Here is a 72,089-nt window from a genome sequence, read left to right as displayed (position 1 = left end):
GACATCACTATGAGAAAAGAAATCCCTTTACCACAGTCTTTGGCCTCTTTGACTTTGCAGAATGTTTATATCCACAAAAAGCCTTGATAACACACTTTAAATATGATTTCTCTCTGTACTGAATCCACACTGTCTATGTTATCATTTGCAATATCATGAGTTATACATTACATTAAACAGGAAATTAGCAGAGCATAATGAGCCGATGTGGACAGCTTTTTATTTTTTTCCCCGCCTGCAGCACTATGCCCTCGTCCGCTCATATACGTTCAAGCCTGTCGTTGCTATGGCAGCGATCATCGTGCACTTTATGGTCACTAGCCATGGAAGAGCAATAGCAGCATGACCCCTGTCCAGCTCGGCCGCCCCTGCTGATGAATTTTCATCTGCTAATTGGCAGTGCTTTGTCGTCGCCGTTTGCTCTTGTGAAAACAGAGATTAAATGTGTGTTTGCCACTCATAAAACGTATTCATGTCTCCCCGCTTTGCCCTTTGCGTCGGCCCCGTTTTGCGAAATCACTTGTGGCCGCGAGGACTTAACAGGCCACGAGTTTGACATCAAACACAGCCTTTGGTCTGACCTTTGATCGCCCTCGAGAGCGTGATTGATCAGACGGGTTATATAGAATCAGCATTTCATCCATGGATAGAGTCGTCTCGGCCACAAAATGATCTGACACCATTAGTGTCGGAGCTAATAACTGGTTTGATACAGGTGGCAGAGCACGGAAGGAGCTGAACTTTAATTGTCCAGGTTGTAAAAACGTTTGTGTGACCTTTTTCCGCTGAGGATGGATGAGTCCTGACTTCGTGATGAGAAAGCGCACGTGGAAATTGCCTCCCAGCTTGTTAAATGCAGGTAGAAAAAAAACTGAAATGTTGCTACACAAGTCATAAACATAGAATCGACAATTGTCTTAGTGTGTTAGAGCACAGATCATCCCCCTGTGTAGTTGTCATGGCTTCAGGTGAGAATTTTTGTGTCAGTAAATATGAATCGTCATGATTTTTTTACTACAGAAGAGAAAAAACAGGACAGGGAAGCAATTTGAAGTATTGTTAGTGTCCAAAATTATTTAAAAAACTTCATAAAACCATTTAAAAAATCAAATTTAAATGATCATGTCTTAATATATACCTGTATATAGTCTACCTCTATGTAGAAGAGCATAATCTGATTTAGAAAATACTTTATTGAAAACCGTTTATAACTCAAAGCTAATCTAGTTTTAAACTACAGATTTTCCAGCAAGGCCCTCACCATATAAAAAAAAAAAGCCTAAAAAAGTAAACGCACTTAATTTCTACATGATGAAATTGAAGCTAATAAAATTCATTGTAAATAGTCTTGTCAGTTTATTAGATTGAATATAATACCACTCCACTTTTTTCTGCAAAGGTCAATCACTGTAACATCTTAAACGTGTTCATATTAGAAATCTGAACCCATATTTCCATCTATTTGCAGCACATTTCAAACCTGCTTGTTAGCAGACTGGAGTTTTTCACCTCTGCAGAACCGTGCTGGTTGACCGACAGCTCTCCAGTCCACCCCTACTCAATTTGACTCCCACTGTGCCCCTGAACGTACACTAACGCTCTGCACTTCCTTCCACAACGATTTCCTTCCCTGGCCTCTTAAGAGCTACACGGCGATTATACAATACCTCACAGTTGGTTGGGAGTTGCTGCGCTTTGTGTGACTTAAGAGGGAAGGATGGAATAGAGTCAAACAGTCATTTCACTCTCCGCTGACTCTTTGGCCCTCAGATGAAATGTGCTCCCTCAGTAGAGCCGGCTGCTTCTCGTTTTTTTTCCCCAGCCCACTTTCTCTGCATCGCTCGCACTCTGACAGAAGTTCCGCGGCACCTCCGTGTTTGGGATAATCAACGGAAATGTAGAAATGGTGAGGTTCAGACACAGATAGCACCGGTTCTAATTATACGCCTCGATCCCAACTTCCCTCTAAGAGTCCCAAAGGACCTTGACATTGCTTGTTTAAATCCTGACCCCAGAATCTTTGTACAGTAAAGGGGAAATATAAACTGATTTCCTCTCTCCTAAAAATTAAAGACAACATTCTCTTGAGCATTGAGTTAATGGAGGGTGTAATTTTATCAGGAGTCAGGGAGACATGTCATCTTACAACTCGGTGTCCTGCAAATACAAATTCATATGTAGATATTTACACTTGCTGATACAGTATGTTTGGAGTTTATGATATGATGCCCAGACACAGCAGAGTCCAACGAGAAGAACACAGAAATAGAAAACCAAATATCGTCATAATCGTGACTCGACTTGATGTATATTGTACTTTTCACAGGTATTGAAGAAATCAAGGACAATATAAAGGGAAAAGTTAAAGAGGACATATGACTTTTTTTTTGCTTCAGCTCTAACAATGGAGAGTATGAGGAAAGTGCTGTGTTTTCTGAACATTAGAGCATGAAACCTTCAACCTTAAATTATGAATATGAACCTGTTTATGAGCAGAATATGTCTCCTCGCGTTGTTACTGAGGACAATCCAGAGTTGTGCAGAATTTGTCCAGTGTGAATATTGTTTACTTATATATAAATGATAAAAGTCTTAATCACTTTAACAGACTCAGAAGTGAAGTTTTGAAGAAACCTTTTTTAAAGTTGTGTTCCAGCTTGAAAGTATCAATTTCTCTGAATATGAAGTTTCCTCAGACTTGAAAGTCTACATCAAACATCAATACCCGGTAGTAGATTATTTTCATAGGCACCGGTCTTCTCTGCCATGACGTCCCTTTCCGTCTCCTTGTCCCGTAGCGTACCCACCATGGAGCCCAGCTACAAACACACACATTTCATAGATTTCCCCGCAGCCATTACTTCGGACCATTCCAACAGCAACAATTAAAGTTGCACCTGAGTCACCTCACTTGACACCGCCTCGCCGGTAAAAATGGCTTCCCATTGATTTGTAATAGGCTTTTCTGTAAGAGAGCCATTTAAAACAGGAGCCCTGTTACCCAACTGCGTCACCCATTGACCCCGCAGCGCTACGGGGAATTCACATGACTCGATTGTTTAGACAAAGGTGAAATGTTTATTCCTATTAGCCGGCTTCTGCACAAGATACAGTATTGACCCAGAGGAACGCCTGTTCGGCTTTCACAAATTACAGCTGCCGCGGCCGACGCCGCTCAGCTCCAATGCCGCTGCGGCATCAGCGAGCGGTGCAGGGGACATGCAAACACAACCTAGGAAGAAGAAAAATCAATGGAGTCTAGTCAGATGTTAGGTAAGTTGTCCCCAACGTTTGCTTTAGGGACAGTTATAGTTGTTTAATAAGACCCCGAGCATCTCCAATCAATGAGAGCCTTCCGTTTCCCCATTTTGAAATCAATGGGGCTGCTTGATGCAACACTGCTGACTTCTTGAGAGGTGTCCTCGTCGTTGGGCCGCAAAGCAATTGTTGCTCTTTGCTTGGATTTTGATCTTGTCGCTTTGCTGTTTGCGGTATTGGAATAAATGTAGCTCTAAATAAATCTGTAGCATACAGGATTTGCAGTTGAGGAATTTAATCCCGAGTGGGGGAACCTGCAGTAAGTGCAAAACTGCTTCAAAGCAGATCCGCAAATCCACCAGTACAGAAAATTAATGCGCGTATATGTCGCGGAAAACACGTGTAAAATACATTTGTAACAAAAGTAGTGACACGTTGTTTTTGCACAGGATGTGCTGGAGAGCAGAATCCATGAGTGTGTCTTGTTAGCAAAGTATCAACTCTATAAAAATACATTTGAAGTGGAAGTCAAGTACGGGTATATTTGTTTGGGGTAGGCCGGCGACCAAAACGTCGAGATCAAGTGTGTTTTCAAGGAAATGTAAATTCTCTGAAGTTTGTGTATCTCTCACACTCATACAGTCTCTTTCTCAGTGAAAAGAAAGGGAAAACCAAGCGTACAGGCAAAGCGTTACTCGCCCTGACTATCATGAAACCTGTCGTTTACTGTATTTTAATTCGTCCCTGGCTCATCCCCTTATCCTCCTTCCTCCCTCCTCTCCCCTCACGCCCCCCTCCGCCCTCCCCCCGTCGTATTGATGTGCGCCCCCCTGTCGAGTTCCCCTGCACTACCAGGTATGACTAACTGCTATCTTGCTCCCGTGACTCTTTTGTCATTTATCTTGCTCCGCTATGCCGGCTGGCTGACTGCACAGCACGACAGCATGCGGTGACAATAATTTGCACTGATCGGACCCCTCTGCCTATCCTGCTGTTACAAATGGCAATCGATTATCATGCGGTAGCGTTATCGACTGTCCAACACTCACATATCTTTGTGTGTGCGTCTGTGTGTGTGCGTCTGTGTGTGTGTTGGGGGATAGGTTTGTGTTTGTTCCTGCTGAAGTGTAGCAGTCCCTTGTGGAAGTGCAGATTCATCTTTTGCTGTTAGACATTGTGGACTCACAGTGATGAATCCATCTAATATTTGAAACGTGTTTATTGGACGTTAAGTGCTCCGATTCAAACCTACAGTGCATTCGGCGCATTGGAAAAGGGTTTGAAACATAATCTGAGTTTATTAAACGTGCCTGGTTTTAACTAAGAGGTGGTAGTGAGTCGTAGAAACCCTTTGAGGAGGAAGAGCACAGACGAGAACACAAATACACAGTCAGAATAGTTTTATGTGATTGGATGAAATGTGTGTAATACCATCTGATCACAGGCCTTTTGGATTTGTGATCTACTTATGATTATAATATTGATTTCAGTCTGACAATTATTTAAGCAAAGCTGTTGGACTTCAAACATGGTGCTTCCCAGGAAAGTAAGCGGTTGAAGGGGCTGTATTTGTTTTTGCTTTGCTAAGGAAGCTCTCTACTGTTTTCCAGAGCTGTCAACAGATATAATACAGTTTGGTAACTCATCAACTTGTTGTTTGATTTATCCCTCAAGAATTATGACCAAATAAAATATTGCACTGGCTGCTATCAGATGCTTATACATCGTGACCCCTTCAGTTTTGGATGCTCTGACATTTGTAGGTGCTGTAGTTCAGTTTATAATGATCTGATGTTGTAAATTTTACTCTGATCAACCAGCATTTGTTGGGATGTTTTGTGAATTTCCCATTAATCTACCAGCAATAGAAGAGGAAGAACAACATATCAGATTTTTTGATCAAAAACATTGTGGGCGGTTATCAAGCGAGGAAATTGTTTTCTTTAGTTGAAATTTATATTTGTAAGGACACAAGGTTTAGTTTTTAAACTGGAAACTCCTCTGCAGTGACATTTTAGAGCAAACTTCTCTCAAGCTTCACCAGTTTTTAAGTTTACTGATCTCTGAGGTCATTTCCTTCCTTATAATGAAGTGAATTAACAGACTCCAACATATTCTCTGACCCTCAAAGCAAATTAAATAAGAATTTGAAATAAAAATTCGAAAAATATCTACCTACACTCAGTTCGAAAACATTGCAGGTTCAGATTGACTCGGTTAAAAAACGACAAAATCAGCCAAAGTGATCAACATTCTGCTCGTGCTGCGGTTTATTTAATCTGAGCTGTGATCAACAAGATAAGTGATTGCAGCTCTACACCATTTTGCAGTTGTGCCGTCGCCATCTCTTTGCCACGGGATCACGGTGAGACTGTCAGGCCCCCGCGCAGCTGCACTACACTGCCTATGTCTCCGCTGTATGTATCCACTTCCCCCAGTAATGTGACTTGAACATCGGTGTCCCACAAATAGAGTGTGTATAATATTGATGACTGGGATATGTGCCGTTTAATCAGCACTATCGACCCGCTCGGCACCGCTGCCTTGTGCAGCCAGGGTGGAGGAGCGCTTAAAACAAGAGGGAGCATTTGATTCCCCTGTTGGAGCTGCATTAACGGAGCCCGGGCCCTCCCCCCCCCCCCTCGGCGCTCCTCTCCCCACCTCTCCTGTAACTGCATTGTGCTTTCGCTCAATCAATACTTGCAGCAATTGCTCAAATTAAAAGGGAAAAAATAGGTTTGCTGAATCCTCACCCGGTGGCTTCCTGCGGACTCCTGGCGGCCGCTGTGCATCGTAGAGCACTTACAGGAAGAGGGAGGGAGGGGGGGAGGGGGGGAAAGGTGTTTCGAAAGGGGCTGATTGATGAGCTGTCTCAGCACGGTGCTCACCCACTCAGACTCCACCGCGCTGCCAACTTTCTCTTTGTGCGAGGCTCTCCCGATGCACGGCTCCTCCAGCAGCGGAAAACGCACAGCACCTGATTTACACACGTGCGCACGCAGTGTCCATTTGATTGTCGGCAAATCTTATGCAACTCGTCTAGTCGATCAAGCGACAATCCGCGGTTTAGCACGGAGGCTTTTTATCATAATGGAGCCACTTTGTTGTTGCCGTCCTGTATCCGCAGGTTTTCAGGCAACAGTGCGTGTTTCAAAGGCATCAAAATGTCAATGTTTAGTTATCGGTGATTTGACGGATCCATTTCTCTTTTTCCCTCTCCTTTTTTCTAACCAGTCCGTAACCCTTTTGAAGTTGGGGGGGGGAGTTCAAAGCGGGTGTCAGTGAGACTGCGGAAGACGACCCCTTTGCGTTCCGTTCGTTTTACGTAATTGGTGCCGTCCACCGTCGAGGCTGAGCCGAAACCAACGCAGCCTTTATTAGTACAATCGCGGGCAGGTTGAGCTCACCGGCGGTAATATGTTCCAGGCAGCGCAAACACACATTTATGTGCATCCACGAACGCACGGTGCATCAAACAGACGGTGTCAAATCACCGATGGGTGGGTGTTTGGCTCAGGAATGCAATTACTGGGGTACGAGCAGAGCTTCATACGTAGAAAAAGACATTTGGTGCAATAAGGTGAGTCGGGTTACTTTGCTGTAGGTCTCACAAAGTGTTGCAGGTTACATCTTTTCATACACTCCTTCTGTTGCAGGCGGTCGATGTATGTGAGAAGGAGCAAATGGCCATTCTTAACTACATCAGCTCAAATATACACAAACAGTCAAACGTATACTGTTACAGCACCGTTAGGACTGTGTTTTAATCTCCAGCAGACAAGAGAACTGTCTTTGCAGGATTCAGAAGTGTCATTTTGTGGATTTTAGCAGAGCTTGACAACTTTATATATCATTTTCTTTCAGGATTTATCTTTGGATAAATGTGGGAAACTTGCACAACCAGGAATCGCATAGAGAAACAGCTCAGTAAATGAGTCTGGTACTCTGGACTGGCCTAAAGGCATCACTCTCCTTTTGTATAAGCTGCATTAAATGTTTTTATTTTTGTCATTAACATATTTGAACTTGTTTTAAAGGACTATATTATCCGATTTGACCATATATATGATTTAGCGTATCTTTTAGTGCTCTTCCTAGGTTGTGTAAATTACCCTTTTCCTATGTTTATATCCAGAAACAAATATAGTAAGACTCAACCTTTTTAAAAAACTGAGCAAAACATAATCTTCTCTTGCTGCAGTGCCTCAAACATCAAGTCAGATTCTCAACCACACATGTGTTGTGTGTCCTCAGCCCTTGAACAATGCTCACTCTCAGGCCTGGAGACCAACATCCTGAAGAGAAAAAAAGAAAAAGGCATCTCGAGTCAAAAGGCCCATTGCCTAACCCTCATAAATTGCACGTAACTTGATTACAATGAGACGATTATACCTTATTAGCAAGGATATTATGGCGTCTTCTTACTGGGCCTCATTATATGGGCTCGCATCTGTGACTGAACGTTAGCACTTCCTTTTTTTTCCCCGTGTGCATGTGTGACCTGCCGGCCATTACTGCAGCTGGAGGAAGAGGTGGGTGGTGCGGGGTGGGGGGGTGGAGGGCTGATCACATGGTCAGGCAGTTAAATTCTCCATGAACTGACTTTAAAGCATTTGTCTGAAACTCATATTGTGAGCTGATTACAAAGAGCTCACATTCTTTTGATTTAGAAACAAGAGAATCCTTTTCAATTAATGCTGGTAACTAAGAAATAGTGCAGTCAAGGTAGTGTCATCTTCTTTTTATATGGGAATTAAGTTTGAATGGTACAAGAAAGGTAAAGGAAGTAGAGAGATGGGATATTTAAATAAAGGGGCAGATCCAGAAAGTTTTTATTACTTTCTTTAACACTAAGAGATTTGGCATTTGTTTGACATTTTTACTAAAATTCATGCTAAAAGACGAACAGCAATGAAAACATCACCTCCTCTATGGACATAAAGACAGCTACACACCTGTTAATGCTCAGTGTCCAACACACAAAGACCCACTGCACTGGGCGGCTCGCACGTTCCAAATGTGTGCGATCATCTGAATGCAAAGCAGGACGCCGCAGCGTTGGGATGTGCGAACTCAGCAAACCTTCCTCGGATAAATAAAGGTTTAAAAAAACATTTAGATAATAGCTGTCTGTGATTAGAGAGGCGGGTTCGTATGTGTTGTGCAACCGCCTCGCCGCCAACAACATTTTCCTCCGTGTCAGCCGCCAAAATGAGAGCAACTGCCATATAATCTGTTTTTAATAGATGCTAATGCAGGAACACCTGTCATAGCAGCGACAGCATTTCCCCCCCAATATAATCCTGAAAGGATTACACATGTTGAGAGCAGGTATTCCTGGATTAATTATTGACAGACTTTGCATTATGGGTAATACCCAAATGTATTTAAGTGTATGTGTTTGTGTACAGTTTAATCACTGTTGTAGTCTTACCTTCACTCATAATAGGTTGCTCACGAGATAAACGACTCACCTCATTTGACTTTAATTCACGGGTGTGTACACAGTTAAGGATTTGATTAACACTTCGTGATCATGACCAAGATCTTTCTCTAACCCTGAGCCAAGTACATATCTTATCTTTGAGTCGGCTAACTCAGTACTTTAAGTTGCCTAGAAAACAGAAAACACTGAAGCATCGACAGCTTGTTTTTATTCAGGAGAGAGGACTTGTTGCAGCAGCCAAAAGAAAGTCAGCAGACCGTTAAGGTTTAAAATCTCAAAAGGGAATTAAAGAATCCGTCTGGACAGGTGTTTGTGATTTTTTTTAATGTAGATTGTACATATTGTACATATTAAGTAGCCAATCTTTCTTGTTGCAGGTGCTTATCGTTGTGTATTTTGCCTTCCCAGTCCTCCTCGTGCTTCTGAAACGTGTTCCATGTAGTGATCCCCTCGTCAGTAAATCACCTTCCCTCTTCATTAGAACCCAAACTTTCCTGCATCGACTCGACTGCCACCTTCACTCCACTTCACCCCTTGACAGCCGGCGCCGCAAATGAGTGAGTCTGAGCGAGGAGATGCGTATAGGTACAGGAGAACTGCGGGAGGATTGGGTGGGGGGGTTGGGGGGGAGAGGGGGGTCTGCTATTTTAGACCTTCTAAGGAGCTCATTAACCGAAGGTGTGATCAGCACGCCTCCGCTTAGGTGATGCTACCGGCTTCCGCACCTTTGCTTGCCACACCGCAAGAGAGAGTCAATTTTATTCACTGTTAAAGGAAGAGGATGAGGAGGAAGAGTGAGAGCGGGCGCATGTGTGTGCGTGCGCGTCTCTCCCATGCGCGTGTGGCAGGTGGGAGTTGAGCACACTTAGCCAGCAGGCCCTTTTTTCTTTTCCTCCGCCGACTCCCAGAAGGCTCACCTCGACTTTCAATTGTCAGACTTGTTAGCGAGCCTGTCTGACATCACGGGCCGTCAAGTTACCGTGTGGATTGCACTTTATGACACGTGGTATGATAATATTTTTACCGGTTCCACTGAGAGAGGAGGGGGCTTCATCTTCTCTCTGTAATTCTCCCTCACCCTGAACCCCCCCCCCCCCCCCCCCCCCACCCCATCCTTTTTTTTACCTCTTTGGATATTTCTTTCCATTTGACTTGAAGATGTACTCGTGCCTGACCGTGCCATCCGTATTCCCAGCAGCACAGGAATCAGGCGCCAAAGAGACATTGACGGATGTCTTCTTCCATCCGCCGGAGAGCTGTCGCCCTGGACAACGCCAACAATGACGAGGAGCCTCTGACACGCTCTCCTCCAGCTTATGTCTCTTGACACAAGCCTCCTGCCGCCATTGCCAGTGCGGGCGGCCACCTGGGAGGATGCTGGGATATGCTGCAGTGATTCACCTATTACAGCTGGTTTTGGAAATGTGTCATACACGTACCTTGATTGCGGCGTACACAGATACACACACACACACACACCTCCTGGATAAGCTGCTGCCAGGCACAGCGGAGGGGGCAGGCCTCATGTGCACGGAGCTGAAGTACGAGACGAGGAAGAAAGAGAAATGAGAAAAAAGGGGGGGGGGGGGAAAGAGAACTGCGAGTGTGTGTATTCCGCAGACAGCTGAGAAATACACACCGATGTCTAAATCTACCTTCCTCCCACAAGCACAATAGAGAGATTACTCGCAAACTGCCAGGTAGACAACAAGATGTGAGCCGTCAAACCCCTTGTAGCTCATTGCTGCGAGAGCTAATCAGGTTTGAAGCACACCCAGGTACACTATCTTTTTGCTTCTGAGTGCACACGTTTTTCGACATTAATCCCTCCTAAGCCTTTGCAGCTAATGTAATCTAATTAATGACTTTTTTTTTTTACGAGCCCGCTGCAAACTCCAACTTCACAGAGTCTATTTTTCACAGATGCACAAAAATGTGTAACTGTGGGTTCAACGCAGTCGGTGCAATCCTTCGCAAATAAGCCAGTTATTCATTTGAATGTTTAACTACGAATGCCAGAAAAACAAAAAGAAAATCTTTTGTGCTATTTAATTCACTTCATGCTGTACAAACAGATTTATTTGAAAGTCCAATTAAAACTGCCATAAGGCAGATGGTGTTCAAGTGAGGCAACTTTGGCACATCAGGGCCCAGAACACCCCATTTCTTTCTCTTTAATGCAGAATGCATCTCAAACAATTTCTAACTTTGAGTAAAAACTAAACTATAAAACATGTTTCTTTGTTCCATGTCCCTTGTTACTTTGTTTTAGTTAATTCATTGCTCTTTTAAAAAGGGATTTCACCAAACAATGCTAGAGGTGTTAGGAAAATGTATTATATTTTCCTTTAAATAAGAATTAAAAGAAGACTGGCACTCTGTTAGCACATACCTGTGCCACTTAATCACCATATTGTATACTTGTATTTCATCAGATACATATATGTATACAGATATCTTCTGTAAACTGCTTATATCCATTCTCTGGAAAAGTTGAAAGAAATATTTGCTAGTATACAGTAACTGTACAGTAATGGAATGAAGATCACCATCTTAATAACACTTCCTTTTATTCATATAATTCTTCTTCTTATTTGGATCTGCACCCAATTTCACTTTGTAGTTCTCCAGACATGCCTACATTTCTGTTTCATCTGGATTTCTGCATTATTACTTTAAATTCACAAACACGTTAACGAATCCAGTCATTTATTGAGTCATCCTGCAAATGGACAGACACACACTAATGAAAATATACCCTCCTCGGCGAAGGTAACAACATCAAACTTATTTTTCTCCTTGTGGCATCAGCCATTAGCAGCTCCAGGAATTTACCCAGAAACAAGATGATAAATGAACTTAGATCTAAATCTACTAAAAAAAATAAAAGAGAATACATTATGCCTTATTTTTTTTACCATTTCCCAGTCCTACCATATTCATGTTTCCTCTCATAATTTCCCAATAGACAGATTTCCAACCATGCCATACCTCAACAAGGCTTTAATCACTGCATCAGGAGACTGACATTTTAAATCAAAGTTGGAACATGCTCTCTCTTTTCATGAAACAACTCTGCTTCTGATGTCTGATTACAAATGATCCTATATACATTTAGAGGCCTTGTTCTACCTGTTCCACCTTAGTGCATGAAAGCATTATTCTGTGTCAAGCAGATTTGTAGAGTTGGTGCACGCCAGTTATTTCCAGTGTATTTGGACGACTAGTGAGCGGTGTTAATTTAGAGCCGCAGAGCTAGAGGGTCTCCTCGCGCTGGAAGGATCAGGCATCAGTTGTGCCGTAAATATAAATAATTAAACACATTCAGATTAGGTTCTGTACCTTAAGCATGAGGTCTGTGAATATTTCATTAAAAACGTGCGTTTTGCCAAATGAGCCTGAGCTTTCATATACTGTGTGTCATAAAGCAATAGCTGCTCGTTCCAGTTTACTGCCTTATTTACCTTCTTTTGCTGCATTACATACTTGGAGCATTGTTTGGATGATACATCAGCTTTATATCCCAACCGGAGTTGTTTCTCTCTTTACACACGGAGCATGTTTTTGTGTCGGTTTACAGGCTTGGACGAGTTTTACTGAGAATGTTTTGTGGTTAGGTTCGAACGAATCCCTCTCCTCTTACCTCTTGAAGGCTTCTGTTTGCCAGCATTATCTAAATATTCGATTTCTGGATAATTTTCCTTTTGATCATTACTCACTATTCATTTTATATTATGAGATTATCTTAATAAAATGCATCTTCAACTAGAATGGCTCTCATTACTGCGCATATACTTCCACCGAGACCCAACAGTCCCCTTATGACACCACTTTTAAAGATCTAGATCCAGATTTTTATTTGGATCTGCATCAAAATAGAGAAATGAAACCTCCGCTTGTTTTTCCATCCTGACCTTCCACCTTTGCAGTGAACACACATCTACTTCTTTTAATTCTATGACAGGAACTGTCACTGTGGATTGAAAGTGGCACACCGCTGTGGAGCTAAATGGATTTTCAGTCCGCACAGATACTATTATCCACGGCAGGTCTGTCTTCCCTGTCTCACCCCCGCGAGCTCCTGCTTCCCTCCCTTACCAATTTCCCACAAACAAACATTTCTGCCCGCTCTGTGCGAAATAGATCAAGAAAACACGCAATTATCTCTAAAAAGTGGAACAGATTTTTATTAAATTAACCTTATTAGTGCATTACGGTAAGCAAATGCCAAAAAAAGGAGTTCCTCATTTGCATTAAGATAGATTTTTCAGGTTGGCTGCACAATTTAATTAAAGAAAAGATTAAGAATCATTAACCAAGCTGCTCTACCTTGCAGTAGCGACAGGCTCACATCTGACTCAGGTTAACAGAAACCCAGATGGTGGCTCTCTAACTGTTGAATCTCCGTAACCGAATCAGAATGATCCCATTAGTTTCCAGGGATGGGGCGGGAGGGGGTGGGGGGAGAGAAAAGTGAGGGAATTCTAGAAATTCGCAACACTTGCACATGGTGCAGCCGGCGGCCAAGTTTCATCTGAAGTCCCCGGTTGACTTTCTGCTATCTGTGTGGCTGGGGAAGGGGGGGGGGGGGGGGGGGGGGGGGGGGGGGGGGGGTCAGGGGTGACTCAGGTGGCCTGGGTTTGTTTCGGGCCTTGAAATTCCAAATGGATTGAGTGCGTGAATAAAAGAGAATCTGTTCCGCTTTGCAGCCATTTGGGAGAATGAATACCATTACCTGCAGTTTGTGAAGCAAACGAAACAAAGCATATTCAAAACAAAAAAATACTGGAAAAAGTTACAGCCGGATGTAGCTTTAACCACGGTTGGCTACGAGAAACACTGATGCACTGTGTTTGTTCCACCACATTGTCTCGTACATTATTACACCACACGACTATGAAATGCAACATCACTCTTGATGTCCTGATTGCTCTTGATATTTATTCATCATCCACATCAGAACCGTGACATGGCAGTTGTATCAGGACTCAGTGCAGGCCCAGTGTTTCTGATTGATGATTTTTACTCTACTGGCAAATTGAATTGTATCTGCATCATATTGTGGTCTAACCTGCAACTAAAATAGTGCTTAACGTTGATTCAAAATGGCTGCGACTCAATTTCACATTTACTGTTGCTAAAATGTGGTTGACATGAAGCCATGTTATTGATGAATACAAACCAAATCATGAATTAAAACTAAAAAGCAATTTTTAAGGTGTTAGGTGGGTATTTTCTGAAACATCCTGTGATACAGACAGCAAATATCACTATCAGTAGCTGTGTCTCAATTCGGGGGGGGGGGGGCTTCCAAATGCAGCTGACAAATGTGTCATTCCAACCCCGAGCAATGGAGGCTCCACTGGGTCCATACATATCCCATGATTCATTGCGCTTTAGTGACAAACTGTTTTTCAAAGGCGGCAAAAAGGGAGGCGAAAATGTCAGAAGAATTTATTTCTAAATTTAAATCGAACCGCTATCGTGTAAAAAAACATCTTTTCACATTTTTTATCAATGGACGACATCTCTCCAAAATAAAGCCAAACTGTCTCGATCGCCATCTAGTGGCTGGCTGCAGTATAGGTTATACACCCACCTTCCTCCATGTTAGTGGCTGGGACATGGGCCAAATTCTAAAGTCAAAGTACACGTCTAAAAAAAATAGTTTAAAAGATGGTTTCTGTCATTTTGGTAGATTTTATCAGGGTGATGTACATCCAAGTGTTTTTTGATGTTACAAAACAGGAAGAAACCTCATGATTGACAGCTGAGGCTCACTCACGATTGGTCGGGAGTATGTATCAGTAGAATCTTGCTACCGTGGCTCTGGCTCCAAGATGGCAGCATTCGTATCCAGGATAGTTTGGCTTAATTTCTTGATAGTGAGCGAGGCAGCGTCCATCTTTATTTACAGTCTATGGGTTGAAGCAACCAAAAGTGAAGAATAAAAAGGCTTGTGCTACTAAAACCAGCTGCCAATAACAGATATTTGTTTCCTTCTGAATAATTATAATGCATACTTTGTAAAAAAAAAAAACGAATTGACACACAAAAAACTAGAAACAGAAAGAAAAAAGCTACAGTTCAATATTAACCTCTTTCATGTTTTGAGTTTTTTTATATCTACTGTGATGGAACTAAGTCAGCAGTCACAGGTCTGATGCACACACAGAGCAAACCGAGAGGATTTGACAGTCCTCTCTGACCACCGTAGGGTTAAAGAATTTGTTATGCAAATTATTCGGGGAGGATGTTGTTAAAAGTGTGCGAGAGAGAGAACGAGACGGAGAGAGGGAGAGAGGAGAAAGAAAGAAAGAAAGAAAAAAAAAAAAAAAAGGGAGGTACACATCCAAACCCCTAATCCTCTTGCTTTCGCCAAAATGACAAATGCAGGAACTGAGGCATAAAAGAATCACTCATGTATGGCACACTTGAGTATTACTGCGAGGCACCTGCATTGGAATGAACAGATACAAATAAATACAAAATAATGCAGGGGGGTGGGGGGGGAGGGGGGGTGGCGGCAGTGAGGGAGAGGAGGGGGATTCACTAAGAAGCTTAAAAGAGTCTTCGGCGTTTGAATGCAATCAAGCGCCATTGAAATGATACCAGGTGTCTGGCAGGTGGAGGGAAACAGATGCGCCGGGGTTGGCAGCCTCGGCTCCGTACAGGTGTGAAACAAACGTGCCTGCTCCCTAATTACCGATTTAAATGCTTAATTTCTGTGTTTCAATATTGATTGCTACCTTTCTGCTCCTATTTCCCCACGGAGCGGACCAAGTATTTGTAGGGGAGGCCTTGTCAGTGTGTTTTCTTTCTTTTCCGTTCTTTCTCCCCTTCTCTCTCTTTCTTTTTTTTTCAATACCCCCAAACAAATCTCAGCTTTTCTCCCGAGCACGGCTCTGTGTTCATGTTTGGATTCCTTCCCAAATCATCCCTGAGTGATTAAAGGGGGGATGTCTTCCTTATTTGATGGCGGGGCAGCAGAAAGGCCCCCGCTCGCAGCGTTTTCTCCTCTTCTCCCTTTTTAGATTGGATCATATACTGGTAATGGGACGCACAATCAATGGCCACGCATTGATGTCAAAAGCTGCCCCCCCACCCCACCCCACCCACCTCCTCCTTTCAGTGGATCCAGATGGATCTTTATCTGGTGATGCATTGATGAAAATCGCTCCTCTCATTTGCTGGCCCTCCTTCCTTCCTCCACGGGCAAATGATAGACTCGTGTACCTGCTGTAATTTGTGCTTCACTTTAAGATTTATAACCTGCTGCGCTGCACATTGTGAACGGGCAGGAGGATGGCGGCGATGATGGCGACGATGAAGAGAACAGTGACACTAATGATCGCTGATGAATCTGAATAATTATGTGGGGGAGACGCGTGTGTTTGTGTGTGCACTTAACTGTTAGCTGGACACCTATATGCTCTTTTGTGGATGCATGCATGTGTGCGAACACATCTGTCAACACAAAGATGAAGTGTTCTCTTGAAAACCCAGCAGCCACAACAGCCACTGGACCCCACGTCGCCCCGCAGCCTTCAGTAAACCTTCTCACTGATTTTAAAATCATGACAGACTATATGAGTTGCCCCAAATTCAAATCGCAATCATCGAATATGATGAATATTTAGATTTCAAAAATCGTGAAGGCACAGATTAAGATTAAGATTATGTCTGTAAACCTCTTACACTTTAGGGATATTTGGCCAGGTAACAATTTCCAATCAGCCCCTAATCGGCAAGATCCCCGTGATTGTGGGCGATTCAGTCCCGAAATCAGCTCGATTATCTTCTAGTGTGCACCAGAGATTAGTCTGTTGCTTCTGCCTTAAAGCAGTAGATTTAGACACCTCTGCATGATGCCGAATGAGTTACATTGAGCATTTTCTTCAGTTTATGGAGTAAAACTATGCACACGGATAAAGTCATGGAAAAGTTTACTTAAATTTTGCTTCTCTTGTCCTACAATTTGACGGAAAAGCAGTTTTATGCCATGTAGGTGCCACGTCAGGAGCACCACAGGGCAGTGTGCGCTGGGACCGGTCCAGGGCCCACCGTGGCGGCTCCCGTTGCAGGCCAACAGCTGCCTTTCCCAGGTGGCCTGACATTTGAGTCGCAGCCGGCCAGATTAGATGGAAGGTGTACGAAGAGGGACAGAAGGCAGGAGGATGATGAAGGAGGGGGGAGACTGGGGGAGGAAGGGAAGGCAAGACGATTAAGTTAGTGCCAGGTCCTTGTGCGTACGAGGTTGGAAGGCGGGGGGAGCCTAGGGGACAACCTGAGCCCCTGGATTTCAGTCCAGATGGCTGGTCAGGGCACCCCAGAGGCACCCCCCTTATTGATTTAGGAGAGAAAACAGAGAACCTGGCTTTGCTTTGGGCCCCGGCGAGCACCAACTGTACCACACTAGACCTGCATGGCTGCTCCTCTCCTCCTTCTTTTCTGTCTTTTTCATCCTCATCTCAGGTTATCTGCGCCGACCCAAGGGGAAGCGAGCGGGAGATGTGCGAGGAAGTGGGGGAGCGAGGGGCGAGATATGAATATAAGTCGACTGATTTAGCAGGTCGGATGTAAAGCGGGTCACACTTTCGCAGGTCTAATCCCCTTTTCTTCACGGTCAAATTGTGCGCTGATATGAGACGGTACCAGCTCCGTGGAACCAAATAGAGCCTGAACGGTGCAGGTCTCTGTTAATACAAAGAGCTTCTCAGCTAGTGAGCAGCTGAGAGGAGATGTGCGAGATAAGATTTGTAGAAACACATGAAAGGGGACATGGGTATAAATATGTATGCACCCCTTGGAGTGGAGCCCTTTTTGTATGCCCATTAGTACTGGGTTTTTTTGGTGATACTGTCTATCTATTGTCATGTGTTAACACATGGCTCTGCCATCCAGTCAATTATATTCCCTACATTACAATAGGAAATACTGTATAACTGACTGAACATACAGTCAGTGCTGCATAATATGAATAATTCACAGGAGATCATGACATTTCCTGTAAGGCTTGATGCTGTTTAGAAACATAAATGAAAGATGTGAGGAGTTTAACACCAAGTTGGACAAAAGAATTTAAAGTGCACATTAAACATTTCATATTTAAAGGGGAGGAGGTGGATGATGGTTCAACATTTAAACCGGTGTTTTAGGTATTTTTTGAACTTTTGAGTGATTTATATTTCAAAATATCCAAATTCCAAAGTACTGGGTAAATATTTTTCCAGAAGTCGGCCCATTCAGCATCACAGACATGGGCAAAGCGTGTTTTATCCTGAGCACCTTCTTCAGAGCTTACAAAGAGTTAACTGCAGCTCGGCGTATTAGGATCTCATAGCATATGATATTTGTCAATACTGTCGATTAGCTATGAAACCGATCCCCTTTAGCGAGGGACCCGAGCAGGGAGGTATCTGTAATCGGACGCCCACGTACCGCAAAGACTATTGACCGACAAGGTGGACCTCTCTGTGTTCTTTGGGAGACGTTGCTTTTTGTGCGCCGCGTCCTGCGTCGGGCTGATGAGCCTAATGAGCTTCTGTTTACTTGTTTGCTTGCTTCTCCCGTGCAGACACCTGAGGCATTAACAGCTTTTTGTGTGTGTTGTGTAGGCACATACAGATCACACGATAGAGAACCACATATATGTATATATATAGGGTATATATATGGATGCATGTGTCAGGCTCTTTACATCTTTTTTATCAGCACATGCAAAGGAACATTAATTTAAGACATAACATATCTGTCTTTGCAAAAATCAATATACAGCCTTGTTTAGGTGTTTCTTTTACCATGCTATGAAATAAAAACACAAAGTGAGATTTCCTGAACCGTAATCAGACTATGAAAATCTCCAGCCAAGACTAATGTTGCACTGCACATTGAAACCTGACCAATCATAGCTTGCAATCTTTCACAACTGGAAATACTTAACTGCTTGTTTACACCCAATACTGCACATTATTTGTCTGAGGTTGCTGGATCTCACACAGTATGTGATCCTAGGTTTTTTGATTCTCATCTTTTGGCACTGGCTGTTTTTTCAAAAGTAGGGGATCTCCCCCGAATACCAGTGAAGACAGCCATTTGGCTTCCTTCCCTTTGTCGTCTTGTTTGTGACAACCTTCGTCGATAAACGAGCGCTCGGATTCAAGTCACACATCAGGGTGATGCATGCCATGGGATCCAGTTCTGTTCCAGATATCCACATGGTTCAGATAAGGGCCGAAAAAATGTGACTGTTGACTTTGAATAGAATAAAATGTCCGAGTCATGTGAGAGAAAGAATCCGATTTAGATGCGAGGACATATTTTTGTCCCCCATACTCACACGATGGTGTCAGCAGCTATGTGTGGGTTTTGCGGATCTGTGTGTGTGTGTGTGTGTGTGTGTGTGTGTGTGTGTGTGTGTGTGTGTGTGTGTGTGTGTGTGTGTGTGTGTGTGTGTGTGTGTGTGTGTGTGTGTGTGTGTGTGTGTGTGTGTTTGCGGGAACGTTTAAGTGAGTGTGTGGTGATAATTGAAGGCCACTGGTTCCTCTGGGACTGTGCCGATGTGAGTGTGGCTGCAGTGTGGTTTGATGCTGGAAGGTGTGTATTGTTTTATCACTCACAAGTGTTGCTGTGGCAAAGAGGTGTGACGCTGCTGCTAAAACCTGAACCCAGTTCAGACCTGTCCGTGGACCTCTGGAGGAAAACTGAGAACAATGAGCAACAGACGTCACATTTCTCTTTTTGGTTTTGTCATCCCTTGTTTATTCATGCTTGATTAATGTAGTGCCTTCCATCATTGCTTGTATTCTCTTACTGCATAGATAAAGTACTTTGAACCACATTTACACACAAAATACTTTTATATCAGGTAGGGGTGGGCGATACTGTCCAGGACATTGATAATTAAACATTTAAAATAATTGTAACCTATGGAAATGTTGCATTTAGTAAATAAATACCTGAGGAATCATGTGTATTTCATCATATTGATAAAAAATAAATCCTGTTAATCCAATTTCTAAATTGGCCCTTTTGCAGCAGGGATTAAAGTGGCCATACAATTATGGATATTAAGCGTAATAGGAAACATTTGAAATGAATGTGTCTGCCAAGTTGCAACATGCTCAGGGTGAACATATTTGTAAAATGTCCAATAGCCACTCGAAATAGCAAAAGCATAATTAACTGTAGCCACTTCAAACACTTAAGAAAAGATTGCATGTCCCTTTATATTTAAAAAATCTAAACTATTTTCAAGCACGAGCCAAAAACAAAACATTTTCTTTATTAGTATTTAATCAAAACCACAAACCATCTGTAAATCAACTGTCCAAGTCAATTGTTGACACATTTGATTCACTTTTCGGTCTTTTGTCCCCTTTTTCGTCCATCCCGGTTATTTTCTGCTACGTGGTTGTACAGCCGCCGCTGCTTTGTAATGCTGCTGGATGTCCCCCGTCCTCCCTGTGCACTGTACAGCTAATGTCTTCATGGCACTGGGCTCCGATATGGGATTTATAGGTCACAGCTGCAAACACAGCTAAGGGCAATATGCCATTGTTCTGTATGCCCCGGTACAAGGTGTATTAACCACACATATGCTCCTAAATGAATATTTAGATTACTACCCTTTATTATTAGTCTGTCCTGGAAACATTTGAATATCACCTGAAGCATTGTTTTGCTTATCTCCCCCACCACCGCCACAGCCCTCCCATACCCCTCTCTTTTTTTTTTTCTGGGGGGAAACGCCACAGCGCGCTCAGTGATGTATAATCACCTTGAAATTAATTAATCGTAACACAACAACACCGGCGATAGCATCAGTGCCCGCGCGGTTCCCTCTTTTGTCTGGCCACCCGCTCTTTCTTCAGGTTGCTGAGGTTGCTGTCCTGGACGCCGTCGAGCTAAAATGGTTGCTATCTCCAAGCTGTATGTGTGGGGTCTCTGTGAGTAATTAATCTCAATGAAGCCCATAGCTGAGGTAGGTATGACGGCCCAGAATTCAATTACACCCCCCCACCCCCCACTCCCGCCATCGCCGACGCACGCCGACGCTTTAACGATAGGAAATACGCCGCCTCTATTTTCTCAGGTTAATATGAGCCACCTGAGCCTTATCATCATTTAACCAGCGAGGAGATATTGTCATAACACATGCAGCCTCCTGGTTTTACTTTAGTTTTTTGGCATTAGTGGCCCTCACTGCATTTTCAATTAGAGCTCAAATAACACTTTGCATCTACTTCCCAGGCTCTGCAGAATATTAATGTTTGCACACTTCTCAGGGACATGACGTGTGCACGTGTGAATGAGGATGATGTGCACAGTTTACTCTGCAAATGTAGGTTTTGTACGTTTCTTTTTTCCTATCAGTATATAAAGGTAAACTCTGCAAGTACTAATTACACAATTTGCCGACTGAATGTACTCAGTAAAGAAAAGAAACAGATTAAACTGTTATGAATTCACACATGATATTTTATAATATTGTGAATAATGGTGTACATCCACTGATGAGTAGGTAAATAAAGAACTCATAGCTTAAGGATGTGCAAGGAAGTATATTAGTTAAGATATGTGTTATGCGGCAAACCCTGACTGACACGTCTGCTGTGATTTACTATGAAGCCAAAGTATCCCAAGAAACAGTAACCGAATGTTAAGCTTAATCTGTTAAACTTTTCTTCTGGTGTTTTTTTCTGTTGAACACAACACCCCAGTCATCATGGACACAGCTTTAGTTAATGTGATTTGTCAGAAACTGCACTGGAATCATGAAAAGTGGTCCAAACCCCCATTCAGGTAGTTTTTTATCTTTGAAGCTGAGATAGATGGGTCTTCAGTCAGCGTCGCCCCGACAATAAGCTGACTCTGGTGTTTGGAATGAACACTATTGGATATTGACCAATATTCTCATCTTCATCGATTTCTGGTCGACAATACACCGTATTTCCACTTTAATTATTTGCATGGCTGGTTTTTGTAGAGATGGACGTCAATATCGCAGAAACTAGTGAATCACACCAAACGTAAGGCCATTAAAAGACAAGCTCTCGCTCCACTGCTCTCTGGAGATGATACATATGAAAGATCAGGGATGGGTTTGAACAACTCAATTAAAGAATGATTTAGACAAGGATTCATCTTTGAGTGGCTGTAAAATCAACAAGATTATACTCTGGTATGGTTTCATCTTTGTATGTCGCAAATATTTTCCCGTTTTTTACCTGTTCAGAATTATTTAATCACAAACCAATGGCAGATATGTGTCCAAATTACATTCATGTTTTTATTATGACCTTTTATAGAAAATATCCTTAATTTATTGATATTTAAAGAAACATTTAAATACTGTTTATCCTGGTATTTTAAATGTATTAGCTAAACATGTAATACAAAGCATCAGTCAAACTTTTGAAACGGAGTCATTCAGATAATTTTATTAAATGGAATTGTCTCGTTAAAAGCAAATGCATATAGTCAGAACTAAAATAAATCACTTACATTTAGTAAAAGAGTGTTTTCGGCACTTCTTGCAGTTTTTAGCACCTCTAGCTGCAGTTCTCACTTTTCAGAAAGTTTACATTTTCTCTCTTTCCATGAAACTTAAACCAACTTAAAAAAGAAAAACTTCACATTTAACATACAAAAGAATGAAGTTTGTTAAAATCAAAGTTGTATTGACTCTATCAATAACATTTTTATAGGTTGGCATATTTATAGACTTGGTAAAGTTTGCATATATTCTTTGTTTCACATTTAAAAGTGCAGTGGCTTCAGATGTAGTAGTGATTGGCACCAGTTCATAAATCCATACATGTACATACAGGGGGGAGGTGGTGGTGGGGGGGGGGGGGGGTTCTTTGTTACCAGAGGAGCAAGTGAGTCTTGCAGACGAAGAGCTGTACATTTCCCACAGCACCTTAAGTTCCTGTGAGAATCCATTCCTGCAGCGCAGTCAGAGGTCAATCAGGTTTTTGAGTTTTAAGGAAACATGCTGCAGGACGGCAGCCAAACACCTACGCATGGGTCAACGACAACAACTGATGCCATGTGAGGCTCTCGCTTTAACCTCTAAAATCCCAGCTGGCTTTTGCATAAATGAGGTAGAAGGCTCGCCTCGCTAGCGTGCGTGTGTGTGTGTTCATATGTGGGTGGAATGTGGGGGGTCACATGTCTCCGGATGAGTTCTATGCAAAACAAAAAACGTTAATACACGCAGTGAGCGTGACGGCGGGCGGCGCACCTTCCCATAAATCACTGTGGTTTTAATCATACCTGTCTCGCCATCTCTTTGCCGCCATCCCTGGAGGACTTGTTTCGCTTGCCCGCCTCTCTCTCCCCGTCTCTCTTTCTCTCCTCTCTGATTCTCTCTATCTCACTTGTGCTCAATTATCTAGCAGCTCTTTCGGTGTTTATTTATTTATCCAAAGTTCATGTACAGTATGCATGCACAAATTTTATCCTGGGGGAGCGAGAGCGGTTCAGCGGAGCGGAGCGGCTAACCACACTGGCAGCGGTGAAGGAAGTGAAGGAGCAGGGGAAAGAAAGGGAGAAGGGGCTAGGAGAAGCTGATTAAAGGTTTAGTTAGACATTTTTCCTCCAGGCACACCTTGAGGTTGTTGGTTTGTTTCCCAGCGCCCAAGAGGAAAATATCAATCCTCTTTGAGCAATCAATGATTAGTCGCCTTTGAGCAAGGCACAACTTTCCAGGAATAAAGCGACTTATCCTTAGTTTGGGTTTTCTTGCGTCTTCTGCCAGGCAAAGCTATTGATGCTCGTTCTTCCTACCCAGTTTCCCACGTTTCACAAAATTCATAAACCTGGGGAAACTCTAATCTGACACAAAGACCTTTGGAGAGCAACCGTAAAAGCTTTTATGAGCAGAAACAGATTGAAATGCTCGTTGTGTAATCAGCTTCACGTTGGCAAAACAGACTTTGTTTCCATGAATATGTCAGAGGATAATATGGGGGGGAAAAAAACGCAGAATCTTCCTTGAAACAACGGAGGGAGAAAAGAGAAACTCAGAAGGAGGTGAAGTGGGCAACACTGGGCTTTAGCAAAGAGAATAGAAGAAGGGGAGAGGGCCCCGGCAGGAGGAATGATGGATTTTCCCTTTTCTATTTTTTTACAGACGTAGAAAAAAACACAAGGGAGTTGACGTTTCCCACTGAGGGAGAGGCAGGTAAAGGCTGCCTGGAAGCTAATTAGAGGCCATATCACAACAGCAGCCGGGCCTGAGCCACTTTCACTCAGCACCGGGGTAAACAAAGTGCTCAGCTGCTTGTTGCTGTGACAGGCCAGATAAAGTGGTATTTACCTTTCAGTTGTTGGTTTCTTTTACAGCCCATGTTTGTATGTACACTGTGTTTGCTTGGGTTTTAGTTTTTTTTTTTTTTTTGCAGAAGAATGTCAACAGAGAGAGGGGGGGGGGAGAGGAAGAAACAGAGAGATAGAGAGAAAGTGGATGCACAATGCAATTATAGACTTAGCAGGGATGGAAATGAGGGAGAGGGGGACAGAGGTGGGAGATGAGTGTTAGCAGAGCAGGACATTAAAGTCTAAAGCCCTTATTTACACGGGACTAATATTACCTGGGGAGGTTCATGCAAATCACCTTCGTGTCTCCAGGAATAAAAATTAAACCGCTGTTTGTTATCGGCTGGTTTTTGCTCATCGCCATCTCGCGTGGAATTCCAATCTCGATGTGTTGTTTTTTATCTTTTTCACAATTAAAACGGAGGTGGTGTTTATCAGTTTAAAGGCCTAGTGTGCAGCCTTGGGTAACTGTATTTCAATCAAACAAACAAATGTACAGGAAAAAACTTCATGAAAGTATTGAAGAGACGACTTACTCTTCCTCTGTAGTAAAGTCAGGATGTGTACATTTTACCTGTCAGCTGTATCAACGTGTGCGTACCAATCACCTCCGCCTCCTCCTCCTCCTCCTCCTCCTCCTCCTCCTCGGCCTTGTCACTTAATGGTCCTGAAAAGGCTCCGGAGGCTTCTCGGGCGACATCTGTCTCCCAGAACTTGAGAGCATCGTTCCTGTCAAACGTTCACATTAACCACGTCAGAGCCGCCCGTGGCACCTATCTCCTCGACAAAACAAAGGCTACCCACAATTAAGGAGGCCTTTTCTCCCCGCAGACTGCTCCCCCCGCCCCCCCCCCACCCCCCTACCCTTTTTTTTTTTGCTTTATTCCCACAATTTCCAGCAACTCTAGCAGACACCTTAAGTGGCGCTAAGTGATCAAAGAGGGGAGTGCATATTGGATAACGCAATTAGGCTACCACTGAGAGGGGGAGTAACAAAGAGAGAGACAAGCGAGGGACTCTGAACAGATAATGGCTTGTAAACAGAGGACATTACTTTACACAGAGATTATTCAGATTCCGACCTGACACCGGATGCACCAAGGGTCTATTAGCAGAGTAGTACCCAGTGGGAGAAATAAGGCTGGATCACTTTAGTTAGGAAATGGGAGAAAATGGCAGCGTGAGGATTGGTTCTCGTGCTAAAAGTTGATTCTCCTCTAATTGCCAACGTTCAAAACAAAAAACGTCGACGGCTGAATGTGGAGGAGAAAGTGAGAACATCTCGTCGGAGAGGGGTTTCTTCCTCTCGCCCTCCTCCTCCTCCACCTCGTCCTCTCCGGGCTTGTCATCGGTGTACTTAACAAGAGGACATAAGTGGCCCCTCTCATCATAATGGAGATCCGAGAATATAAAGAATGTGGTCGTGCGGTCGTGGCGTTAAGGGGCGAGTGTGGCGAAGAAAGGAAGCGGTGGTTTCCTCCAACCCCCCCACCCACCACCACCACCACCAGTGCTAAATGACTTGGGTCAAACGGTCAAAACGTAATTATCACCGAGGACGCCAGCGGTCGCCAGTCAACCTGCTTACCTGACATTAACCCCAGTCTGAACTAACAGGAGGCCCCGTCTGCCCCAGGGAGCCAGATGCTAATTTGAAGCAGAGTTTGCAGTTGGGTGGGGGTGGGGGGGTCGTGTGGGGTAATTGTGGAGATCTAATGGGGATCAGTGCTGTGGGAGCTTTTCTATACATCTGCCGTCTGGCTAAGACCCACCGCACCTGAGACTCACGGTCTTGGCTGCGGTTGCACTCCCCTGTAGGCTTTGAAGCTCCACGGGTGCAGAATGGCTCCACTGCTGGCACTGTGTGTGCACGTGGGTGGGTGTGTGTGTGTGTGTGTGTGTGTGTGTGTGTGTGTCTGTGTGTCTGTGTGTGTGTGTGTGTGTCTGTGTGTCTGTGTGTGTGTGTGTGTTGTGGTTTGACTGTGGCACTGAGGCTGCACTCACAATACAACCAAGTGTCCCAAGGCTGTGGGATCTAATGTTTTCTAATCACAAAGCTTTGCATGAATTCATATTTTCTACCCCGGCCAAGAATATTGTCTGTTTATTCGTCTGTTTTTGTTTGTGACTCTCGGACAAGTGCTCGGCCCCTGACGGGTTTGTGAGACATGAAACATGTTGTTGTGCTCGTGAAGATAGATTCTCGTAATGAGCGTAACTTGTTACATAAAATATTCACTTGAAAACAAAGAGCTAAACAGAGAGTTAAAGTCAAAAAATTTCAACCAATTACATCAGTGGAAAATGCGTTCACGGGTGAGGCAAATGTAATAAGTTGTTGATGATGTCGTGCAGGAATTTTTAATAGGATTGTTTTTTAACTTCATGAGATATTTAGGGGTTTTCAAGTGGCGTGGTAAAGTCAATTTCGTCAGTCAGGTGATCTCCACAGCTTTTGGACGGATTAGCATGAAATTTCTACATTTATGGTTCTGAAACGATGAATCTTAGCGACGCTGGCGATTTTTATTCACTTTTCTTTTAGTGCCACTACGAGGAGGAGAATTTCAGCAAACCGCTCGGATGGATTGTCGAATCATTTTTTCAACAATTTACTTAGAAGTGGATTTTTGGTATTCCCCTGGCATTTCCCTTAGAGCCGTTATTAGATCAAATATGTAATCTAATAATAATTTCTTTCTAATTGTTTACTGTAAGTAAGCAGATTTTAATACGGTAACAAGATTAGGTCAAAATTAGACCTTATGACCCTCATCATAATAATAATGCCACACAGAGCTGCTGGCGCGGCTGAGGGCTTGTTCAAACGGTCATTCAAATATACTTAATATACATAATATTACTGGATACAGGATGAGTTACTGTCTTTTTGTATGAGTATCAAAAGGTATTCTCGAGTTTAAATTGTCGTGTTAATATTCTTGGAGTGGAGGGAGACTAAATGTGTTTGAATAGTGAGTGCTTAGGTGAAAAGGTTTGCTACCTGCACATATTACTTGCAGTCTCCTTGTATAATATGCCCTGGCATTTGAGACCAGATCCACAGAGGGACGTCGGCATTTCCTACATTATTCCCCTTTTCACTACGGAGCAGACTAGATTACATAAATTGATGCGAGGGGCAGTGAAAGGCCTCGGCCCTCTTGTAACGCAGATCACCTCTACACTCGACTCCTGCTCACTCATTGTGCCAGGATGATGAGGGAAAAAGGCCCAGGGAAGCAGCCGCCTGGTCATCTTTAATTCATGCGATTAAATATGCAGGAGAAGCCCTCCTTGTACCAGCTGTTAGACGCTGTTAGTAAGCCATAATTCAAGAGTTCAAATCCGAGCAAATTGAGGGCGAGGTCGGACAGAGCGCCGGCCGGAGAGGCATTATCCTCCAGCTAAGGGATGAGAGGGAGGTTCAGTCAGGTGCAGCGCGGAGCCGGGGCTTTTTAATCCTCGCGGCTGGTAAAAGATAAAGCAATGCGCTGCCCTTATAAACGTACACAAGGGGAAACAGACAATGACGAGCACAGAGGTGGACACAGTGACATGTTGGTTATTTCTTCGCCGGGAAACCTCCCTGTTGTGCCGCAATACAGAGTTGTTTTTATTGGATCCAGTGTTGCTCATTTGACCTCTGACCCCTAATATAATCACTCCGTCACTTTTTCGGCTTATTTGCCTGCATTGCCATTATGCAGTGCATTCCTATGCAACCTTATAGCCGTACAGGGAATGTGCAGACCTATTTTTAGATACACATTTTTTAATAAATCATATGGATCACACCCCAAATTGACATGGTTTGGAAAAAGGCTTGCTTAGAGGGTTTGTCAACTGATGGAGGAACATGCAAAATTTATTTTATGCCGGATCAAACTCTTTCTTTAAACATTCAAAGTGATAAATAGAGCCCGCATTCACCTCTGCTCCTTAACTCTAGTTTTGTCCTTTTGCTGAAATGTTCAGTCCTTAAACAAAAACCTTATTTTTGATTGGTTTATTTCAGTTTTTGATTGCTCGTGTTTGATGCCCAAGTTTCCATGACTATCTGCACGTGGGTCTCCATAAATGTCTGGGCGTGAAAAGGCACCTCATTGACACGGTGCACCTGCGTGAGTATGGCGTGTGTTCATTTAGGATTATGCGACTGCGTGTGGATCAGTATGCATGCGTACGAGTGTGCACGTGCGTGTCCGCGCAGGAAATCACCATTTCAATGTAGCTCTGATTAAACTTCCCATTTACCGTTCTGAAAGTACACAGGAACCTTCTCTTGGCAGGTTGCCTCCTGCATCGGGCCGGTGCCAAGCTCTTTGAAACCCAATCAGTTTTCGGTTCTCAGATCACTATCCGCTCCTTAGTCTCTCCTCGCTCTCTCCTCTTAGATCGGCAGCTCGCGTTGCAGGCTTGGAGAAAAAAAAAAGGAGAAAAAAGGGAAAGAGAAAGAGGCTGGTGGTTGGTCATCCGTCAACGCGGCCAGCTGGCGTTGGATCAACACCCACCAAGTCCAGCAGGCACCTGTTGGGAGCCTGCAAGGTGCAGCACACTGCAAGAAATAGACAACCGCTCAAGGCAGAGTTTGACGCGAAGCTTTGCCGGAAAGAAATGAAAAATCTGCCCGGTGGAAAAAAGATAATTACATATCGTATCACACGGCAATCATCGTGCTCAGATTGATTGATTTTTATGGGATGTAATATGCAAGTGTGCTCCTCTTCCCCGCCATGCCCCCTGTCACCGATGTCAGAGATATGAACTTCTGTGCTCCGTCACTATTCACTCGTCTCCCTCTTCGTCTTCCGTGAACCCGTGTGGCGTCTGCACTCGGCGATTATTCCCTGCTCTGAGTGCTTCTCCGTTTCCACTGTGTTGCATTGTGGGTCAGGAGTGGCCACAGACATCACTCTGAGGCTGATGTATAAATTAAAGGTTTATTTTGAGCTGATCTGAAGAGAGAGAACCTTTCGTTTGTGACACTTTCCTCTACATTTCTATACATTGCAGTTTGTGACTTTTAAATTGGGGCATTAACTGTTTAGGAATCCTCAAAATCATACGTGTACAACATTTAAAATGTCAAAAAAAAAAAAAAGACCCATCATAACAAAGACATTAGGAATATACACTGGTGTGGTAATGGAGTCTGATGGAGAGACTGAGGAAAAGAGATAGAGAGAGTTAGAGTGAGACTTTGACCGCAGTGACCAGGGGAATTAGAGTGAGAGAGCTTATCCCCACGTCGGTATCAACATGTATAAGCCCAATGCTCCATTTCAACCCCAGAAACCTGCCGTCCAATCCATCAAAACACGACTCCCATCGACATAAAACCTCCCTCCCTGCCTGTATTTGTCTTCCTAATTAATTACTTCACATGCCACAGTATGTTTTTCAAATGATAGATGATGGAAAATTATAGCTGCGGTATCCCGGGCACAGCCGGTGGTAGATTTGTGCAGTCAGCTCTCAGCCTGCATTACCTGAGTAGATCTGGCACAATGCCTGAGCACTCAAACAGAACAGGACAGATTTGATTTTTTGGCGTGTAAGAGGCTTTAAAAAAAAAAAAAAATCTAATGCTGGATTTAGTAGGTATACACAATCTGCTGTGTTCACCTACGTGATGTTATCCAACGAGGACACGGTGACACAAGCGGCAAAGGAAGCTCGGGAGTCTAGTGTCCAGAACTGTGCTCCTGTTTATGTTCAGGAAATATCAGCACGAATCAGGAGGTCACTTCCTTGTTTAGATTTCCATGACGGGAAGACGCGAGAACATATTCACGATTTCATATTGCGGCATCTGCAAAATATGAAAACAAGCTGAATAAGCCCATTCATTTGACACATTTATGTTTGATTTCCTTTTCCTTATTTTATTTTACCAATACATATTTCCATTTTCCCCCATTGGATAAAATAACTTACACATTGTGATATTCTGTATATTTTGTACCTCATGTATACAACATTTTGTGTATATATTGCTACACACAGGATCTTGAATTGCACGTTTTTACAAGACCCTGTGCATAAAGGAACAGCAGTTGTATTTTCATTATTGAATAACCCGTCAGATGTTTTTCTTTTTAGATTATTAAATAATTGTTTTGGGTCAATAAAATGTTCAAAAAATTATCTTTACAATTTTCCAGAACCCGATCTTCAAATAGCCGCATTCTAACACTCAAGTCATTCGATTTACAAAGACATAAATCACTGAAACATTTGAGGGACACTTACATCAAAATTGCCTAATTGACTTATATCTTCTATTCATTTGTCAAAAGACAGGCTGAAAATAAATCTCTACAAAGTTTAGTGAGTATTTGGACATGAAAAGTTTGCTCCCTGGTTTTCTCAGTGCAGTATCTGATGTTCTTCACCTTTCAGTGAAGATGATTCATACTTTGCATAAAGATTTTTTTCCCAGCACCCACTTTTTTGGCAAAGGAGTAAAAATCTCCACAGTTACAGGAGCAATAAACAAACAAATTGACAAGAGCCTCACTCTGCTTCTATTTTTTGATCGTCGTACCGCCCAAGGCCAGCTTTTTAATACAGATTCTCGGCCTTTGATTCACAACGCTGTCCAGTTTTAATAATGCAGGCGTGTTTGCGGGTGGTTTTGCCCCCCGCCTCGGGGTCCGTCTCACCGCTCCTCCTCCTCCCAAAGAAGGCTCCGCTTCCCTCGCAGCGATGTCGGAAAAAACGGGGCCAGGGCCGGACAGGAAATGCTCACCATGAGGGAAAGTTACGATTGGGAAGACCGGGGAGCAGTGGGGGTGTGAGAGAGAGGAAGTGGAAAGAAAAGGAGACCAGAAAAAAAAAAAAAAAGTTTGCATTTCACGCTGGGAGCACAAAAGAGCATATTAGACACTGAAGTTTATCAGTCCAAATTAAGTCTTGGATTCACAGCTTTTTTTAAATCTTTGTGTATCTGAAACCATCCCCCCCCCACCTCCACTGCCTTCACATTTCCTCCCGCTGAAACAGTGAAATGAAATTCAGCCCGTGCCATTCACTCTCATGTTGAAAACACCAAGACACATTATAAAAAATTAATTACTCCTCTGACGCCCCCCCCCCCTCCCTTTTCTCATTTCCATAAGATTCCCTTTTTAAAAAAAATGTAAAATTCATTTAAAGTAAGTGGTGACGTTGTCTTTGAAGATCACAACAACTAACAGGGATCAAAGCGGAGGTTCTGTACGGATGAGGGCCTGATTAGCATAATGAAATTAACTTAGAGACAAGAATCTCTAATAGGTGCAACAAAAAAACGCATTAACAATATTTAAGGAAAGTGCTGTTTGTGCTTGTAACACCACAATTATGGAACTTGTATTCAATTAACACTTTGTTGATTAACTTATTTTTTCGTACGCATCTCGTGTCGACGCTCCTTCTCGTTTTTGAAAGCGTCAATTTTCGTTCTCTTTTTCTTCGCCTTTTACTTTTTAACTTGACACACATGACGATTCTTTGCTGCATTGTTTTCCTCAAATTGGGCCATGAAATCAATCTGAATTTGCATATTCACAGCAATAATTGCAAAGCTGGCAGATAGTTGTGCTATAATTGCAAACTAATGACTGTAAAAATGATTTGTGAACTCCCAAGATATTGAGGTTTTGTGTTTCTTCTTTTTTTTAATCTTCAGCACCTAATTTGAGTGACAGCTCCAGCAGGTTAAAAAAAGGGGTTTATCGGGAAATGTTCCTTTTGAAGTCACTATTACCCGGAGTCACGGTGTCTTTACTGTCACAGCGTGTGCTCTGTGTACTATAACATCCTGTATGAGCTTGGGAGCTTGTAGTTTTTAGTCTGAGCCGCTTTAATGCATCCTCCTCATCCTGTGAACAGAAATACACACAGTGCTCAAAACAGGCAGGGTCGAATCGAAGCTGCACAAATACCTGAGAACACGGAGATGGCACCCCCGACTATAGGAAGGTTTAAGGTTAAAAGAAAAACGACTGATACCTGTAAAGGCAGATTTCTAGCATTTGTGAAGGTTTTTGAGATATGAAGTGATCACAGCAACTCTTTCAAGGTGCTGGACTGAGGAGGAGGTGAAATGCACCATGGGACATGACCGGACATCCAAAATAGTTTCAGTGAATGTGAGAAATTCCAAAATGTTGATTTAGTCTTTATCAACAAAATAAACAACAATGGGACATTCTGCTAAATTCAGCCCAGTGACGTCTGAACCTGACTTTTCAAGTCCACATGAGCCCTTTTGCAAACTTGCTTTATTGTGCATTGGACACGACACTGGACTTCACAGCTTTGAGTTTGAATGTGTGTGTGTGTGGGGGGGCCACAGAAACCAGGGCCCTGCTCCGATACTCCCAGACCCTCGGACCTTGTAAGTCTGTGAGGGCTCATGGTTGGGCCACTGTGAAATTCCCATTTCTCAGCCAGTACACATTCCCGCACTAAGCTCCTGGGTACATGTTGATCACACAGGTGATGCCAGTGCTCGGGATGGACTCTGTTATCCTGCTGCACAGGAGGTGATGTCTTTTATTCTTATTGCTCCTTTGGAGTCTAGAGGAGAAGACACGAGTTGTTCAGATTAGCTGCAAAAGTCAACCACCTACAGAAGCTGAGGAATGAAAGAGTTAACCGAACAAAAGAATAGAAATATGAATTATTTCCCAGTTTTCTTCCTCCTCACTCAGCGGAGACTTGCATTGTGTGAAACCAGAATGCGATCACACTATTATCAGGAAGTTCGCCCGTTTCATGCATTCTGTCGTCTTTGTGTTGTTTAGCTTGTAATCTGACCAGCACTCATCTGTGGGAGTTCGGCTGTATCCCCCCCTCCACCCCCCCTCTGTCTCACTGATAGAGAAAAGAGCGCTGTCCTCTTAAGGCCTGGCAGTAATTGAAATAAATTACAAGAGCAGAGCATTGTTGTTATCTGTGGTTCGTTAACAGCACCTCCCTCCCTCTCAGGGAACGCAGAGATTCGGGGAGGAGGAGGAGGAGGAGGAGGAGGAGGAGGAGGACCACGACAGTGAGGTTTCAGTGACCCAGATTTAGTCTCAAAACATAAATAAATTAACAGCACCCCCCCCCCCCCCCAAAACACACACACACACACACACACACACACACACACACACACACACACATAGATAAACACACTCCCATGCATGCACACACACTTGGGCACATTATATACCTCATGTATGTATTCAGTTAATTGATTGGCAGAAAATTGACGAGGAGTTGCTGCATTTCTCTCTTTGAAATGAATTATTGTTCAGTGTTGTGTTAGACTGCAGCTTGAACACAGGAAGTACGAGCTTTTCACCTTTGTCACTGGAACATTTTTCATGACTTTTGGACACTTTACAAACATTTTCCCTCAATTCTTGCTCAGTAAACACATAAAACAGAAATAGAGACATGAACAAAATATTTCTTGACACATTTTTTCTAGTTTTTTGAGATAAGCCCATTTCCCTCTGCCCTCTCTCATCACTCTTCGGTGCCACCGCACTTTATCGACAGGTTTCTCCCCTACAAGCGGACGACTCGACGAAGGCCTGAATGGACAGAATGAAGGTTCTATTTTAGATCGACTTAAAAAGGATCATGCCAACAACAATCTTCCACGGCCGCTTAGGGGGCCGCCCACAGGACGTCTGTTTTCCGAGGGTTAACACCAGTATAAGATGAGAACCACATACTCTTATGTTGCCTCATAGTATGAAGTCAATATATTAAAACCTCTACAACAGGCCCATGACCGAATATATCCTCTGGGGAGCGACTGAGCAGAAATTTGCGACCGGGCCCCTCTTGACCCTCCGTATACTTGGCAGCTATCACAAGAGCAAGAGTCACAAGATAAGGCAGAAAAGGACTTGTCTCAGTTGATATTGTTCTCTTGTGTACACAAAATTGCAACTGATAAAATACAGGAGTTAGTTTGGGTCTTTTTGGATTCTCGGGAATTGACCCCACTTCTATATATAATGTATAATTTTCTGGTTGAGTTCAAGTACTTAACTCTGGACCTTTTTCGAGATGCCTTTGATTGTTTCCGATGCAGTTGAGGCTTCTGTGCGTTTTCTGTGTTTCCCCGTGTCGTTATTTTGTCTTTGTCTTGGTCTCTATTGCAAAAAGGCATCTTGATCCCTTTAAAAGTATTAACAATAATGAAATTGCCGAAAACGTGTAACAGCTGGTCTGTGGCCTGACGTCTCCCCTCGATGAGGAGTCGCCCCAAATCAGACTCTGAACCGACACCAGCGAATAATCCTCTTTATTCGCACTCGGTTTGTTTAGAGAACTTCTTGAGAAAACAGAGTTCTCGTCCTCGGAAAACAGTCATAAAAACGGAAGAATCTGAGACTGTGCAGGAGTGACAGTGTTTTTAAGCAGGCCTGTCTGTCGTGGCGGCGTTTTTAAGAGCATTCTCTGGCGACTGCCGTGACACTGCCATTCCCATGCCCTGTCGAATTCTTTCCTCAGATCCCAGGCATTTAAACTGCTCCCCTCCTCCCCTCCACGGCTCAGGATGTAGCCAAAAGTCCACTGACCTATGTGGGAGTGGATATTTTGGAAGGCGGCCCTGGCTCCTTCACTCTCTATTCCTGTCCTCGCACGTTCATTAGCCCGGCCTCGAGAGTCAGAGTGTTTACATGTTGTTATCATTCCTCTCCTATCATTTTTCTTCCCTGTTTTCTCTCTCGTTCTTTCCCTCCGCTCGCTGATGTTTTTTCTAGGTGGGGTCATCTGCTGTGATAAATTCATGCATGTCACATTAGAATTACCAGAATCGCCAAGTAGATTAAATATACATGTGTTTATCCTGGTGAGAATGTCGGAGGGGCTCTTTCAAATCCTGCAAAAAGTTCCTCTTATAGCAGTGGACGTTCATTACTGCACCGTGCAGAAGAAAGAGTCCTCCATTAAACTGTGAGTAAAACAGGCAGAGATCTTTCAGTGAACACGCGTTTTTTTTGCAGAACCTCAGAGCTGCCGATGTATTAGGAAATTAATCTAACGGACAAGAAAACACAGTGTTATTGAAAGTAGGATTTTTTATTTACTTGAACTTTATCATCACTGTCATTATCCTGTGAGAAATCTGGTCGGCAGCCAGATGTTAAACATGTTCACACGATCGCAGCGCACATCGCTGAGGGGCGGGAGGGGAGGGTGAAGGGTTTTTGAACTGGGGGGGGGGGGGAGAGGAAGTAGGAGGATTTGCTATAATATCATCTATGTTTAAACAATTTTAAATACAAAGGCCACATGTTTAGATATTGTTATAACTGTATGACAAAGTCCCCGTTGTTGTCATGTTGTCACAAGGGCTAATTTGTTTTCAAAAAAAGTGTGAATGTGCTGTGTGTTCAATTCAATAACTCGATAGTAATATATAACTCTGTGAAGTGATTAAACTGCCGTGTTTACACATTGTTAGAGGTCAAGGTAGACGAGTGAGTCTGTTTCTAACCAAGTCATTATTTACACGGGGACGTTTTTTCCCCGACCAGGCCTCAGTACTTTCACATTACAGCCCAGCAGAGGAAATAATGACCTGTAGGTGCTCAGCTGTTGGAAGGAAATTGGTGTTTCTTTTCTTTTTATATTATTATACTCCAAAGCCGCCGTGGCCTCCTCTCACATCCCCCCCTCTCCCTCCCCCCAGTCTCGTCTCCCACACTGCGAGCCGCAGCCCTGTTACATCACTGGAAATGTCTGCCGCTTTCTCTCTGGAACTTATGAGCTTGTTCTCACCTTCGTTTTTTTTGTCTCTCCGCGTACCGTTGCTGTTTTGGAGAAACCTCGTCACCGCAATTATCGAGGGATTTTCTTTTTTTTGTTGGGGGCGAGCATCTTGCATGTTTCTCCCTCTGAAGGTGGAGGAAGTCTGCTCGGTTCCTAATATGGACACTTCGGGACCTTTTGTTTGTTGTAGCCAAGTCTTATGATATTTTAGGAATGAGCTCATAATGGTGACAACTTTTCGTGACTCTAGTTGAGTCTTTAAAATCGGATTATCTGGAAAACGTCGGCGCCATAACCGTGCTCATTCGTCCTTGTTTTAGATACAGACACGTTTTGAAAGTTGAGCAGGTTGAAATATTCAGTTACACACATAAATGACCATACGACAGAGATGTTTTGCACAACAAATTCTGCGAAACAGCACAATATCTTTCTCTCAGATAATTATACCCTTTTGAAATATTTCTGAAGGTTCTAGGTTGACAGTAATTATATTTTCTATTGCTCCCTATTACTTTCCCCCCCGTTGGTCCCTCTTGTATTCCTCCAGTGGCCGGTAGATTCAGAGGGAAGACTCGTGAGAAGAAAGAAGTCGAGTAGTTGTTAGAAGTGAAGAGAATCCAGGGCCCAAGGCAACTAATCAACGTATTACTTGTGTCACACCGACTTAAATCAACTTTTCTTGAAGCTCGTAGATATTCCTCCGTCTTTGAATGTTGTCCTGCGAGACTTGTGAAATATTTAAACCGTTTCAGCTACCTGCTGTTTCAGTAGGTATAAAGCGGCGGAAAAGTCGAAAGTTTGTCTTTCATGTGTTCCTGATGGCCTGTCACTTGCTCAGCGGAACAAATGTTCGCGTATCGGGCGCACGGCGGACACGACTTTTCATCGCCATTAATCAAAATGAATAAACATGCATAATTGCAAAGAGCGGGGAGAAGTTAGGGAAATTCAGAGGGAATTTTCAATGCCCTATGAAGTATTAAAACGAAGCTTGGCCTAATTTTTTCCTCCTTTTTTTTTTTTTTCACCTAACCCCACTTCTCCACCTAGCTTTCTGCCGACTGCACCAACATGTATATCTCTGGTTTTCATCACATGTGCTTTTCTCATACACACAAACCATTAGAACAAAATATTTACTTTCTCACAGACATATTCCCGTACTTCGACGAACTTTGATATTCCCTTTGATTTCCAGCATCGCCCCTCCCTCCCCTTTTTTGTAGAAGTTTAAGAAATCTGTGGGTTTGATGTGATTTTTCCCGCCTTTGTACATCACAGGCAAACATGAAGAAAAGTGCATTAACAGACAGGCAACGAGCTCGGGCAACAGTGGGGAGCGAAGATTGACATGTTTTTTTATTTTGACAGCACTCACCCTCCCTGCCCTTGGTTTATGATCATAAATAGTGCATGCTGCTTATTAGGAGGCTGCTGCCACGTTCCCGGCTAGCGAGTGTGTTGCTTGCCGGTGTTAGCAGACAATTTGCCAGTACACATGTGAGACATTATTAGCGTTTCCCTTTCATCCTGTGCCTCACTCTCTCCTCTCTGTCTCTTTTCCCAGTCCTGTGCCATCCATGCAAAGCACTCTGGGATAGGTTGTACTCACTGATTCTGCACGCTGTTTGTCATGCAGCTAAATTTGATGGGAAAAGCACATAATTTGCCTCTTCTTAGATTAAATCTAACTAATGTGATTATGTGGCACAGACACCGGAGTACATGTAAGCGCACATGCACACAAAAGCAAGTATGATGACAGAATTTCAAGAGGTTTCATGTAGCTGAGAGGGAAAAAAAGAAAGGACGGTGCTTTTAATGCTGCATGGAGCAACATCTGGCTCCAATTACCCACTGTGAGGTAGGTGCTCTATTATAAAAGGAAACTCAAAGGATTTCCTCTCTTAAAATACACGTTATCCCTTAATTCCTGCCTAAATTACCACTTAAGCAAGGCCTGTAATTCATAAAGCCTGGTAGTCCAGGTCTGTGTCCATGCCGGCTGCAGGGAAAACTAAACTCTGTGTCACCTTGACCGTGGAGGTAGCCGTCCTTGGAGAGCAGTGGCAGAGAGTGACATGGTCAGGGCAAAGCGACTCACAGAAAGAGATTAGTGGCATGGTCGCACCTCTCCTCCCCTCAGATAGCGCCCCGCTGGAGTAGCGAGAGAGGTGAGGAGGGACATAATGGCCGATGGACCCCCTCTAAAAGGATGTTTTGCGAGAGGTGGGAGAGGAGGTGGGGATGGTGCGAGGGCTCCGGGGTCCCGGGGGATAGATTTGCAAGTGGAGATAGTCCGATTCACCTCTCCCTGACACTGACACCAGGGGCTCGGGGCGAGCAGTCAGCCTGTGGTCAAGGCAAGTACGACCCCAACCACCACACCAGCACCCCAGCCCTGCAACACATACTGAGAAACACACACACACACACACACACACGGAGAAAGTACAGGTCCGGGCAGAGAGGTAATTTGATGCCGAGGTTCTCTCCTGAGGCTCGCTTTTGTGGTGGCAGTGCCGGTGTCGCTGGGTCAGCTCTGAAGTTTTCCACTGAAGCTTTCCGAGTCGATTAACAGCGAACAGTGGCCCCGCTTGGCACGGTCACAGGCAGGAGACTCGCTTTTTAAGTCAAGGATTAACAACCTGCGCTAGGAGCACTCGCAACCACACGCTGCACAGAAAGGTCCTGGAATAATAAACTTTAGGCCACTTCAGAACCATGTTGTCTAGCCTGTAAACATAATCCCAAAAATGATTATATAACCATAACATTGGACAAATTTGCTGCCCAAACCATTTTAAATAGAATTTAAATCTATGAAGGCATTTCCTTCCAAAGTCTGATAGTCTCCTTCAGGCTTTATTTCTGATTCGACAAATTTGGTTTCACGCAACCTGTGTTTTATTTTGGATGATTCTGGCCTTCGTTCCTTCCTGTTATAGTAGCATTCTCCTCTGAGTCCACGCTGAGAACTGGGACAAAGGGACCTGGCAAACTGTCTGGTATAAACATCTCTCCGTTTACAGACTGACCTCCTCGTTCAACCTGACCTGCTGTAGTTCCCACGATATTTCAGGTGTGCTCACTTTCAGTTTTTGCCTCCGAATCAAGCGCTTTGGCTTCTAAACTTCAGCCGACAACTTTAGCTGCATGGCTTTCCTCCAATCTACACAACTCCTCAAGTTTCCTAGCCCCAGTCAGACTCTGAGCAGTGCTGTCATGTTCCTTTTTAAATACACGTATTATCATAACTGATAAATGATAGCCCGATAATGAAGACCCAGATTGTGATAATTGAGAATGTTCCTTTAGGTCTCGTGCATCGTTCCCGTTTAAACCAAAGGAGCTGAGCACATCCTGAACTGAGCCAAAACTAAGATCCATAACCGAAGCTGAATATAATATGTCCTGGCAGATGTAAAATAATCACAGCCTACAAGATTATATTACAAGATATTTACTACTAAATGTGAAATATAAAATGTGCCATAACTTTTTTGTATTTAAGGAATGTACATCTATCAGGAAAGCATCAATGAGAGTTACACACTAACACACAGTTCACATAAATAGACATTTTATATATTTAACATGGATTTATGGTCTGTAGTATTCTGTCATTGGTGTCAGTGCTCATATAAAAGTTAAATGTGAAATGCTTGGCTCTCTCAGCAACACAGACACTTGGAGAGATAACTTTATTTTCCTTGAATAACCGTATTTCTCAGAGGGAGGAAAATTAACCGTAACCCTCAAAACGCCGTTCCTCGCCTGGACTCCCTCGTTTTCTTTTTTTTTTCAAAACCAGAAAGTAACCATTTTTTCCGACCTGGAATTTTACTGACCCGGGAGTCCTGACTGAGCAGGTACTGGCACACCGCAGCCTGATTTCACAAGGTTTCGGGTGGATTTTTAATTTGTGGAAACATCAGTCTGAACCTTTAGTCCAGCGACCACGCGGAGAACATCGTCTCCAGCAATCTGCCCCAACCCTGTTATTAAGTGGTAATTCAAACAACTCGTCTATTTCATCAGGAACTGCCCAGAAAGCACCAGGTTCCCTGAGTTTCTTTTCTTCAGGAGGGATTTTTTTTGTCAGGGTTTCACAACCTGTATTTCGTCTCGGAGTATTTCAGTGCATATTTGATGAAACATAAGTTCTTTATCTATTATGCTAAGTCGTTGTAAGGGTATCATATGATGTCAAACCTGCCTTTCTTCCATATTCTTCATGTGTTCGATGTGATTTAAGGGGTTTTAGGTGCAAGTTTTTCATGTAATTTAGTAACTTGGAACCAGCCCATGACATCGGTGTCGTGCAGTTTTACTGACCAAAACAAACCTGCTATGGCCAGTAAATCCCCCAAAAAACACACACTCGTGTTTCACGTGATTCGAACTCTGAATGAATTCATTTTCTATCATGTATAGAAACTCAGAAGTCCTTTGGTACCAGACGGCCGTTTTAAAAAGACAGAAAAAGGTTGAGGTTTTGTTTGCTGTCAGAACTTCTGAGGCTCATTACAACCTGGCCAGTGAGGTTGCGTCGACAAAACGAGTATCATCTTTTAAATCACTTGCTTTTATGTCTTGATGTTTTATTAATTTCCTCTGACGTCCGTCTTTTTATGTGATGCTTTTATGTTTCTTGCTTTGCTTTTATGTTTCTTGCTTTCCTTACATTACTCTTTCATAAAGTCTCACATTTTTACTGCTTGTTTTGCTGCACTCGTGTTCCGGCTCGAACCCAACAGCTTTTTTTACGTACTTTTTTACTTTATACATTTAAAAATTACAGCTTTTTCTCAGTACTTTAAAGTACCTTGAAATATATCAACAAATAACAAAACAAAAAAATATGTTTTTTTAGATATTTACTATCTTAAAATACATGATTACTCATGATGAGAAACACTTGATATAACATTTATTTTATTTTGCTTGTAGAAAAGACTTCAGATTAAGTTTTTCATGTCACCAGGGTATGTCTTCTGTTTCCCCAAAGGATTAAAGTGCTGTTTAAGACACTGTACGATTCTAATTAGGAAATGATTCTCTTTAATGTTAAAGCAGAAAGAAAAAGCCTTCACAATGGCCACCAGTTTATTATCGAAGTTGCCGTTTTTGTGTTTTCCTCCAAAGTTTTATTCAAACGTGCATTAAAGATGCATCGTAAACTAAACTTTCCAAAGTGCTGCACAGACAAACATTTACCTCTAATTTGATTTTATAGTAAACACAGAATGTTGCCGCATCTATAAAAATGCCGCACATGTGAGGATTGCCTGTTCTTTAACAGGGAGAGCGGACAGCGCAGGTCTCTGGAAGTCTCTGGTAATTCAACACAAACACAGTGGGAGAAACAGACTATTTCTGAAGGTAGTCATCCATCAGACACTGAGGAGAATGTCCAGTTGGTGGCTCCAGCAGGCTTAGAATAGCCTTTTGTTCAAACACCTTTAATAATTAAACACCTACTCAACCCCTCAGGCTTCACAAGATTGAAGACTTTCGCGTGGGGGGAACAAATCTCCCCCCTTCCCCTCCCCTCGCCGTGGTAACCTGGAGAGCTCGGTGGAGATGAGGTGTGCCGCATCACCTAATGCCTTTTCCTTGCGCTCGACAAACCCCCTCTGACTCCTTTAGCACACTCATAAAAGAGGAATACTTGAAATACATCTTTCTCTCTCGCTCTGCAACACGCATCCGTGGCCCTTTCAATGCCGCTTGTATCTCAAAAACCGGTATGGGGCCGCTCTCTGTGTCGGTAAGACAATATGTTGTGCCAGTAATCAGTATCTCTACTTTCATCCATCTCTGCACCACAGTGACGTGGGTCGTCCAGCATTTAGACACGACCGGACACTGATACTCTCCAGGCTTTTACGTTCAACATAAAGATATTACATAACCCTTCTGTTCCATTTTCTCACTTCCATAACTCAATTTCTTGCATCCCCCTGAAAAGCGAACAACAATTAGTTAACATTAAGCAAACAGTGGGGCCCCTTGTGTCCCGGGGATTTTAGGTAGCATGAGACATAATGTCTGTGGATCTATTCTTGCCCGAGGCCCCTTTGCTGCATGTTTTCTTTCTTCTTTCTCTCTCCGCTCATTTCCTGTAAAACCCTCAAGACATAAAATGCCCCAGAAAACAAACAAAATACAAAACCTTTAGTCTCTCCTTAATAACAGTATCAGTTTTGTCACACCAATAATTAATCATATTTATTGGAGAAATAGCTTCACAACTGTTCAATTTTAAAAATGCAGCAAGTTTGTGTGTCATCTGTGTGCTTGTTCCTGAACGGATCACATGCTTTTGTAAGAGTGGAGTTTTGCTTCCTGCCACATACACTCACCCGGGTCTGTTCCCCGATCCCATGGGACTAAATAATGACTAATGCAAAAACGGAAAAAAAAAAGAAAAAGCGGCTGCAGATTCGCTGAGAACAAGCACCTGAGAGAGAACAGCTGTCTTGTAAAAGGTCAGTCTCCCACTGTCCCTTGGTCTCTCTCACCATTTCCGGCCTCTCGACTACAAGACACCACCCCTCCCCCTGCTACCCTCCCCTTCTCCTTCCCACCCCCCCCCTCCACCCGTTTGACTCCAAAGTCAAGTATTTTGTCTTTTTTCTCACACACACACATCGCTCTCACTCCCTTCGCGCAGCACCTAGAGGATTCTTGGCAGAGCCTGACCACCTTGTAATCCCATGCAGAAGGAAAAAAAAAAAAATGGAGTGGGTGGATAAATGTACTGCTCTCTGGTTTATAAAACTTCCCCGCGAGTGGATATATATGGGTCTCTTGAGGTGTTTGTTTTTCCCCGAGTGTAGTGTAGCTATCATCATTACGCACATGTGGACCCCCCCCCCCCCCCCCCCTTCCAACACACACACACACACACACACACACACACACACACACACACACACACACACACACACACACACACTCGCACAAGCACTTCTAAACACTGACAGTCTCAAAAAGGCCAAAAACAAACACAAATCGAATTGGTTACATTTGGGCTGTTTTTGGGGGGAGAAATTTCTCATAACCCGCTGGACAGAAAGAGGCTGCTGCAATTCTGCAGGCAAACAAACAACGTTTGGAGCGATCACTCTCAATAAATGCCCTACTCACATATTTGAGCGTTTAATATTTATCATAAAATCGTCCGTGTCCGCCAGACCGACTAAACAAATACAGAGCGTCCAGGTCTCTTATACCAACACACATGCGAAAAAAGAAAAAAAAACATCAGTAAACACACGGACTGGGCTGTGTCACTGAGTAGCCTCCAAAACCAAACTTTCAATAAGGCAGAAGTGGTGTTTTTTTGCAGAAGTTGTAAGAAGCAGCTCTTTTCTTTTTAAGCCTGATAAATAAATTCCACAGTGTCCGTGTCTGTGTTTGGGCGCAGTTTCTTTCAAGCGGCGCTTTCAATGTTACTGAGGACATTTTGGGGCGTTAATCATTTTCTGTGGGCGGATCCTGGGGGGTGTGGTTGGCGGTGTGCGTGGTGGTGCGGTTATCAAGGTGATGCTAGTAGTAGAAACAGGACGAGGAAAAGAAAGTCCAAACGCCTTATACTGTATTACAAATATGCTGTAGCCTATAATACACACTGTATGTATAAACAAAAGAATGCAGTCACCAGTACATTACATTAGAACATGGACATCTATCTGTTGCTCTAATAGCTGGTGGGTTTCAGGCTTCCTGCCAGAACTTGGAACCTAGTTTCAGGGATTTGCTGCTACTCAGCCACAAGAGAAGCAGAACTGATGTCGGTCGATAAAGCCTGGCTCGCTGTTGACGTTTAAATCTGTTCATTCCAGGGTATTGGATGGCGATGAGGTCTGGGCTCTGTGCAGAGGAGTTGAATTCTACCACACCAAAACTGGGAAGACTTTCTCTTCATGGACCATGGAGGCATTGCCACGTTGAAGCAGGACAAGGCCGTCCTCAACTGCCACAAAGGTAGAGCCAAACTTTAATGAAACATCCATCCAGTTACTGTCCTTTGAGGGTTGTGGGGGGGAGCTGGAGCCAATCCAATAGCTGGCATTTGGGTAAAAAGTGGGGTACAGCCACCAGGGTACAAATAACCATCAAGACTCACCAAACTGGGAACCGTCTCGCTGTGGGGTGACAACTGCGACCTTAGACTTCCACTGGCAATAACAGAAGTGAAACTGTTTCCCTCCGATTTTTGCACTTTATATTTCATCTTCATCCTCGGGAGTGTGTCATCACATCCAAATATCAAGCAGTTCCTCCACACACTGACATCTTTCACTCTAAAGACTTGTCATTTGCTATGAAAGTGTTCCACCGAAATACTCTCAGACTTGCCGTGCTTTCAAATCTGACCTCTGACCTATCGGTTGTCTTTGATGTTTTAAAGGAATTGAATTTAGCAATTCGGAGCCAGGAAGCTCTTTTTATGAGTTTCCTCCGTGTCTTTTTCTCCTCGTGCTCCACCAGAGTGCTTGTGTTTGCGTCATGATTGCATATGCGTTGAGGAAGTCATGTGCCCTGCAAGATATATCACAAAACATGTCACTCAGGATGTGTGCATTCAGACTTCATATATAGCTTTTATACTTACTTTCATGCTCTCAGCATGTGTCTATGTGTGTATACTGTATTTGTGCGTCTGAGCGTGTGTGTGTGTGTGTGCGCGTATGGCCTAAATATCAAAAGCGGCCGTGTATGAGCTCCCGGGTGGCTGAGAGCAGGTCTCAGTGCTCTGACTTGATGAGGTACTCTGTAAGTCTCTCTGCTGTGACGACTTCTCCTTCTTCTTCCTCGTCCTTATCATCTTCATGCAGAAGCAGGAGCAGATATGTGATGCAGGGGGGGGGGGGGGTTGTGACAGTGGGATCATCCGGTGGAGGTCGGGTGTGGACGCCACCAGGGACAACCAGGGTTACGTTACGGTCAGCGCTGCAATCTGGGTCACAGCTTTTAATTGTATTTTCAGGCATTTAAGATTATGAGGGCTTCTGTTTTGAGTTCTGAGGAGAGTTTGAAAGGAGGGAAAAGACGGTGAAACGAAATAAATCAGCATATAAAATAAGGAGGTAATGATGGTGGCGGAAGGGAGGGAGGAGGGAGCAGGGCGACAGGTCTCGGCGGGTATTTCAACCAAGTGCTTGTCAAGACGGCGGCGGCTGCGGCGTGCGTGACAGCTCTGACAAGAGTTAGTGGAGGTCCTTCAGCATTTCTCTTTTGTGTGACAAGGGGAGGCGGACAGGGAGGGCTGTTCGGCGGCACAAGACAGCCGAGGTCGCGGGAGCGGTTTCCGGTGGGTCGCATTAACGCCAACCTGCCTGTCATGACTCATGAAGTTTGCCGACGAGAATAAAAGCAGGCAGATGAATGAGAAAAACGGAAGCGTGTTTTCGTGCGGTGATGGAAGGTGACGCAGGTGAAAGGTGCTTCGGCTCTTACATGTGACCCAACATGTTCCTTATCCTGTGAAGGACAGGGATCTTATTGCCTACTGTAGTTCAGAGCGGCCAACAGCAGCTGCCTCTTTGCTGGTGCAGCCATCTTTTATCAATTTATCAGCCGTAAGGACGGGATAACTTTTCCTTTTCCTCCAATGTGACATTATAAGCTGCAACAAGGTGGAGAAGATCCAGTGTCTTCAGCATTTCAAAAAGGGGCCCCCTGTCATAACTGAATGGTTAGAGAGAAGCTTCTTTAAACAATTATACTTTATATATCCTTGATGGGAACGTAAACCTCATGTTATGTAGTTTTACTTCCAAGTAAGATGACGCAAAAAACTACTCGACGGATTACCATGGAACTTGGTGTGAGTCAGGAAAGAACCCATTAAATCCTGACATGGGTGCAGATCAGGGGGCAGATCCAGGAATTCACTTCCTTCAACATTGTTCGAAGGGGCATTTTCCCACACTTTAGTTGAGTTGTCATAATTTTTGGGAATCTGGCATATTCTGTGGACTCTACGGAAATAAAAATCTGGATCGAGTCAATTCAAATGTCGTCTCACAAGGGGACTGTTGAGCCGTGGCAGAGGTATGTGCTCTGCTTGGTGCCATTTTAGTTTATTTTTGTTTATAAATGTGTTTTCAAACTACCAAATCACATAAATATTACATGGCTTATATTGCATTTATGATTTTATTCTCATACAGTGTTTTCCTACACGACATAGTCTGCAATTATGAAAATTATTAATTAATCAGGAAATACACTGTATTATAAAAAAAATAGGTCAACAAGATAAAGATAAATGATCTGATACCAGCTGTTAGTGCTAGGCAATGGTATTGACCAATTTCTGTCAGTAATCAATAAGTAGACGCTCAAAACTAATTAAAAAATTAAACAAATAGATAAATACAAAACAGAAAACACATTTATAAATGGTGGCTTTATGAAGAAGTTAAAACTTGAAAACATAGTTTGCCCCTTTATCGCTCTCCTCTTGCTCAAAGGTCTTTGTTTTTTAATATCAATTTTTGCCTCAGTGCTCAGTGAAACATTTATTTCTCGGCATGCTCCCCGCGTGCTATTGTCTTCCTGCAGCCTTTCAACCCAGCCTCGCAAACGAATTCTCTAAACCAATTGTCAGTAATATGAGTTCAACAGACTCACCCTTGAATATGCATATTAATCTCCCACCACCGTGCATTGTGGGAACAGTCCACCAAAAACAAGTTTTCATCCAATTATACTTCTAAATCAGCAATAATTACAACCCTATACATCATCTGCATATTTCAATTAATATTCAAATCTTGTATAGGGTTTTGCATGCAAATGTATAATATATTCAGGATTAGGTATATTACAGTTAAATCTATCTCCATCCAGCCTCTACCTTGCTTCTCCTTAATAAGCTGTGTTCCCTGGTAATGTTCCTGAACTTATTATAATGCAATATGCTCAGGCATAAGACTCACACATCCTTAATATTATTTCTTGCAATTAACATGGAGCCGAAAAAATACAGAGGGCCTACTTCGTTAATTTGCACAGGCACTCACATATAATGCAAAACAGGAGGGGCGTAAACAGGTCTCTGTCTGACTTCTCCGCACAGGCGCGAGTCAGTCAAGTGTTGCAAATCTAATTTAAATATATGAATGTTTTGCTTTGTCCGTTTCCCTGAACTTGGCTCGGCCGCATCACATCCCTGTTGAATAGGAAATTATGCTGTTTAGTGTTGTTGCCCGGCAGTCGGAGAGAGGAGGGCGAAAAAAGGCCACTGTAAGATGTTTGTCAATACTTGGTGCATTGTCTATCCGTCCAATTTATATGTTCTATACCCTCAGAGCTCAGGGGACTTCAATTAGACAAGTACCTGTGTCCGCCGCTCTGCTCTACAGCTCCCAGGAGCCCTTGTGCTCTCATATTGAATCATGGAGAGACAGTTAATATTCCGGCAGAAGGAAGGATCTATAAAGTATGTGCCATAAAGCAGGGAGCTGCGTTTGTAACATCCAAATAATAGCAGTAAATAAAGAGCTTACACCTGTACGGCGAAGGCCAGGTCTGCCGGCGGCGCCCTGATAGGATGCACTGCGCCGGCCCCGCAGACAGCTATAAATGCTCCGAGTAAAGAACAGTGAGCACTGTTAATGGATAGGTTTATTTTAAAGCGTGCCATCTGCCATCAATCACCCAGAAGTATTGAGCAGTGAGGAAGTGAGTTAGCTTAAAGTCCCCCTCTTCGTCGCTCCTCTCTCCTCTTCTTCCTGCGCCAGGAGCCCGATAAAGAAGGTGGGGAGGTGGGGGATAGATGTCGGGGAGGGCGGTTGATGCCGGTACACAGGATCCCTGCGAGAATAAAGCATCAAACCCACTCAGCAGCACCACTAACAATAATAAAAATGCCTTGGCTTAAAGGTGACATTCCCAATTTACGATTATTTGTGTCTATAAAGTGTATTCCTCGGCTCCTGACTCATTCGCACCCCCTCCCTTACAAGAACAATGCATTAGGAGTGGGGGGGGGATGTCGAGGGTAAATGGAAATTCTATCCATTTTATTAAACCGACAGGCCCCCACTATACCTGAGACTTTCAATTTTGCTGGTGTGACCTCCAAGGAGACATTTCTGTCTCCTCTCTGTCTACCTTCGCCTCATTCAATTCCCTGTTTGCTCTGACTGGCCCTCCGAGCACCCGGGGGCCCGCAAAGCCGTTATGGATGAGCTCCGAGGCAATTCTGAAATAGAGAGAGGAGAGGAGCGTAGATCTCCGCTCCCCTCCGAAAGATTTACTCCGGGCTGTAAGATGGATGAAATCAGCCTTTGTATCTCTTTTAGTGATTGTTTTTCCCCTCCGCTCTTTCTGTCTTTTTTTGTCTAAAAGGAGTATGTTCAATAGGATGGGAAATGTGATGCATTAGGTGGCCGAGATCGGAGCCAAACTAACGGCGGAGGTGGGATCTGTGGCGTTAACCTGAGTAATACCGTGATCGAGGCCGGCTGATACAGCAGCGGTGTCCTTTCCTTAACTCCTTTGTGATAATGACAAACGTTGCACAAAAGCAGTTTTTGTAAGGATGGAAATAATACATGATGTTGCAATATACCCAGTTGTCGTCATCCTTTAATTTAATTGCAGAAGTTGGTTTATACGATCATCTATAGCTTATAACCCCCAATGCATTGTACGGGGCATTCTAGTGGCCTATAGGGGTTTCAGGGGGCTTTCACACCTGCCTCTTGACTCTTCAGTTTAGTCCGAACCAAATGTGAAGGGTGTCCCAAAAGAGGGGGGGTCTCAGTCCACATCTAACTGAAACATGGTTTGGTTCATTTGCAGTGTGTAAATTATTTTTTGGGGGATTGATCAGACAAAATGCAGGAGACAGACGAGGATATTCAATTTGTTCTATAAGAGATTACATCATAAAATCTTAACTTGCAACATAGTGGATCATATGTTTAGATGTTGCTTTCAACAAATACTACCATGTGGAAGGAATGGTACACTAGATATTTGAATTATGGGATGTTTTAAGCAAATTTAAAAGTACCAATATGTTTATATCAACTTGCACAAAAAAAAAACCCTTTCAGCCATATTTCATTATCAAGCATTTCAGAGACAGGAAGCAGCATCAAGGACAGTCATTTTGAACGGAGCCATTACTGTTGAAATGGCCGGTTGTGGCCACGTTCAGTGACATGCTTAATTGATGAAAAGCTATTAAGGTCTACCACGCTATCCATCATTCTATTTGTCATGGAAATCAACACAAATGGTTGAAATTCGATGTTCTGCCAATGATGCAGCCGGGCAAATCACCACAAACAACGTCCAGGGAGCGGGAAAACTTTAATCAGCGCACGGATCCGCTGCGGGAGCGCCGTCTGCGGCTGAAGGGGCTTCTCCTGGACAGGAAACAGACATTACTTTTGCTTTTGCTCTCCATCACGAGGAGGTGATGGCACATAAAGCATTCCCGTGAAGGATGGCGGGAGAGAGAGGAAGCAGCCGGAGACACGGCCAAGTTTCTATTGAGTTATGGCCATTTTCTAGCAAAGAGCATTCAAGAGCGGCACTCCTCAAAGTGACTGAGCTCACACTTAGCATGGACAATATAAATGGAATTGTCGACGTTAGTATTTCCTCATTCATTTTTTCCCCCTCCTATTAAATCTCCTATTCTTTTTTATGCCTCTGAGGCGTGTGAGGAACGGCCGAGAAGCACATGTAGACCGTCAGACGTCTACTGTGCGGGCAAGTATAAAGTATAAATGAGATTGTATGAAGCTTATTTAACCGTCTGTCATGTCGGAGTGCCGGGATCATAAGTGCATTCCGGTGACAAGCGTGACATGATGTAGCAGATGAATTATTAAAGAAAGTCACATCACATCAGAGGATTGGAAATAATAGTTATTTGGCACTTTGCACCCAAACTTATCTCTATCCTCTGCAAATAGAGAGATGTGTGATCGACAACGTTTGGAGACGTCGACTCGGACTCTGTAAGTCTCCGCTGCATCAGTGCTGGTGCTATAACCGTGGCTAATTGTATGTCTAAACCCTCTTTGGGACGAGCGGCGCGTCGGGAATAGAGCGGCTCCGGCGTTTGACAGTGATGGTTCACGGGATGACAAACAAAACGCCACAGAGGATCAACGTGAAGAGGTCCATCTTCAAAACACGAGACAGACGCGAGACGACAAAACTGATCTTCCGTGACAAGTGCCCCGTGTCTTATCGGAGAATTCAGCAGGGGGGTGTTTTGGCGTGTTTAGGGGATACTGTTTGCAATTCATGGGGATTATACGAAGGGTTGTAGCTCGATTGAAACAAACTATTTAAAAGAAAATGTATAACTTTTCATCGTCAGGTAGTTAGTGTTATCAGGGCTTATGGTCAAACTTTGTGTCGATAGTTTAGAAATAAAAAAATGGGATGATGCCTTTAAGGAAAATTTAAGTCTGCAGCACTGTCTCGAACTATAGTTTGTAAATTGTAAATAACTATGAATAAATACACAATCACGCACAGTTAGAGAGGAACAGTTAAGTCTGCAGGAAGTCATTCAAGGCCAAGACTCATTTCATATCTTCATGTCAACACTGGCCACTATGAAAACAAACAAATAGAAAATATCAAATTAGAGTCAGAATTGCAAAGTAGCAAAAATACATAGCCTACAAGTAAATTTATAATAAAGGTTTATATTAGTTTACAGAAGAACAAAATATAATACAGTTTTGTGCAGTCATATAATTGCAAGTTATTTGTAACTATTATTGCACAATATTATAATCAGATTAATTAATTTTTGTTGTAAATATAACATTTAAGAACACTACACACAACAAATTACTTGTTTTTCATAGAAAAATTCTAATTATGGTGTTCAAACCGTGTAAATATTTCTTAACTCTGATATATAGTTAAGAAATTAGATTTCAGACTGATTTAAGTTAGTCCCTAGTCCGTAAGAATATATTTTCAACTTGTGCGTTGTCTGTATTTTAAAGAAACATATCTGAATGCATTAACATAAATGTGTTCACCTGTTTCCTCTTCCTTCAGAAGAATCAGTAATTGTGGATTGCCTTGACGTCAGATAACAACATTGAGACTTTGTGAAGACAGTGGAGCGTCAAACTTATTCTACCAGTGAGAGAAATAATGGAGTCCAGACTTGAAAATGGTCTTTCACATTGAAATAGAGCTGGAATGTGTTGCTCTGACATGAAACCGTTTCAGATCAGTTTCCTCCCTTCCCACATCGACTTGCCCTGATACCCGTACTATCTGCACGGACCTGTTGGATGTGTTTTGGAAGTCTCACAAACAGACAGTTTCTCTTTTTTTGCCGTCACAATTACTTTAAACAAAGACTAATCACTGGAAAAATGAGCAACTGTTACACCAAGTCCAATTACTGGAAAAAATGGCTGCTTTGTGCCATTCACTGATTACATCAATAAGATTCTCTTCGGTCGGAGCCATCATTACATCAGCTCAAACAGTAATTTTACTCATTTATATGGATTTCATAATGTAATATTCGCAGCAAAGTAAACATTTGGATGTGTGGGGAGAGAAAAAAACAAACGTATGCATATGAAAGTGAAGAAAATATGAAGTTTCCCACGGAACCAAATTGGCAATCACCATTCTTCTACCCCATGGTCATAATGAAATTGCGCGAGCACTGTTTGAAATAAATGACATAATTCTATGTACACACAATTAAAGGAGAAAACCACAATTGCACATTGAGCTCAGTTAGTTTATGATCGCACAAAGCGAAAGTAAACCTATAAATAATGAATACGTCCATAATTATTCCCTCTCAGATTTGCATAATTATTGTTTTTTCTTAGAAGCATCTGTTAACATTGCACTCCTTTCTTTGTTTCAAACAGGAGCGCCGCACCTTCCCGCAAAAGTCCACACATGAATGGGAATAAATTGGCAGTATAAAGAAATGCTCTTCATTTATAATTAATAGGGTGGTCACAGTCACACAATAATATTGCTGCGAATGCACCACGATTACTCTAAATGAGTTTTCCTGTTGCACTGGTAACGCTGCAGCAGCAGTGGATACCAGGTTCTGTATTATCTAATAAAGAACTCTTTGTGAATATGAACAATTAGGTGCACAAGGTGTATGATTTAATGTAAACTGATGCGAATCACAAGCAACAGCTGTTTATTTATTCACCTATTATTTTATTTATGTCCCTGAAGTTTAATTTCCCTAAAGTTGTATCTGTCTGTTATCTATGAGAGTCCAAAACTTACAGATATTAAATTTCTAATGATATAAAGAGGAGATGAAGGAGAAGCAAATTGTTGCACGTGAGAGGCTGAAAACCAGGGAACAGTATTTTTATAGATAGAGTGTTGATGATGGATTTTCTGCCAATCAACTAATCACCATCTACACATCCCCATGCTCACATCTCATTCACTGAAAGCATGAATGAGTGAGTACAAGTACAACAGAATAGTGTTTGCAACTCTAAGAAACAAGACATGTTAAATATCCATAAATGAAGAGATATACAGCAGTAGATTTGTATCTCTATAGATGTAGACACAGTAGAGATATAGATAAATAACCAAACTCCTCATGACTCTTTTGCACCTGGTGTTTGACTGGAGTTTGTTGAATGAGCCTGGCCCGCGGCCCAAGTGGCCTGTTAGCCGCTCCTCAGCCTCGACCCTCGAGCCGCGTGTAACCAAAGAAAACATTAGCCAGGTGACTTATCATGGAAGTCTGCGGCTGACCTTTTAATGCGCCTGTCATTGATTGCATAGCGCGGTACACTCTGTCCATCCCAAGGTGATAGATTATTCAATTAACTATTGACCTTTCCCGCAGACTCATTTGTCGATGGAAATGCTTTTATGACAGCAGTGCATTTAGAAACCAAAGGATGCTGAGTTTTGATTTTAAGGATTTACTGTGCGCATTATGATCCCCCCCCCCCCTCCCCCTCTCTGCTCCCCCCTTTCTCCTGTTGACTCTTTTGATTTACATCGTAATATTATAAAAGTTTGGCTCTCGTGTTGCTCCTGTGGTGGATGGCAACTGTCGCCATATGAGAATAAGCTTTTCCAGGTCTTGGCAGTGCCGGCGCTGCGTGGCTGGATTTATCCCGCGCCCTTTTCCTTTACCCGGACATATTTCATGATGGAGAGCAGCTCGTTAATGTAGCTGTGAGCTATTTTGTTGTAAGTTGAGAGGCGGGCATTTGTGTTTGTTGCGGGTATAGAAATGCGTGGACATGAATCAGGACCTATGAGGTGGTGTTGTCTTCATCTCAGTTGTCTGCTGCATCGTAGATTTCAGACTTAAACAGACTCAGAAGATGGCGTGCACGTGATTTCTTGGTACCAACTGTTGCTGCACATAGTCAGAGACGTGCAGTGAAGCAAGGCACAGGTCCTGAAGTGAGAAACATGGCGTTATACAACATGATCATAAAGAATAATAGTGAGTTGACAACTAGTTTGCAAGTATAACTTTGATTTATAATGCCAGATTTCCGTCATTTAAGGTAAATCATGATTCACTTGATATTCTTGGAGAAACGTGGCAGCTCAGTTTATCTGGCAGCATCGACAGCAAATGGCAAAATATAGACCAGAGATGATCCGTGCGTGAGATTTCCATGAAATCATTGCATCGTGTGTCGCTGCATCTGTTGGGGTAATGCTTCTCTGCTGTGGTGCCTGAAAGGTTTGTCATGTAGTTCACTTCCATGAGTTAACTTTGTTTCTCGCTCAGCTTTATTAATAATCCAAGAAGCACCATTTGTGTCAAATAAATGGACATTTTAATCGATAATACTACTGTGGGAGAATGTTGTTTGCGTATTATAAACTTTTCAGGTAGAATCGTCCTTGAAGCCAACATGGTCCCCAATCTTCGTCCTCGTCTGATGATGAATTAGAGATTCAATGGCCCCTAATGGCAGGTTTCTCAACCCAAGATGCAAGATGTGTTTCGAGCTTTAGTTTGTGTTCATTTTATTTTCCAACCTTTTGTTTCAGGCGTAGTCACCCACTCGTATTCTAGATCTTTTTCCAGATTAACTAAAGACAACATGGTAAAGAGACTTACATTAGTTCAAACGTAAAGAGGCCCAGAAGGTAGTTGTAGAAAAAGGGATGTGAAAATGACATGCAGGGGTTTTAGTTTACTGAACTGCACCTCCACACATTTCCTGTAACCAGCTGTTCTCAGGGTCGTGCTACCACCGTCTGACAGACTTCAGATTTCCATCTCAACCAAGAGACTTCAGCGTCTAATTTCCCTGATTAGCTCTTCCTCTGGTCGAAGGTGTGCTAATCAGCGAAATCAGCTCGTGTCGTGTTGCGTTGAAGTGAGGAACCTGCAGACGCGGTCCACACTCCGGCGCCCGCTCGTCTCCCCTGCGCGCAGCGGCTCGACCCTACCCATCTGCACGCAGGTTAAAACAAACGGTGCGAGTTAGCTGCAAATCATCCTCGCCTCAGGTTGGATATCCAGTCGTGATTTGATGCCGCGTGACACGTCTGGCCGGCGCCAGTTTAAGCAGCCACCTCCCTCCTCCTCCTCTGCCCGTCCTCATTGTTGTTAAAGAGGATGTGACAAAGAGCGATATCGGTAGAATGAATATTTAATGCACCCCCCCCCCCCCCCCCCCCCCCCCCCCCCCCCCCTCCCCTCTGACTTATTCATGTTCCTCGGGCATATCTGCCTCGCACATAGCTGCTCTCTACCTGTCACATTCCCTCTCACCGAAGAAGCATGGAGTCATCACGGTGGAGTAATAACTTTCCTCTCAGCCGGCGAAGAAGTCGAAAGGAAAGACATCTTGATCAGGCAATCCTTAAGAAATGATGTAGGCTGCAGAGAGGTGATAGATATCTGTTATCCAGTACACCTCTTTAATATCATCCTCCCCTTTAACAGTTTTGACAGGAGCTGCTTCCCCCCTTGTCAGAGCCAATTGGTCGAGGGATTGAGGGATTGAACATCCACGGGAGGACAGGAATACTGCAATTACACACAACGGAGGGGGAAAGAGGGGGTCTCTGTTTGGTGATGTTTGATGTGATTTATCCGACAGCACCGGGAGTGCATTTAAACGGAGGGTCCTGTGACGCCGTGACATTGACGGAGCCGTGTAATCAATTGGACTTGTCCGAGTGCGAGCGGCTAAGAAAGCCGCTGTCACGGCGTGAGTGACGGTTCATCATAACCACCTCGTCCCCCCCCCCCGCTCCCATCCCCGTCCCCGACCACCACTTCCTCCTCCTGTGTTGAGAAAAAAATGGTGGAGAAGGAAGAGACCTGAGGAGAGAGAGACAGATAAATCACCTTAGCTTACGGAGAATCAGGCTTCCACTCAACTGGAATCACTGGCTGGAGGAGTCGCAGTTGCCAAATCTCTGCTTGTTCGAAACTCCCACAGTCTGGAAAAACAACGAATTCTCTTTAATGCAAAATTTGTCATCTCTGTACTTCTATGAACGCTTTTTATGGACTTGTCTGGTGTGATGCCTGCGAAATGTAATGATGCTGAGGATGAGACAGTTGAGAAACATTTGTTGAAGTCTCTCAGACTAAATTACATCCTACATAAAAATGTGCAAATGTTCAAAGTTCACCTAACTCTACATCTCTTCGAGTTATTCTTTGTTTCTAATGGTGGGGGGTGTTTTGGAGAAAATGCTGTTGTTTTGAAGCACGAAAGGGAATACATATTTTCAGTGGGACTGGACTTTTAAAACAAAAAAATGTCTGAACCAGTCAATTTACATTTTCCAATTCTGCAAGAAAATAAAGGGCTTTACTCAAATTTACACACTCAAGTTGCTCTTAGAACCCCCAAATCCTCGGAGGGTCATATATATTGCAGTCAAACCCTGTATCGTTTTGTTTTTCATCTTCTTACTTTTCATTCCCTGAGAGGCACAGAGCAGACCCATGATTAATAAAGCCTTACTGGAAAAAAATAAGAAGAATCCCTGACGACGAAAAATGTAAAACAGTCCAATTCAAACACCAGCTCTTTGCTTAGATTCACAGAAAATTATCCAGTCGAGTCACATCAATTCATCGTTGGGCGGTTAGCGAACAAACAAAGCGGCGAACTGAGGTGAAAACATGACGGACACATGCGAATGGAGCAGGAACAAACCAAATGCAAGGCCTTCGTCATTGTGTTCGTCGTGTGCACGTGAAACTGCAGAGACACGTACGGTGCAGTCGTCGTCGTCGTCGTCGTCGTCGGGCAACATCTGTGCGCTGGTCAATAATTCACCGATCTCAGACAGTGCTTCGGGTGTAAGTTTTGAAAACAAGGATAGGTTGCACTTATCTCGACCTGGAGTCATGAGAAGGGTTATGGAGCCTCGTTAACAATGCATGAGAGCTGCATTTTGAAACCCCCCCCACACACACCCACCTCCACCCACCTCCACCACCGATCATGCATTTTTTAAGGAAAAATACTTTACAGGGAGAGAGGGGCGGCTCACTGTGTTTCGTCTAAAAATAACCCCGTACACATCTCTTCGCTGTTGATCTGGCTGGAAGAAAAAAAACAACTGACACCGTCGTGGGTGAGCCGGGAGGTAGAGTGAGTAACGGCTTCGACATGAATCCAGTTACGACTTTGAGCTTTGCCTCTTGTCTCTCTCCCTTGCACTCAAATGATAATTTTCTCATAAAAGCCCATGAATATTTGCCTCTGCATGTTTGCATTTAAAAATATTTGACATCTGCCATTGACCTCTGGCTCTCTATAGATTCTTATATTTGTATTCATATTAAAACATAACTAGTATATTCCCCTACATTTATCTAAGTAGTTATTGTGCATGTGTGTGTCTGTAAACACCATCATACTGTTGTACCCTTATGGAGCGATCCTGTAATGAAACTTTTACAACAGGCACAGGCCCTCGAAACGTTACCTGGGAAGTAATTAAAAAAGTTTGTGTGAGCCTCAGCTGGTCTGCAGACATTTATTTTATTTTGGAGGTCACTGAAACGACCACAGACAACTTTCCGACGCTGGTTTTATTCTATCAAAGGAAAACCTGCAGTCACATCTGTGTGAAATGCTTTGCAAATGTTAGCATAGCCCGATCATGCAGCTGTGTATAAAAGAGATAAACAGAATTAAAGTAAATTATTGTTCTCGGATGAGAATGTTGCGGCAGATACCAGAAACAAAAGGACAGATCCGAACATCACTTCTTTTTTGGAAAGAACCCTTTTGACTTTCCAGAGAGAAACAGGGGGGGTTCTGGCTCAGGAGGCCCCTGACCTCATGGGCCCCTGGCTCTTGCGCCTGGCAGCCATGTTTGGTAATCCATCCACACACTGCGGCCGCGATGCATGGATGTTTGAGTAAATCATATATCGTGGCAGAGAACACGCATTGAACTGAGGTTTTGCAAAGACGTCCAATGACAATGTTGTGTTTGGCAGGACTTACTGGTCGTATAAGCTTAAAGTGCTGATAATTCTGGCAGGTTCTGGGAGATACAAGACCTCAAACCACACTCGTGTGAGACAAAAGTAACTCGTAAAAAACTGTTTTACCTGATTACCTGAAAAAGAACAATTCAATTAGATACTGGTCTGCATTTAAATTACCTGAAACAGTTGCAGAAGATGAACCCCCCGGGAGCAAAAAGCTGCCTTTTAAAAAATGAATCAGCAATATTCTTGATCAAACCCTATCAAGTAGGCGAGGTGTATGTTACCATGACAACCACCAGGGATGCTCCAATCACGATCAAATTTGGGCAGGACTAATGTTGCAGAAGAGTCGACCAGAACCTGAATGTGATATCTCTCCACTTATTCAGATTTATTAAACAATATCTCATGACTGTTTGACTTTGTGTCAACACCCCCCCCCAAAACGCCGCGGCGGTGCTCGAGCTGTTATGTTGCCGTTCCTGGTTTTAATCATTTTTGGCCGGTTTCCACTTCCTGCCTGAAAAGTGAAACAGCTTCGGAATGTCATTCTTTGAAAAGAAAACAGAGAGTATCCACAGAGGAAGTCCTCCCACAGTCCTCTGGTCTCCATGCACGGCTAAACACACACACACACACACACACACACACACACACACACACACACACACACACCTAAACTCTGATACATACACGCGCACATATTCTCACACCCACACGTACAACTCTCCCACACAGTCAAACAGGCACATTGGTGCTCACACACACACACACACACACACACACACACACACACACACACACACACACACACACACACACCGGCACACCCAGACTCTCCACTCCACACCGACAAACACAGACTTTCTCACTTACAGACACACACCGATTCCCTCTCTCTCTCTCTCTCTCTCTCTCTCTCTCTCTCTCTCTCTCACTTACACACACACACACACACACACACACACACACAGAGGGCTGCAGCAGGGCTTGCTGGAAAACATCAGACACCCAGGGAGGAAGGAGGACAGGCTTTTCCCACATTTAGACTCCATGGATACTTCAGATGTCAGGCTAAAAATAGAGCCAATGTTAACCAAACCAACCCTGAATCAACTACAGCAACATGCCTGTCTGCTCTGCACCGCTCCACTTTGGCCCCGGTGTTTGAACACCACCGCTCGGCAACAGATCATCGCTCCAGTTTATTAAATCTGAACCGCACTTTATTCGGAGTCCTGCGTTTTTTTTTGTTTTTGCGATATTCACGTGACATTTAAACCTTTTCAGAATGGAACACAAAAGAGATTGTGATGAAAGTCAAACGATAATTGTGTGCGTATTTCAAGGAATTCGATAAGGTTGCCGTAGAACTTTTGTTGAATTCATTTTGAAAACTCTCCATAATAAAAATAGACAAATCCGTGGTGGAAATGATTTTACTCAGATCTTTAAAAGGGTTGACTCCATTCGCCCTCTGCTTCCGTTCCCTGTTCATGTCCCTGAACTGTACTTCAGCCTTTCTCTTCTTTTTTTTGTTGGGTGTGGAATATTTTCCTAAACAGACTCAAATGCCCACGTTTGGGTTTATAATGCACTGGGTGCAAAAAACGGACATTTACATAACTCTTGTGGCTGCGTGAACGCCAAGCTTAATGAGCTTTACTTTCTATTATCTCTTTTCAGCAGTATTAAGTTTGACTTAGAAAGATCAAAATCAACACTGCAGGGTGGGGCTGAATTTGTACATCTACAAATTATCAACAATTATTATATGTACATTAAATTAACTTTTTTAAATCAGTCATAGATGCCTTGAGGAAGATGTTTTGACAAATTCAAGAGCAACTGCTGCAGACATCTATGTGTAAAACCATTTAAATCAGTAAGTTCCTTTGATTTACTTAGTTTTAGCAGCTTCCATTTGCAGTGAACATCTTTCTAAAGTGTGTACATGCCCTGACTCCCTCTTTCAACTGCACCCTGCTTCACTATCACACCATGTCTGCGTGTTCTCACCGGTGACCTGCTCGCCGCAACCTCTGTGCCGCTGAGCAAGGCCTGGTTGTGCAAAGCGCCTCGCTCCTGGGCTCCTCCACACTCGCAGAGGGAAAGTTTGAGGAAGAGAACGAGCTCTGTCAGATTTCCTCAGCGGGCATCGGATTCCAAAACCGCTGACCTTTCGTGTCACAAGCCTGTCTCTGCAACTTTCAGCCACTTTCGCCACCGCTGTCATTATGCAAAATAATCTCATTTCACATTTGCTCACTTCTCCGACGAGCACCAATTGTCTGACCCGGTCACCGTCTCCAAATAAAAACCCGTCTGGCCTTTTTACATGTTCTCCCTGTTGCCTAACTCGGCCCCGTTCCTGGCACCCAGTCGCGTTCAATTTGGTTCAAGTCTGCGTCGTCCCATAAGGGTGAAATCCTGTTAAAACACGTACATGGCAACCAGATATTCACAACACTGCCGAAACACATGCACTAAGTGGACAAGATGATTAAAAAGAGCAGAGCCCGGTGCGGGAGGACTGCAGCTGCATTTGAGCAATAACGTCAATTCTGCTGGCAACAAGCAGAAACGGCAGCGAGCGGTTGTAGAAATTCATCAGCGTCATCATTTAGAGTCGTGTCTGTGTGTCGGGTCCCGGCGGAGAAGTCGTGAGGACCCTGTGACGATTTGGCGCGGTGATGTCAAGTGTTTCTTTCTGTGTATATAGAGTAACACGAGACAAACAAGTGGCTTCATGACATTTTTGCCCTTGCTGACAAATCCAGCTGCTCATCTTGATTCTTGTTTTCTTATATTTCCCCCTTGTGGATCTGACAGGTTGTGAATAACACCTGCGCAGTCGTCAACACTGCTCCTGAGTGAGAGCTGATATGTCAATCGACGGGAGAGGAAGAGAAACCTCAATGGGTTGATGGAAAAAAACGTATAATCAATTCGCTGTTTCAGTCATTTATCCAGAAAAGTGTCCCTCTCCCCTTGGTTCAGCATCTCAATCGATGTTTGTTTTCTATCATCAGGCGTCAGACATGTTTAGTTTTCAGGAGGCTGGTCGGACAGAACAAGTGACCTGCAGATCCCAAACTGATCTTAAGGAGCTTGTGATCAATATGAGTCTTGATATCATACATATATATAATTTTTCATCATTATGTATATCATACGTGCAGATTAGGAGGCTGTCATAATTGCAATAAATGAGGCAAATATTTCAGATAACATCACATCACCTTCTTCAACCAATCCATTGTCAAACAATAGACTTTTTTGTTTGTTTCCTACACCTCCTCATAAGCACCAAACTCTGGGATTTGCAGGTGGATGGTAGATGTGTGGGCAGATTGAAACATTCCCTTTAAGACCCTCTAGACGACCATTGCTTTAACGATCTTTTAAATAGTTTTGAAAGTCCCGAGCACCTGTTTGAATAACATCATCCAAACACTGCAGAAATGACTGTTAGACACAGGCAATACAGTAACAGAAGGTTGTGAATGACAGAAATCAGGACAGATTTTAAAACACTGACTCTGTATCTTGATTTCTCTGAATTCCTCAAATCCCCCCCCCCCCCCCGGGAGCCGGGGACAATGCACTGCAGCCTCTGTGTCTAATCTACGCCTCCAATTTCCCGCAATTCGTTTATGTTTCGTACAAATCTCTACATCTTTATTTTTTTTTTTTCTCCACGGCCACTTTCCCTGATTGTTTCTGTAACCGGCCACCTCCCCTCCTCATCCCTGTCGTCCTGATCCGAGGTGATGCCGTGCTCATGTATTTGCTTATTCAGTGTGCAAACCCCTCTAAATCAGATTTATGTGGTTGCAGACGTCACCTCGCTGCACCGAGCAAAGAGACACCACGGCGCATTAAGACTGGCCCAGGGGGGGGAAGATGCGCTGCCCTCACGGGTCACTGAGGATTATTGCAGGAATGATCATTTACGTTTTATTCTATTCTGGGTCTTAATATATTAACACACTGGTTACGATAATGGCTTCATACTTCCTGTTTTGCCTTCAGTCATAGACACGAGAAACACAATGCAGGGATTAAAGAAATAATACCGCAAAGTGAAGTTTATATATTTTGACTCCAAAAGTTTTTTAAGCTCAACTTAAGGAAACACATTTCACGAATCGCTCCAAATCACGGTATGTTATCGTCTTTTAATTAGAGAGCCAATAAACATAATCACCACCTTTATCTTCTCATGTGTCAGGGGCCTAAATTGATGGTGTGACAGCACAATCTGAAATTGGAAGAAAAAAAAAAGGAAGAAGATGCCGCTACTCTTAAAAAACAGATGATAAATTTAGCCTCCCATATGGCACCGGCATCTGGCATTATCTGAGCGTTCAAGTACACGGCGGCCAACTCAGCGGAGAGGCCTGCTGCACGATGACGCGATTGTGCCTCTGTGTTTGAAATGCCAAAGATTATCTCGGGCTCCGTGTTGAGATATGTACCGCATTGATGTAACGTTTTACAGATGGTGTAGTAGCTGCTGTGTGTTCGGTGCGGGGAGCGAGCGCGAGGAGCAAAGCGCCATAATCTCCTGATGTGTGATGACAGGTAGTCTCAAAGCAAAAAAAAAAAAGCCCTCGCACGCCGTACCTGCAGCGCTGCTCGGCTTGATGGGAGATCAGTGGGTTGTCGACTCCGCTAACAGCTGGGGCGTGCCATCGAGAATCCATCGAGAGGCACGGGAGACAAACGCAAACCTCACACGCAGGCACATGAAAGGGTGTGGAGTACACGGAAAACACAACGTCTGGCTCACAGAAAAATAACACTGACAGGTACAGGTACAGACTGCAAATGCATTTACGGCGTCATTGTTCACGAGTCAAATCCTCGTGTGAAATCCTTTTAAATCCCAGATCAAATCTATTCAGGTTTAGCTTTAGAGGTTATTACATGATGTCTTTTTAAAAGAATCCGTCATACAGACCTGTTGTGTTGTGTAAACTTACAAAGGACTATTTATTTAAAAGTATTTAAAAATTGCTACAGCAGAACCATAGATCCCTCTTTCTTGTCAAAACCTGGCACCCGCATTACCCACAATGCAGCTACAAAAATATATATATGCCGACTTATTGATCCAACTCTTATGGTGAGACTGGTTTAAAACAGAGAAAATGGAATTTGATCCATGTTTTCTCTGCGTTCAGCCCAGAGAAACACATTCCACCCGAAAGGGATTTTGGAATCTGACGTTTGATTTACGATTGTTTGAATTTAGACAGTTTGAATCTCATCCTCTAAATAAACGAATATATATAAATGGAGATTCTGCAACTAACAGTCAAAAATCTACAATCTGTGTCTTACAAATTATATAAATAATCAATGTTTTGCCATTTTCTCTTTGCAAGGAGATTTAGATAACAGGAAAATTAATTTCAATATTGTACCCAACTTGGAACCAGGTGTAGGAACCTCAACCATTGTGCAGTGACTGGAAAACCTCAAGTGCAAATTCAGGAACAAACGCACAAAAATACATGTGCAAACGTAGCTTGCATGCACACAAAACCAAATGCATGCACACACTGTTTGAATGCATGCTAATAAAAGCAAACACTTCATCCCTTCACTATCTCTCTCTTTATTTCACAACCAGAGAGAGCCTGCACACACACACACACTCACACACACCATCACACACATACCCACACACACACACACTCGCACTAAAACACCGGTATCACTCCTTCAGCGCTCTGAATGATTTCGCTCTCAGCTGAGCCACATCACAGGCGAGGAAGGAGTGCGCCCCCTCCATCAAAGAGCTCTTTAAATGAAATCATGTCCTCTGATGATTCAAAGCAAATATTTCCCCGGCACACTCCTACTGAATGTGCTCCTCTGAAGAGCGGGGCCTTCAAGTGAGCGAGGACGCGGGGACTTTTTTTTTTTTTTTTACGCTTTGAGCAACACTCGGTGGGGGCCACGTGTCAGGGGGTTGTAAACGGTGTCGAAATGAAAATGGATCTTGGCTGCTTGCACCCAATTTTTTCAGGAGTGTGGTGTCGTCTGAGTGCGGACCACACAGAAGTTTCCCTCACAATGCGACACTTATACAAAGGGACTCGCAACAAAGATCGAGTTGCTCCCTCGTGTGTTTCAGTGTGGACAAAAACTGGATGAACTTAGATTTCATTGTGATAATCTGCTTTTTTAGAAGCCGGCTTAAAAATGGCAATTTCAGGTTTTAGAAGTTAATTGACTGTTCTGTTCACGTGCATGTTCCGTTTTACCTACATCTCTCAACCATGTAAGGCTTCGTCCAAACTTTGCTCCAACCAAGACAGTGTTTGACCTGTAAATCACCACTTCACTGTTTCCTGGGGCGCTGAACATCGTAGCTGGATATGGGTCATTATGTCATTGAGCCCATGTGGCAGTTTTCCTGTGTTTGCGATGGATCATTTTGAAGTATTACTTACTTTTGAACACAGAACTGCATCAATTTACATCATGTGCACTGAATTATCCCCCTAGAGGCCGAAGCTACATATTGTGAAGACACCATCATAGGCGTATTCAGCAAGACCGGATATAACCTTTTTTTTAAATCAATATAACATGTGTTCCAAACCTGTGGTATTAGAGGTTCAACCCATTCCTGCATCATCAGTAAACCCCTCGCAAACCACATCATTCCCATCATCTAGGTTTGCGATGAAACACTTCAACACCACCCTTCTCCGCCGATGCCTGTAATTCCATTTCATCCTTCGTTTTTCTGAATGAATATGTCCAAATTGAATTATTCCAGTGTCGAGGTACCGTAGCCACCTTGCACCTCCTGGATTTGAAGGACACTTTTTTTTTTTTTCTCCTCCCTTTTTTTTTCACCTCCCTCCTCGGAGCAACAGATCGCTGGAAATCTGTTGACAGCCCTGACAGGCTTGCTAAGGAAGCAGAGTTCATTATCGGAGTCATTGCCTCGTCCTTAAAGGTTATTCACTCCCCATCTCGGAGATGGAGCCTCGTCCACAAAGTGACATGTTAATGGTTAATGTTGCATGCCATACTGTGAAGACGGGGGGGGGGGGGGCACAGTTGCAAAAGATGCAGTGTGAAATATTTCCGGACATGTTTGGAAAAATCCAGTCGTCTGATGGCACCAGCAGAAGAGGAGTGGATGGATAACACGGGATGCTTCCTGTCACATGTGTCACTCACGCCTTTTTTATGTGTTTTTGCAATTGGGTTCTTCCCATTAACCCACATACGGCGTCACAGTGTTTCTTTCTTATTAGAGCCGGCGCCGAGGAGAACGGGGCGAGGGGGAACGTGGAGAGAAAGGTGCGGGCTGTGATCAGCTTGAAAAATCCCCTCACAAATCGACCCTCTGTTTAAAAAATTGAAATTTGAAATCCTGAAAAAACACAAGTGTTGCATTCAGGATGACAAAACGAACGTGTTTTAGCGGCTCCGGTCGAACACTTTCTCTCCAACTTTCAAATGTGAAAAGTGAGAGGACACTAAACTTCCTCGTAATGAATGAACGCCTCTCATCCACTTTAGGGGAACATCCTTTTCTCATTATATCGCAATAAATTCAACTGGATGTGGCCTATATTTAGTGCGCTCCTGATCTCGGCCCAGAGATATGCGCCTCCTAACTCATGATTCCTCCCTCGTCTTCATTCTGGCACCACACCACATTTGCCCTAAGACAAATCTTTTCCTAAGTGAAAATGAAAATTTCTCTTCTCCAAATCAACAGCGGGGGATGTGGGCTTATGCTGCAGATAAGCTTAGGTGAAAGAATGGACATTTTGACTCATTTTTCAGCGGGGGGAAGGATTGTATACAAAGCAGCATTTGGAATGATTTCTGAACGATGGCAGGCGCAGTTAAGAGTGGCTGATGCACAGAAGCAGCAGGAATAGGATCTCACGAGGATGGCATCGGTTGAACTGGAAATTCAAAGCACTGCATTTAGAAAGAGATGGATAAGGAGAAAAAGAGAAGCAGACATAAAGAAGGAGAAATGACACAATCTGGTTTTTTTGTAAGGAACTTTACACAAACACCTTTGTTTCTTATTTCACTTCTCTTTATCCGATTATTCCTCGAACATTTACACCCAGCTGAGGCAACTCAGCCTCCCACAGTCCTCTCAGGAAACCGGTGACATGCTTGTCCTCCTCCATGCGAGGTTACCTCGACCTGATGTCATCCTCATTTGTTGATCTTCCATCGCTCGGCTTGGCGATGTCTGGATGAGCCGCTTTGTTAAGACGCACAAATTCCTCTAGGTGTTTTTTATGTTTTGGTTTGGTGGCCTGCCATCGCTCCTTTAATTAGATCCAGTCTAGTTAATGCTTTTGTTTTTAGTCAGCATTTTTTTCCACAAAGATTATTATAGCAGTGCTCGTACTTCCAAAATATCGTCGTTTTTCTCTCTCTCTCTCTCCTCAAGCATAAGGCTGGCGATATTCTATATTTATTGTTATTTTGAACAAATCCCATGGAAAGACCCAAAAACCAGCAGACCACAAAATCAACAATGTGCTCGTCCGTCCCTCGGTGCTCTCTGACTCCTCCGCCCTGTCTGTGGCTCTCAGCCCGAACACGACTGGTGCCTACTGAGGATGTCAACCTTTAAAAACAGCTCTGAAATATATAGTTACATAGAACAAGGATCAGTAATTTCCTCAAACAGCCCGGGCACGAGCGAACGTTGCCCCGGAGAAAATGTGCCCGGGACAATTTTCACCCACAGATTAATACACGTTTGGTGCTGTGGTGTTTATTTCAGCGGTGTGTGTGTGTGTGTGTGTGGGGTTGAGGCAAAGTAAACATGTCATTCAACGGAACACCGCGGCTCATTGATGTTTTTTTTAATATTTTTTGGACAACAATGGCGCTTTAATGTATCAGATTTCCATTTTGGCCTTTTCTTCAAATGTGTTGACAGTAAGAAACATTTTGGAAAATGACCAGGCAAATGCTTTAAATAAAAACAAATGTTAAATTCATTGAGAAAAAATTAAAACCAGTGACATCGGTTACTTAATCAAATTTGAATATGCAAGGGAGATGCATTGGTTTTACTGCCAGTGACGTTTTTTGGCGGGGTTGAGTTTCCTTTTCTTACGAAAAAAAGCCCCTAGAATTCCAAAGAAGCAACAATATCCAGGATGGAAAATCATCTAAAGCAGCAATGAGCCTGTTATGAGACTAATGAACTTTTTATGGTCAGAAACTCTTTAAATCAGGGGCGATTTTACACACACTGTCTTTGCTGACGTTAGTTGAGTAGAATTACTTAATCGCCGTCGTCATATCAGTGGTGAGCATCATTCCCTGGAAAATATTAGATTTTGATTAAACAGCCAATATTGGCAAAGTGAACAGAGGAGTAAAAAAAGAGTGATGTCCCTGCTGAGACACAAAAACACTCTCCCCATATGCAGCCCCACAAAAGAACACCAAAACAATATTTGGTTCCCACAGCATTTATTCATCCTGTTATACATCAGAAAGTTGTCATCAACATTTCCGAGATATAAATCAGTGCCAGGATCAGAGAGGAGAGGAGGAGGAGAGGCTTAGAGGCAGAGCGCTCTTAAATCTAACAAAATCTAACATTTGAATCGTGGTCGTTCTGGCAGCCCGGGGGCACAGCGGCGGGCTCCAGGCGTCAAGGCGCCACCTCAAATTCTCTGCTGTGGTCGGGTACAGTCTCTCCCCACATGGCACTCATTTCTGGCTGCAGCGTTTCAGCGTGAGAGCCTTCTGCCTTTCCAGCGGTAAGGAGATGCCTGAACAATTACGCTGGTAATTAGGGGAGGGTGGATCTCCGCTCTGGCACGGCCGAAGCGAGCGAGGGCCCACGCCAGTGATCAAATGACGTATATTTCAGAGCTTGCGAGGACAGGGCCCTGCCACGGATGAGATGAATAATTTACAGCTGGGGCGAAAATTTGTGTTAACTGCCGCACACTTCTGTAGAATTGCTGCGGAAAAAAGCCGACCAAACAACTTGAAAGGAGGCAGAAGAAAAGAACAGTGTGGCGCCAGAGATCATCAGAAGCCGAGATAGAAGTGACACGGCTTTTTTTTTTGGTCTTTTATTTGTTTCTTACTTGGGGAGGCAAAATCTTGTCATTAAGCAATTTTTTTTTTTTTTTTCGCGGCTTTGGCTGGAGCGTCGGCGTCGGGCAGACAAAAAGCTTCGGCGATAAGATAGTTCAAATAACAGATTGCGGCCTGTGCACAATTCATTATTGGCTCATATTTGTTTTAGTCAGTTGCGTGAACAGGTCAAAGCATAAACTGTGACCCAGACTGAGTGAAGTTCGTCTTGTGCTGCAAACACGCGACTCAGTTGACCAACACGCCGCCTCTCAGACATCACAGACGCAAAACTCTTCCTGTTTTGCAAAATCTCACTCCTCCACTCTCTCTTAAGTTCACACTGCAAACCTTAGATTTTTATGGTAGCTGTTCACACTATCTTTTAAAATGTGTCCTGGCCCCGATGTGACCGGCATGCGCAGAAGAACAAGAAGACACCACACGCAACACGTTGCGTCCGGAAGTAAACAAGGAGAAGAAGTCGGTCTAATAAACATCGAGGCAACAGATGTGAGCGTTTAACGGTTTAATCTTTCTCTGGATATGCTTTCAAACACAGACCGATCACAATACGACCCCTCAAGTTTTTACTAGTCACCCCAAGTACTTATGAGGTCTAAAACCTCACTAGCCCCTTTTCCCTGCACAGAATTACGAGGCGCGTTGATGTAGAGTGACGTAAAAAAGTCGCTTTGAATGCGGCGACGGGTCACACTTCCAAAAGATCGGATCTGTATCTGATTTAGAACCACATATGAAAGTGGAGATTCCATGTGAGTCCAAAAAAATATTACAATTCCCAAATATTTGCTTGAAGATGGCATTTGAAGGAAAGTGTATTCGTTCTAATTGGCTTCTAATCTGCCTGTAATTCAGGCAGTGGAACAGAAATAACTAACTCTGCAGCTTTTGTGTTCGCCTCCTGCCACTTCCAGTTACTTTGAATGTACCATTCACTTGTAATGGAGCTGATCTGGGAGCCCATTCTCTCGTTGCGTATGGTGTATCTGGACAGAGTGTCAGCTAAATGCCTGAAATGTAAATGCAAAATGAAACCAATTTTTTTTTTTTGCACCCCCCCCCCTCGTCTCTTTGATCCCCTTCACAACTTAGGAGACGAGCAACTTTGATCTTGACCCATTTCCTCCCTAACAGCTTCTTTGTGAGCGTTCGTGCCGCAGCAGTGAGATGTGTCACCGCGCAGACATTTCCAGCCATTTCAGAAATTCACTGGGCAGTGCGATGTGCGCTGTGTGACCGCGGCAGCCACGGACTGGCCAATTAATTTGGCCCTGTGCCGCGGTTTCACCTAGAATAAACAAGACACTGATGCCCGTCTCGCATTAGAGCGATGTTCCTCTTATGCCTCCTTTGTCAAACCTCAAATTTATCTGCTTTGCTTGACAGGATAGGAGGTGATTTCTTTGATAACAGGACTTTTCTTGTTGTCGGCTGTGACACTAAACCCGGCCATTTACTGAGGTTTGGTCACTGCAGGCTGGAGAATTTGCTCGATTCAGTCACAGTTTTTTTTTTTGGACACTGCATCCTCGGTGACCTAAAAAACAAACTAAACCCTGAACACTTGAAGAAACGAGTTGGGGGTCATGCTTTGGTGAACGCCGGAACCGCAACGCGCTCACGTCCCTGCAAGCGCCCACGATGTGGCACCTGTGACCTGCAGCCACTCAGTCTGTTGCAGACGTCCTTTATGTTTCAAATTCCTCTTTGAAGCGATGAGGAGGGAATTGTGGCCTATTTCTTTGGAGAATAACCTCTTTATTTGCAATTAATCCACACTCCTCTGAGCTCTGCCTTCAATTTAGTCGAAGAAGACATAGAAGGCTAGAGTTACTTAACCTCCGGGCCTTTGGAAAAAAAAAACACAGACACATGAACTCAACCTAGATTTTTTTTTAAACTGACATCGCTGTTATGCACGGAGCAATTTTCCAAGTTCAATGTAATAAACTGGCACAATTAAGCCATTTATGCGATTCCATAAAGTGATGTCTTCTCTAATGAGTGTGTTGACACGAGTATATTTAAACAGGAAACTGGGAGAAAATGCATGAGCTATAGCTGTGGCCATACATCACCCAGCTCCATCACACTTAAAAGAGACACAGTGTCGGCGTGTGCAAAGTGTGACGGCACCTTCTTATGGAGCATCAGTCAATCAAACTGGATTTGTATCGCACCTTCTATACAGCTTGGGGCTGTTTATGGTTACAGGTGATTGATTTGACTAATACGACAAAACATAAACTGCAAGTATTTGACTGTAATACATGCAAATAGGACAATTATTGCATAGAATAATGGGTTATTATTGCAGCTTTCTAGTGCATCTAAATGTAGTCAGTAGTCAAGATGAAACATCCTGTTGCCTTGAATAAAACTGGCGATGTCGAAGTATATGTGTCAAAGTATATAACACAGATTTAGTCGTCTATAGATATTAAAGAAGGATTGTCTTATATTTCTAAAGTTTTGATAAAATTCACAATCACTTGCACATCTATGTAACAACTCTGGCAATGTTTGTAAATGTGATTTAAAAAGATCCAGATGAGCGAAGCCTTCCTCGAATCTGCTGCAGACACAAATTCCAAATGGCTTCAGCCTTTTGTTAAACTGGGAACCCAACTCCGAGATTCGAAACATTACGCAACAGTAGAAGTGTACACTGTAAAGTATTACTGGTGTCCTGCAGAAAAACAAGGAGGCATTTGTTTGGGGAATGCGATGGTATCATCCCAGAGGTCTGTGCGTTTTCTGTGTATCTGTGTATCTGTGTATCTGTGTGTGTGCGTGTGTGTGTGTCCCTGAATATGTTTGTGTGTGTTGTTGTACTGGAAGAACGCCTCTCCCTGGAGATATTCAAATTCCTGTGAGAGAGCAGCAGACTGATGGGTGGTGATGACAGTTTAAACAATCCAGGCAGTTCTCCAAATTGATTAACATCAGTCTAGCGTGTGTGTGTGTGTGTGTGTTTGCCTATATTTGTTTGTGTGTGTGTGTGTGTTGGTGTTGGAGGGGGTGGAGTAATATGAACAGCTACTGAAGTAATAAACCGCCAATTGTACTTCAACGCAGCGATAATTACACTAACCTATAAATTAAATTTAATTGACTTGGTGTTGCTTAAAAAATGCAGCTGATTGGACACGGTCTGCAGCCCGGTGGAAACCTGCTGGACGGAGAGACGGCGGTAAGAAGTTGCACAGCTTCAGGCAAAAACAAACACTTTATTTTTTTTTTTTCAGAAATAAACACACTGTTTTCATATAATCTGTGAGGGACCAGTGTGCTGCTTTTGGCATATAATCACAAAAATGAAATCATGTGCACTTTCCAAAGCCTGAAAAGATAAACGAGGCGGTTTTCCTCTTGGTTCTCTTGAAGGAGCCTCACATATGCATCTCACTTTGCCACATTTTCTGCCGACCTTCTTTTTTATTTTTATTTTTTTTTATTTTTTCAGAGCGCTTAAGAAATCCCACTAAAATATTCAGGAGCATCCTCCAGCCGCCATATTTCCAGTTTTATTGTGCGCAATATAAAGAGTAGCAATTATTTGATTTCAGAGTTATGAAAACATGTATGTTATGAGAAAACAAGCAAGTTAAGCTTTAATTGGTGCAATTTTTCACGGCGCTGGAAAGGTACTTACCTCTTTGGCACCTTTTTCCCCCTCGTAAAAATTGCACATTCATATTCCTGAATGGTGATGAAATTTTCATTTTGCCTTATTCTGCCATAATTGGGATGCATGGTGTGTACCTGCAAACTCGAAAGACATCCCATAAACACCGGCAACTCATTTATTCCATTCTAATGCAACGATATTGCTCTCAGTAATAGCACTCGTAATGTGGAAAAATCCTTTCAATTAATACAGTAAATTGTAAAGTTAATGCAGTTTGTTTGTCCGGGTGTATATTGCATGTAAAGGCAGCGGATGCTCTGGGATAAGAAGACACGAACAGAATATGAACACATGGCTCTTCTGGTGAATATCATATTTGGGATAATTGTTTGGGTTTTCGGTGGAAGGGAAACATCTTCCTCTCTCCTCCACTCGCACACAAAGTTGAACTTGTTTGTGCTTCCTCCCGAAACAAATCAACCGGGAGACCGAATCCAGTCCAAAGTGAGTCCATATAAAATCCGGAGTCGCCCTCACGGCCAGATTTGGCAATAAAAGACGTGCGTGTTTTTGGAAAGCGGAGGATTATTGGTGAAAGTGAAATGAGGGATGGGGCTCTTTTGTCTGTGGTGACGCAACAGACTCTTTCTCAACACTGCATTGAACTGTCGTGGCAAAACAATTTGGGGGGGAAACTGCTGTGGGATCTATGAATCAAACTTTATTGATGTTTTGAAGGCGCTAATAACACACTTGAGTTGATTAGATGACCAATTTGTCGACCTCAGTGTTTGGATAAATACATTCCTTAAAGAACCACACTGAATTTATATCTCGTATCATTTGAAGAGATTCCCTTTTGTTAAGAGCCTCAATAATTTAATCCAGCGCTGAATGAATCATAGCACATTTCTAATAAAAAGTAAAGTAGACATGTATTTATTTAGTTTCCCCCCCCCTTTCCCCTCTATTGTTTTCTACTTACGGGTCTGAAAATGGGTATAAATAAATAAATAAATCGCTTTTATTTTTGCAAAACATGA

The sequence above is a fragment of the Hippoglossus hippoglossus genome, chromosome 2 (genome assembly GCF_009819705.1).
Source record: "Hippoglossus hippoglossus isolate fHipHip1 chromosome 2, fHipHip1.pri, whole genome shotgun sequence".
Taxonomy (NCBI): domain Eukaryota; kingdom Metazoa; phylum Chordata; class Actinopteri; order Pleuronectiformes; family Pleuronectidae; genus Hippoglossus; species Hippoglossus hippoglossus.
Note: the sequence above shows the minus strand (reverse complement) of the source record.